Below are 72,089 nucleotides of genomic sequence, written 5' to 3'. Positions count from 1 at the left end.
AGCTCCACAAAGACTCCAGTCTCCATCTTTGGTTCACCCTGCATCTGCTGCCGAAGACTTTAACTGCCAGCACGCCCAATCTCTGATTATCCCGGACAACCCCATCAAGCCGGTCCCAATCAACCCTGCGAAGAGGTGGAATTTCCGCAATGCCAGGTGGGACCAGTTCACAAGTCTGGTGGACTTCTGGATCGACAGCCTTCCTACCCCCACCTATCTGGACAAAGCCTACTCAGCCTTCTGCAAACTCCTCCTCAGGGCAGCGAAGTGTTCCATTCCTCGCGGCTATCATTGCTGGTACATCCCCACATGGGACGAAGAGTGTGACGCATGCTACGACGCATTCCTGGACGCTGAACCTGGCTAAGAGGCTGCCTCCAAGGCTATGGAAATGACAATCCGTCTCGACAAGAAGCGCAGAGAGCGGTGGGAAGAGACCTGATAACATCCCCCAGAATTCCTGAAACACTGCGGTCCTAAATGCCAGGTCTGGCTCCGTGAGTTCTACTCCTCTTGCCTCATTGGTCAGTCCATTCCAAAGATCTGGCGGAAAGCCACTGTCATTGCGCTTCCAAAACCAAACAAGCGTGTGTACAACCCAAGGAACCATCGAGCCATTTCACTCCTCTGTGTCCTGTACAAGCTTTTGTACGGGACTCTGCACTACCCACCAAATAGTCAAGCTGACCAACAACATCGAAGACAGTTTGGAAAAGGTTTGCAAGGCAGGCGTTACACTGGTGGACCTCACTGCCGCCTACGATACAGTGTGGCACCAGGGCCTGATCTTGAATCTCCTCCGCACCATTCCTGACCGCCATTTAGTGCGGTTCCTTGCCAACATCCTGGCCAACTGCAGTATTGTACTCAAGTCCAGCGACGGGCAATCTAGCCGACTGCAACGCCTAAGAAACGGAGTCCCCCAAGGCTTGGTACTGGCTCCCATGCTCTTCAATCTCTTTATCAGCGATCTGCCACGCACGACCTCGGGCCAGTATGGATACGGAGATGACCTGGCCCTACTGCGTTCGGACAGAAGTTGGTCAAACATGGAGGATGTCCTTTCAGTGGATATGGAACTTTCCGCGGGCTGCCTTAAGACCTGAAGACTAAAACTGAGGGTGGCAAAAACCACCACAATGGCCTTTCACCTGAACAACAAGGAAGCTCAACGCCAGCTAACCGTCACCCTCAATGGGTCACCCCTACCCTATAACCCATTTCCTACATATCATGGGTTGAAACTAGATCTGCAGCTGACCTACAAGCAACTCCTTGAAGCTCTCCGTGCTAAAGTCTCGGCGCGGAACAACCTCCTGCGTTGCTTGGCTGGATCGTCATGGGGCGCCAGGACATCTACTCTCTGAACCAGTGCTCTTGCGCTCGTGTACAGCGCCGCTGAGTACACCGCCCCAGCATGATGCCGCAGCGCTCATACTAGCAAGCTAGACGCCATCCTCAACGACACCATGCAGATCATCACCGGCTGCCTACGTCCTACTCCGGATCTTCTGCCAGTGCTCGCATGTATCACACCCGCCAAGCTACGCAGAGAGTACTTCACCCACAGGCTGGTGTGCAAGGCCCCATCGGATGCCAAACATCCTTTGCACCATCTCGCCCAGGACTCACAGCAACTGGGACCTCAACGCCTGTCATCTCGTCGCCCCTTCTCCCGTCACGCAGCCATCCTCTGTGGCTCCGGTTTCAACACACTAGGAGCTTGGAGAACCAGCTGGGAACAGACTTCCCGACCTCCTCAATTCACTGTTGCACCGAACACCACAGTCCCACCTGGCTCGGACCTGCCCTGTAAAGAGTGGGTGGCCCTGAACTGGCTCTGTGCAGGGGTCGGCCGGTTCAACACCAACATGTATCGCTGGGGGTTGCGTTCATACATTTCATACATTAACAATACAGTATTCATTTATACACCCGTGGTCAGTGTTCAACTCATTAACAGCTTTGATAAATATATTGGTGTCATTCCCATCTGTAGTGCATCCAAAAAGTCTCTCCAGGCACATGTAAATAAGCAAATGTGGTGTCGCAAAGTACGCCAAGACCAAGTAGCGTGACCTGGTCCGGGAAGTCTTCATTTTCGAGCAGTAAAGAAGCGCTTGAAGAAATTCACTCGTCTCTTCGCCTGCAAAACAGAAACAGAGGTCAATAGCTAATTAACATCAACCTAATACAGGTGTCAGAAGTTATGGGGAGAAGGCAGGAGAATGGGGTTACAAAGGAGAGATCGATCAGCCATGATTCAATCTAGGAGTTGACTTGATGGGCCAAACGGCCTAATTCTTATTCTATCACTTATGAACCTCAACTAATTAGTTCTTTCAGAATTAAACTAATTAGTAAAATACCAAGGTACAGATGTGAAGATTTGTATTTACTTATCATGTTATAAAAATCCGCATTATAATTTATGAATGGGTGGTAGCGGCTTCAATTCAATGGTCCAATGAATGCACTATTCTATGAGCAAACAAGCAATTTAGATTCCTTGGTGAACTATTGGTCATGATTTTAAACAATCCTCTGTCGCAGTCAATCAGAAAGTGACAGTGCTTCCATGATTAGTCTTGGATTCCTTGGTGATGGGTGACGTATCCATTCTAACACTATACAGCATGATGAAAGTGGGGAATGATGAATCTTCATCAGCTGTTTTCTCTTGCTCTCTGTGTTCCTGGAAAGGTGTCTCTACATTTAAGATCTTCTTTTGGTTAAGATGAGATAACTAAATTTATTGCATTCATTTCGAGATTTGGCTTACACCTTGTATTCACTGCGCTCTTTCATACAGAAACAGAGAGATTAGAGATATGCATTTGAAAACCGATTTGTGTGAGTGCGACATGAGAATAATTCAAACACCTCATGTCTCCCAGGAGAGGAGGAGTTGCTGGGTGAGGGGAGGGGCACCACGTGCAGACCTCGAGGCTGGACAATGAAACCAGGCCAGGTTTTCTGTGTTGTCTGCCTGAATCACCCACTCCAAACCGATGCACTATGTATCCTATTTATTAGTTAGTAAGTACATGGAAGCAGGTTTTCCAGTGTTGCCCAGTTCACTGGGGTGGGGGTGGGGGGCAAGATAGAGTGTAAAATGTCAGGAAATTAGATTACAACTAGAAAACGAAGAGTTGATTGGCAACACACGCCTTCCGTGTCACCACTACCTGTTCACTGGGGTCTATCTCCAAAGCCTCCTCACATTCCTCGATTGATTCCAAACTAATGGTGTACTTCCTGGGCGCTGGTCTGACAGGAAGAGGTCCATGTCTGGAAAGAAAACAGCAGCATAAACGGTAACACAGTAACCCCACCTTCTCAATGAAATGTTATAGATACCAAGGGCTGGGAAGAACACACGGCTTTCAAGGAATCTTCTCCAAGGACTTTGAAGCAGCTGCTTTCTGCAGTGTGGATTTCTCTACAAGCGGTTTGACGGAGCCGAACTGGAAAGACCATTTCTTGAATTGGAGGAAGCAAGGGTATAGAAACTAGCAAAAATGCCAGGGGAAGAGGAGGAGAAATTATTTTTCACTCAGCAAATTATGACCTAGGTTATATTCCCTAAAAAAGTGGTAAAAAAATACTCAATAATAATATATTTTTTAAAACAATTCAAGGGCGCATGTGGATAAATCGTTCAGTGCTATACAAGCAGAATTCTGTAATTCCACCCACATTGTGTACACATGGTTCTTCAGATTCTATCAAGTAACAGTGGGGGCAGAATTGCTGCCTTACAGCGCCTGAGGCCCAGGTTCAATCCTGACTGTAGGTGCTGTTTGTGTGGAGTTTGCAACTTCTCCCTGTTACTGCGTAGGTTTCTTCCGGGTATTCTGATTTCCTCCCACATCCCAAAGACATGAGGCTATTTGGATTGGTTAAAATTGTAATTTGTCCCTAGTGTGTAGGATTGCACCAGTGTACGGGATGATTGCTGGTCGGCGCAGACTCAGTAGGAAGAAGGGCCTGTTTCCACGCTGTATCTCTAAAGTCTAAAGTAACTAACGTGTGTCTTTTAACAACCTTGGAAGAATAAGATGTCATTAGTGCATCCAAAGACTAATGACATCTTATTTTTCCAAGGTTGCTAAAAGTGATGGGTGAAATGGATGTGCCATTTTATTACCATGTTAACAAACAAGCACCGACATTCAACTCAGTGGCTCAATTCAACTACAAGCAATGCTTCCTCTGCAGAACCTCTCCTTAGTTCATCATCTCAAGTTAGCCAGTTTGTGAAACAGAGACAAATGGCTTTTCTTTGGATTTGGATCCAGCACTTGTTTGACTAATGTACACTTCAAAATTTGCACTGTGCGTTCTGCTGCTCCATTTGAAGCGGAATGGTATGGAGCGACTCTAGTGTGTTTTACACCATTCCCTTTCATGAATTACGCAAACTCTGGTGAACAGAATTAAGGTCCGTTATCAGACATAATTTTCTCTGGAAATCCATAGGATGCAAACAATCCTCGCAAAATGTAAATCGTTTTGCTGGATGTCGTTTTGTTCATTGGAAACACCTCTATCCACTTGGAGTGACTATCAATCACAATGAACAATTGTTGTCCATCTAACTCTGCACCAGGCCACCATAGATAGCTTCTAGCTAGACTCTTTGAGACACATTCCCAAATGCTGATCAGGAGGATCTCCTAGCAATTTTACTCCGTATCTTTCAGGGATTACAACCCTCGCTCCCCACATGGCACACCCTTGGTCTACTGAGAGTTCATTCCTACGTACAAAAAATGGGTTCAGTTCTGCCTCTGAATCTGGTAATTTGTTTGGCCATCCATTTGTAACATACTCCTGCACTCTTGACAACAGTCTGTCAGTGCGAGTAGCCTTCCGAATATCCCGAAGTGATAGTTAACTCCTCTAAATGAGAGAAATAAAACACGTTCTCTCTGTTTGGGGTAACCTCCGATTCCAAAGATAATCTAGATATGGTGTCAGCATTGCTGATACTGGTATGCAGTCAATATCAATGCCCATCTTTGCATTCTGTCTGCTGCCAGAGTTGGTATGTGTGCTTTTGGATTTAGGATCACTGTCAACGGCTGGTGATCGGTCTCGATTACAAACCTTCTACCATACAAGTATTTGTGAAACCTTCCTAATGCCAAAAATTAATGCAAGATCCTCTCGCTCTATTTGGAACTGAGTGTACTAGACGCAAAGGCTATAGGCCTCTCCTCTCCATTTACTAGCACATGAGAGACAGCACCAACACCGTATGGTGAAGCATCACATGCTAACTTCATTGGATTATTGACATCGTAATGAACAAGTATTGTACTCTCTACCAACTGAGCTTTACATGACTTGAAAGCTTGGTCACATTCACGTGTCCACATCCATGGTACATCTTTTCTCAAGATCTCGCTCAAGGGATGTAAACAGGTGGACAGACATGGCACGAACTTCCCACAATAATGCACTTATCCTAAAAAGGATCGTATCTCAGATATGTTTCTGGGAGTGGGCGCGTTCTGGATTGCATCAACTTTACCCTTGGTGGGGTGTAGACTATCCTTGTCTATCTTATGACCCAAGTACTCCACCGAGTTCTGAAGGAACTCACACTTTTGTGCCTTCACTCTTACACTGTGTGTCTCAAGGCATGTGAGTACCACTTCCAACCTTTCATCATGTGCCTGCCTGCCAGGGGCTGAGATGAGGATGTCATCCAAGTAACGCACCACATCTCCAATTCGTCTAGAATTTGTGTCATAAACCCTTGAAAAATCCCTGGGGCTGATGATATGCCAAATGGGAGCCTATGGAACTGAAACAATCCCAAATGCGTGTTGATAGTCAGCTTGGATTTAGATTCTCCCTAAACTAAACTAATCTAAAACAAACCAAATGAAAGCCGTTCAGCCATTCAAAACTGAATGTCCTCCTTTAACCAGACGGATTCTCCTTCGTCAAGGAGTTGAATAATTTGTGGCTCTACGACACCACCCTACGAAAATTGACTGCCGTGTTTGCTACCATCATCGACACTTCAAACGTTGTTTGCTGGCCAAAGCATCAAGGGATATTCCCATTTGATCGTATGGCACAATAGAAATGCAACTGATATCCTAGTCCAAGTAGAACCAAACCTTAGCTCAGCCAATTCATTCTTGCAGGAGGACAGATCTTGCTCTGTGCGCTCCTGCTGTGTTGCTTGCTGAAGGGTTTCCAGTTCTTCCCTTTCCTGCAAAATAAAAATAGTGCTCAATCTTTATAAGCACATGAATGCAAAACTGATTACAACATATCTTTGCTGTGTCCATCTTGGAATCTTTTAAATTAAAAAATAAATAAAACACAAAATATTTAGTCATCATATGCATCCTGAGGAACAAGTCCCATTAATGAGCAATGTCATGGCTTCATCTTTAGTACCTTGAGATTTAGTATCCTGCTCAATTTATTCATTGATGCAAGAGCTTGTTTCCGTGCATGTCATTAGTAAATGAAAGTGCTCTTTTAAATAGTACCTTGTAAGATTTGTGCTTAAAAAACATTGATTTCTACCTTGAGCCATGATTGAATGGTGGGGTAGACTTGAGGGGCCGAATGACCTAATTCTCCTATTCTTCATGACCGTATAATATTAATAGGTAAAATTACCCTAGATTAAAAAGCCTGGAAACACTCTGTTGCTTCCCCAACCACACTAGTTAATTCAGTAAACATTCTCCATGTCCAAGGTGTGTGGTATTGTAGCGATGTTACAATACTTACCTTCAGCGGCGCTGCAGTTCTGCCACTGGCCATGTGCGCGACTTTGGCGCCTTGGGGGGGGTGGGGGGGCGTGGGGTTAAAATGCCATTTTCTCCTGCCTGTCGGAGTCGAACTTCCTCAGGCTGTTAAGTTGCTGCAGAAAAATTGTTTCGACTTCCGTTCTCGGAAGTTTTTTTTTAAAATCGGGGGACAATTTAATCCCTGGAGTAAAATATAAAGCTCCTTATAACACCGTCGACGCTTACAACGGGTCGGATCTCACGTAGGGGACAAATCAAATTGTAAATCGTCTATTTTACATATAAACTTGCTTCTTAGGATGACTTTAATCAAAATTTCCTTGGCGATAATTTGATTTTGGCCCCATACGAACCGGCAGTGTTTTTCCTGCCAATATGGGGTTCAAATTCACAGCAACCGCAACGTTCCAATCGATCGTGTTCCACAAAAACCCACTCGCAAGATGATTGAAATGGCCATTCATTTACGGGAATTAAACATTAAATTCCTTCCATTTGGCCTATAAATTCATGACAATGAGATTTAAAAATCATGTTATATTGTGAATTCTTGTGTTATTTGGATCACTTAGGCTATTTAAAAATGTTAACCTTTTCTTAAGAAATGGATAGATGTTTAGATCTAGTAATTGAATTTTGTAATTAGCTACAATTAGGTAACTAACTAATTATATGCTTTAATTTCAGGTCATCCAAGTAAGATTGTTTCATATTTGTTTCAGAATGCTTCAATCCATAATAACTGAAAATTTCATTCAGTTCTCTTAATTTTTAAGAAAGTTACGGGTTCCTCGATCACAGCTTTTGAGTTAAATCAATGGAAAAGCAATAGGGAACAAGATGCTAATTTCAGAGTATGAAAATGGTCATAACGTTTTTAATACTGAATATATGAAAGTGAATTAGGTGTCAAATTAAACTCCTTTTTACGCTTTATCTGATGGGATAAATTGCAGACTTGATTTTTAAAATCTCAAAATGTTGTAACATTGCTAGGTATGTATGGCATACAGAAACTATCTGGTGTGGAAGCAAATAGCACCCCTCAGATGCAAGCATCAAGCCAAAAGGTAAGGATGATAATAGAAAAGAGCAAACTTACTTAAATGACCCATTAAAAAAAAATCTGAATAAGCAACATAAAATGCAACGTAATATTAAATATCAGGATACTTGAGACTGTTGAATCTGTGCAGAATGCGCACACTTGGAATTAAGATTGTATGTGGATAAATTAAATGCATCACAAATTCTCCCAACCTGGGAAGTTGCTCCCTTGGTAACTTGTTCTAATTTTGCCTGCATTTTGTGTTGTTGATCTTCATATGCTCCAATATTGCTTGAAGATTCTCTGTAAGAAAACACGTATCACCATTTAAATAAAGAGAACGAGGAAGTGTCCTGACCCGAAACGTCACCCATTCTTTCTCTCCACAGATGCTGCCTGTCCCGCTGACCTATTCCAGGTTTATGTGTCTATCTTCGGTTTAAACCAGCAACTGCAGTTCCTTCTTACACAAGAGAATGAAGGATCTCTAACCAAATAACCCTTCCATTCCCTCTCTCTCCCCGTCTCTTCCCCACCTGAGTCCTCTTGCTAATTTCACCATTTATATTCCTTCATTATCACCTCATCCCCAGCCAACAATGGACCATTGTCAGCTCCAACCTACCTGAGTCATCGATGCAGGCTCTGCTTTATTCTGTACCTCCCCATACCTCTAATTTCCCCCTCCCTGTCTGATGAAGGGTCTTGATCCGAAACATCACCTATTCTTTTCTCCAGAGATGCTGCCTGACCCGCTGACTCCAGCATTTTGTGTCTATCTTCGGTGTAAACCAGCATCCACAGTTCCTTCTTACCCAATTAAAGTCATACTATACACACACCATTTTGTGCCTGGACGTGTCGCAGCCAGTTCACTCTCTGGTGTAACTGTTCATTCTCCTCTTCAAAGTCTTCTGCTACATCTTTGAGCTCCAGCAGCAGCTTCTGAGAAGGTACAAGCTGGGTAGAAATAAGTTTAGTGTCAATTAAAGCCAAGGGATTTCTAGTGGTCTGTGAAATAGTCACCATTCAAATTCTAGATTAAATATTTTGCTTTATGACTCTACAGGCAGGTAAGACTAGTGTAGATGGGGCATGTTGGGCAAGTTGGGCTGAAGGGGCTGTTTCTGAGCAGTATGACTCTCGAAATAATTTTAGCATGCATTATACTTTTAATGTCCCACTGCCGACAGCTCCATTCTACCACAACTATTTTATGATTGAATTTTCCTGCAGGCGCACATCTATCCCATGTCACTTACTCTTCAGAAAGGGGTTCTACACGGAATGGAGTGAGCAGTGAAATGTAGGGAAGTACTCCTTCATACAGTTGAGCCCAGATTAAAAATCTACAATGTACATAACTAACTGTGTAAAAAAAAAATTGGTTCCTACAATGCTTCAACAACTCACGGTATATCATACCATCAATTTTCCTTTTTTGATAAGATGAAGTCATTTCATTCCAGGTAAATGGCAAACAGATTAATATTCAGTTAATCGTCACCAGGTGCAAGGGATTTTTATTTGGGGTACCTGTACATTGTCCAGCTCCTCTTGAATCTGTTCGATTTTCAACAGGTATGAAGCTTCCATTGACACAAATCTGTCCTCTGATCTTTCCGCCTCTTGCTTCAGAAGCCTCACTTGTTCTTTTAGAAAGAGAAAGGAAAAAACAATCTGATATTTGTTGCAAAAAAAAGCAATACCTCCACAATTTGCAATTGTTTCCACAGCAGTTAATGGGAATCAGTGAAAATCATATGTTCTACTAAATACCAGCATTTGAAATCATCAAATATCCTTGAAATGCTACAATTCATTAAGCTTGAAGATTTGTGAGGCAAAATGATAATTTCATTTACATATTTATCCAATGATAAATTCCTTAACTATCACTAGTGAGAAAAGATTAGAAGCTTGAAAAAAGCTCCACAGAAAAGGTGCACCCTCAACATTCTGGAAATTAAGGTATAAAGTTACTTAATCCCAAAGCAAACAAAATGATCATTCTCCACTGCCTCCATTAAAACCCTTATTTATTTTAAATTGCTCCAAATAAATATAATCTTCTGCTGCCGAATATAGTCTCTCTACCTCTCTGTCCCTGAAAACTTCAAACAAAGCCAGAAATCTTGGGGTCATTATGGATTCAGATTTAAATTTCGACAGTCACATCAAATCAGTAACAAAATCGGCCTACTATCACCTCAAAAACATAGCAAGATTAAGAGGACTCATGTCAGCTCAAGACTTAGAAAAACTTGTACATGCCTTTATTAATAGTAGGCTAGATTATTGTAACGGTCTCCTTGCAGGTCTTCCAAAAAAAACTGTCAGGCAGCTACAGCTTGTTCAGAATGCTGTTGCTAGAGTTCTAACAAAGACCAAAAAATTTGAACACATTACACCAATTCTTAAATCCTTACATTGGCTCCCTGTATGTCAGAGAATTGATTTTAAAATCCTGCTGCTCACCTATAAATCACTACATGGTTTAGGGCCAAAGTATATCACTGACATGCTTCCACTATATAAGCCTTCTAGACCGCTAAGATCTTCTGAAACCAATCTGCTAGTGATTCCCAGAGTAAATACAAAACATGGGAAAGCAGGATTTAGTTACTATGCATCAAATAGCTGGAATAAAATTCCTGAAGATTTAAGACTTGCCTCAACTTTGACCACTTTTAAAACAAGACTGAAAACTTTTATGTTTACGTTAGCTTTCAGCTAAATCTTAACTACATTGCACTTTTAACTTTTGCACTTTTTATAATGCATTTTTAATTTTGCTTTTCTTTTCTTTTAGTTCTTCTATTTTATTTCATTTTATTATTTCATTTATTGTATGACATGTTTTTATGTGAAGCACTTTGAGTCTGCCTCGTGTATGAAATGTGCTATATAAATAAAGTTGCCTTGCCTTGCCTTGCCTACCTTGTCCCTAGTTTCACCCTCTCTTCTGTAAACTGTCATGCAAACACAGCTCAAGACTCACAGAGATAAAACATTCATGGAGTTAATGAAGTGTCATGGTTGCTCTGTGGTCTTCTCATTAAAAGCTATTTGAAATTAAAATACTTTGATGTACCATTACCGGCAAGGGCATTGTGAATGGTAAAATGTCTTCAAATGATTTTATTTAGAGATACAGCGTGGTAACAGGCCCTTCGACCCACTGTGTCTGTGCCAACCAATGATCCTTGCACACTATCACTATCCTACACAAACTAGGGATAATTTACCATTAACCCAAGTCAATTAACCTACAAACCAGTACGTCTTTGGAGCGTGAGGATACCGGAGCACCTGGACGAAAACCCACATGGAGAACATACAAACTCCGTACAGACAAGCACCACAGTCGGGATCAAACCCAGGTCTCTGGCGCTGAAAGGCAGCAACTCCACCGCTGCGCCACCAGGCCACCCTTCACGATGTCATGTTTTAACTATCAGCATCCTCTCAAAATTAAAATTCAGTGATAGCGATGTTTAAAGGATTCAAGAAGAGAATGTTTTTAAAAGCATCTGTACGAATCTGTCCAAATGACTACTGTGCGTTCCTGTCAGCCATTTGGCAGACTCTCACAAATGCTTCTCAAAGAATTCTTTTCTTGAATCCTTTAAACATCACTATCTTCTGATCAAGGAATCTGACCAGAATACCCGAGTAAAAAAAACTTAGATTACACGCTACTTTTCCTGATCACTGAATGTACCAACCCATTTACCAACCAATGAAGTATATTTTAAGTGTGATCAGTGATAAAATATAGGAATTACAGCAACCAATTTGCATACACAAAATCTCATGAGGTTACAGGGATGAGATATTTATGCGGCAAAACAAAAATGAAGTGATGTTTTGTCATAAAATCCACTCCATTGCTCTAATGCTAGAATATTTAAGGCAAACCTACTCCCTACCACGAGCCGACAGATGTACAAATCTGCGGTAGGAACGTTTATGGCCAAAAATATTAACAGGTCAACTTTGAGTAATTACCTTCCAGTTCTTTAATCTTCTGTTCGGTGAAATGATTTAACGAACCAATTGCTTGGTCGGCAAGTGGTGCACAGAACTTGGCATGAGGTCTTAAAAGTTGGAGATCTTTGTGCAGTTGTAAACAGCACTGATCTTTTTGTGATGTTTCTTGGGCATGTTTCTCCCGGATTTTACGGATCTGAGCGCTGTGTTTTGTTTTGAGAATTTTTAAAGATCCCTTGTGATTTTCCGTCAGATCTCTGACCTTGGTTCGCATGGCGTGCTTTTCTGCCAAAAGCTTGTCCTTGCCATTTCATTGTCGATCTCAACCCTTTCTAAATCTTCAACCAACTCCTAAAAAATTAAAAATAGCCAAATTAAACTAAAGAGACTTTCAGAAGCCTAATGGGGCCTGTACCTTGGCGATTTGTCAGGCGACTGTCCAAAATGTTGCCGGCAGTCGCCTGAAAAACCGGCACTGGAAACGGCGACTTTCAGAGATGACGAACCCACACACACAACAAACCACACACACACACACACACCACACACACACACAAACACACACACCCACACACACACACGACACACACACAACACTACACACACCCACACACAACATACCACACCATCCTTCCTTCACCCATCCCAGTAGCAGGCGGAGACAGGGCAAACGGGGGAGGCACTATCTGAGTAAAATTCACATGATGCAAAGCCAAGGTGATATCACACAACCGCGATTAACATGAGGGTTGGCGCTGTAATTAAGACGGCTAAAGCACAGATTCACCATCCTCTCACTAAAGAAACTCCTCATCTCCTTCCCAAAGGAACATCCTTTAATTCTGTGACTATGACCTCTAGTCCTAGACTCTCCCACTAGTGGATGGGAAAATGAAGAACGATATAATCAATAGTGACACTGTTGCATTATAATCAAGAGTTCATGTGTTCTTGGCATCTTAAATATCGGATCTCTTTGGATCTTGGTCACGGCTAAAAGAAAATGATGGCACAGATCAGCATTGCCAACAACCTGTCATAACCAGAATGACAATGTTGCAAGGCTCCACATAAACTGAGATTCTGCACTATAAGAGATCATAAAAGGGTTAATGAACATTTAGAAAAAAAGAATGGGGAGATTCATATAAAAGAAAATCTTCTAATTTTTTCATATTTACAGATTTATTTCCAAGAGGCTCCCTGCTATTTTTATTTCACTGCCAGTTACAACAGAATCCCTTAGCTGGTTGCAGAGATCTTTCCCTATAATAGACATTCACACAGCAGCAAACAATGATGTCCTTACCGCTAGCTCCAGATTCTTCTCATCGAGCTTTATCTGCAGTACTTCCACATGTTGAGTCGTTTCCAGCAGTTCCTCGTCCTTTTCACGAAGTTCTTCCTTCAAGTCTTCCAGCAACTGAAGAAGTTAACAAGTGATTAATACCTCCTAACAGTGATAAAAACTGGGCAACATAGAATGGAAATCACACTTGCGCAACATTTGTAATTCATGTGCACCAATAGTTAGGTCCTCAATTCCACCTTGGCATTAAGACATTTAATTAAAATTATCATTAATGAAATCACGGGATGAAATCATTAATTTGCATTCAATGGTTTAATGGTCCTTTATTGTCACGTGTACTGAGGTAGTGAAATTTGATTTACCACACACATACCAAAAAAGCAACAAGACACAAAACTACATAAAGATTAAACATAACCAGCCACCACAGCGGCGTGTGAGAATCCCTAGGGCACCCAGGATAAGCAGAGACCCACAGCCATCAGTTCAATGTCCGGGCCACACACACGCTCCTTCACCGACCGCTGTACTCTCTCTGCAGTCCCTGTCCACCCAAAGTCAGAAAGCCGTCCACACTCGCACCAGACTCCAGGATCACTGTACTCACGGCAATCCCTCCGAGTCCCAACCAGGGCAGGCAGCTGGTCCATCCTGTTTTTCGGCGACAACATATTCCCCACTGTGATGGAACTTTTACCATCTTCCTCCTTTTCTCCCACAGTCGGGGCAATCGAAACACCCGCAGTCGGGGCGATCGAAGCTCCCGCAGTTGCCGATCAAAGCTCCTGCAGTTGGAGCTCCCGATGTTGATCCCTAACAAAGCTACCTCCAGCTCCACTGGCACTGCAAGTGCTGCAAGGCAGCAACTCTACCGCTGCACCAGCGTGCCACCCAACACTGTGCCTCCTCACCCAACCTCTCAAAATTTGTCAGAAACTTGTATTCTTTAATAGTTTACTCGATACATGTGACAATTAAATAAACTAAAATCCCATCTGCATCTTCTCCTGTACAATTTTCAGACTGAAAACATTTAGACAGAACCTCAGCTGTTCCCATCCTTGCTTCCTTTAACTGGCTGGGAAACATTTCTGCCGGACCTGATGATCTGTCCACCTTCGGAGATGCCAACTTCACTAAATTAATGCAGTAATCCAGACATGGCTGCAACTGCACTGCAAATTTAGCTAAACCTCACAGCCTGTATTTGGAATCAAGCCCCAAAATGATTCAGTGGCAAAACAAACTCTCTTGTGGTCAAGGTCCGAGGAATCATTACTGGATTTAAACAGAAAACAATGACTTCCTCAGAGTGTCAGCCAACGTTGCTTATAAGGGACCTTTATTGTTCAATTAACATTGGAATGCCGTAAACCATGTAACTAATTTGAAAATAGTAAATATGTGATAATGTACTAATGTGGTGGATTATCTCCTTGAAGGGTTTTACTTTTGGGGTAAAGACTGGAAAAGTCACCCTGGAAAACACATTTCGTTCTCTAAAATATGCCAAAATAAAATATTTCACATCCACCTGAGACAACAAACACGATTTAATTCAACATTTCATTTGAAAGTTGGCACTTAAGGTGCAGCATTCTCTCCGTATTGTACTGGAAGCATCAGGCATGACTTTCTGCTTAAATCATTTGAGTAGGACTTTTAAATAACATTTTGTAGCCTATTTTGAAGTACAACCTTCTAAACCAAGTGTGAAGGCATCCTTTCAATTTCCTTGAAAAGATCCGACACACGACGTGAAACGGTTTAACAATAGTCTTTGCTTTAGAAAATAAGAGGCATTGTTCATTGTTATTGTTAAAAAGAAAACTTGCAATATTATGGACTGAATTTTCAGGCTTTCAAGTGAAATCTAACTGCAGAAATGCAAACACAAAGTACACAGATCACTGTAATAGCTCACTCAGTGAGGGTAACTGGAATTGGTGTTACCTTAAGGTGTTCATCTCTCACGTGAAGCTGCGTCTCCTTGTCCTGAATGTCGTCTTTCAGCTGTGCTACTAGCTGCTCATGCTGAGCCAGCTGCTCAATTAAATCCGCCACCAAATACTTACCTGTAGCCCTGTGGCAGCACAGTGCCTGCAGAATGATGGGTCACTATTAATAACTGCATCATAGTGAATCAGACTTCAGAGAAAACAGTATTGAAATATTCAGTAACTTGAGAAGTGCATTAATGAGGAATGCATGGAAGCCAATGCATTTTTTTATTTGCAAGGCTACTGCTGCAAAATTCAGTCACTCTGGAGACCCAACATAATTGGCCTCGTGTATTTTAACATGCTCAAAGGCTTTCCCACAATGAATTCTCATATTGAGGGGGAAAATAGGATAGACAGACACAATGTGCTGGATTAACGCAGCAGGTCAGGTGGTATCTGTGGAATAAAAGGATGGTTGATGTTTCGGGTCAGGACCCTTTTTCAAATTTGTCATGGTCTTTTCTTGCTTCCAGATCCACCTCCTACAATCAGTCTAAAGAAGGGTCCCAACCTGAAACTTTTTCACCCAAGCCACTGAGTTAGTTTAGTTTAGTACAGTTTAATTTAGAGATACATCACTTTGGCCCACCCAGTTCACACCAACCAGCAATCCCTGTGTATTAACACTATCCTACACACTAGGGACAATTTACAATTATACCTAGCCAATTAACCTACAAACCAGCGCGTATTTGGAGTGTGGGAGGACATCCGAGATGCCGGAGAAAATCCATGCAGGTCACGGGAAGAACGTACAAACTCTGTACAGACAAGCATCTGTGGTCAGGATTGAACCCAGTTCCCTGGCACTGTTAAGGCAGCAACTCTGCCGCTGCACCACCATTACTCCAGCAGTGTGTCCATTTTTTATATAAACCAGCATCTGCATTTCTTTGTGTCTGGGATGCAAGTCTGATTTGCTAGTAATACTGGGAAAAGGGGAAGTGTTCTGGAGAGGCGCGTACGTGAGGTGGGAGTGACCCTAGGAGCCGCGCGGGCCCAAACCACCCACGGAACAACCGCACCGCCGACCTGAGACTCGCCCCACAGGCCTCCCAGGGGACCGAGGTGAAGCGGGATGGCGAGGTCTGCCTGGGCTGAGGGAGCCTCAGCAGCGGCGGTGATGGAAGCCTCAGCAGCAACGGAAGCTTCAGCGGTGACGGGAGCCTCAGCGGCAGTGGGGCCTCACGATCGTCCCGCAATCAGCGTTCAATGAGAGTGTGGGGGGGAGAAGACAACGTGGACTGGGCGTGGGGGGACTGCCGTGAAAAACAATGGACTGCCATGTGGGATGGTGGTAGAACAATGTGGGTCCCGGTGTGGGGGAATACTCTACTTTTATAATTCTCTACCCAGGGGATAAGCCTGCGTTTGTTTGTTTGTTCGCTCGTTCCGTTTAAGGCGTTGTGCACACGGCAGCCAGCCAACAGTCGCATGTCTTTTTCTTTTTATTTGCACTTTTAATTTCAAGTTTTTGTGCACCTTGTGTGCTGGGACTGTTGGCGACCAATTTCCCTCCAGGGATGAAGAAAGTTTTATTGTATCGTATCGTAAGTGAAAACCAAGGATCAATTCAGGCCTCAGTGAGGGCCAATAGCTCTCTGATGACTGTGGGTGAGTAGTGATACATTGGAGCAAGGTACACAAAATTGCTGGGGAAACTCAGCGGGTGCAGCAGCATCTATGGAGCGAAGGAAATAGGCGACGTTTCGGGCCGAAACCCTTCTGCATTGGAGCAGATGAGTTTAGAATTGGTGGTCAATGCTGCCCACAAGGTAAGGTGTTATGATGAGCAGCTGACTCCTAGTACCAGGAGCTTGGGTCCTGCTCAGACCAATCCCCTTTATATTGGAACAAACAGGATGCCCATCTTTTCCAGGGTTGCTTTTACATTAGTGGCCCACCATTGCTCATCACTGCACAGGACAGGAAGAAAATGATGAATGTCATAAGCGTCCCACGTTTACTTAAAGGAGAATGTATTTTTTCAAGTAGTGAACCAGTCACATTACACAAATAAACATTTCTCGGCCTCAATATGCACAACCCATCTAATAAAAATTAGTCATGCCAATAACAAATAATAAAACATGAAAAATTCAATTTGAAACGGCTAACATTTACCAGAGACAAAATATAACAGACACACTAAGTTAAGCACAGGAAAAGCATTTTCATGAATTATTTTAGCAGTTGAAACCATAAGCAAGTGATTGTAGTCCACACATTATTTTATACAAGGAAAAACAAAATTCCAAAATATATCATGAATACATAGAAACATAGAAATTAGGTGCAGGAGTAGGCCATTCGGCCCTTCGAGCCTGCACCGCCATTCAATATGATCATGGCTGATCATCCACTCAGTATCCCGTACCTGCCTTCTCTCCATACCCTCTGATCCCCTTAGCCACAAGGGCCACATCTAACTCCCTCTTAAATATAGCCAATGAACTGGCCTCGACTACCCTCTGTGGCAGGGAGTTCCAGAGATTCACCACTCTCTGTGTGAAAAAAGTTCTTCTCATCTCGGTTTTAAAGGATTTCCCCCTTATCCTTAAGCTGTGACCCCTTGTCCTGGACTTCCCCAACATCGGGAGCAATCTTCCTGCATCTAGCCTGTCCAACCCCTTAAGAATTTTGTAAGTTTCTATAAGATCCCCTCTCAATCTCCTAAATTCTAGAGAGTATAAACCAAGTCTATCCAGTCTTTCTTCATAAGACAGTCCTGACATCCCAGGAATCAGTCTGGTGAACCTTCTCTGCACTCCCTCTATGGCAATAATGTCCTTCCTCAGATTTGGAGACCAAAACTGTAGATGGGTTATGCATGCAACCTATAATGTAGTTACCTCATCACCACTAACCACTTTTCCTAGTCTGCCACCATTTAGATAATAGTCTGCTTTCCTGTTTTTGCCACCAAAATGGATAACCTCACATTTATCCACATTATACTGCATCTGCCAAACATTTGCCCACTCACCCAGCCTATCCAAGTCACCTTGCAGTCTCCTAGCATCCTCCTCACAGCTAACACTGCCCCCCAGCTTAGTGTAATCCGCAAACTTGGAGATATTGCCTTCAATTCCCTCATCCAGATCATTAATATATATTGTAAATAGCTGGGGTCCCAGCACTGAGCCTTGCGGTACCCCACTAGTCACTGCCTGCCATTGTGAAAAGGACCCGTTTACTCCTACTCTTTGCTTCCTGTTTGCCAGCCAGTTCTCTATCCACATCAATACTGAACCCCCAATGCCGTGTGCTTTAGGTTTGTAAACTAATCTCTTATGTGGGACCTTGTCGAAAGCCTTCTGGAAGTCCAGATACACCACATCCACTGGTTCTCCCCTATCCACGCTACTAGTTACATCCTCGAAAAATTCTATAAGATTCGTCAGACATGATTTACCTTTTGTAAATCCATGCTGGCTTTGTCCAATGATTTCACCACTTTCCAAATGTGCTGCTATCCCATCTTTAATAACTGACTCTAGCAGTTTCCCCACTACCGATGTTAGACTAACTGGTCTGTAATTCCCCGTTTTCTCTCTCCCTCCCTTCTTAAAAAGTGGGGTTACGTTTGCTACCCGCCAATCCTCAGGAACTACTCCAGAATCTAAAGAGTTTTGAAAGATTATTACTAATGCATCCACTATTTCTGGAGCTACTTCCTTAAGTACTCTGGGATGCAGCCTATCTGGCCCTGGGGATTTATCGGCCTTTAATCCATTTAATTTACCCAACACCACTTCCCGGCTAACCTGGATTTCACTCAATTCCTCCAACTCCTTTGACCCGCGGTCCCCTGCTATTTCCGGCAGATTATTTATGTCTTCCTTAGTGAAGACGGAACCAAAGTAGTTATTCAATTGGTCCGCCATATCCTTGTTCCCCATGATCAACTCACCTGTTTCTGACTGCAAGGGACCTACATTTGTTTTAACTAATCTCTTTCTTTTCACATATCTATAAAAACTTTTGCAGTCAGTTTTTATGTTCCCTGCCAGTTTTCTTTCATAATCTATTTTTCCTTTCCTAATTAAGCCCTTTGTCCTCCTCTGCTGGTCTCTGAATTTCTCCCAGTCCTCCGGTATGCTGCTTTTTCTGGCTAATTTGTACGCATCATCCTTCGCTTTGATACTATCCCTGATTTCCCTTGTTATCCATGGATGCACTACCTTCCCTGATTTATTCTTTTGCCAAACTGGGATGAACAATTTTTGTAGTTCATCCATGCAGTCTTTAAATGTCTTCCATTGCATATCCACCGTCAACCCTTTTAGAATTAATTGCCAGTCAATCTTGGCCAATTCACGTCTCATACCCTCAAAGTTACCTTTCTTTAAGTTCAGAACCATTGTTTCTGAATTAACAATGTCACTCTCCATCCTAATGAAGAACTCAACCATATTATGGTCACTCTTGCCCAAGGGGGCATGTACAACAAGACTGCTAACTAACCCTTCCTCATTACTCAATACCCAGTCTAAAATAGCCTGCTCTCTCGTTGGTTCCTCTACATGTTGATTTAGATAACTATCCCGCATACATTCCAAAAAATCCTCTTCCTCAGCACCCCTGCCAATTTGATTCACCCAATCTATATGTAGATTGAAGTCACCCATTATAACGGTTTTGCCTTTGTCGCACGCATTTCTAATTTCCTGTTTGATACCATCTCCAACTTCACTACTACTGTTAGGTGGCCTGTACACAACACCCACCAGCGTTTTCTACCCCTTAGTGTTTCGCAGCTCTACCCATACCGATTCCACATCCTGCAAACTAATGTCCTTCCTTTCCATTGCGTTAATCTCCTCTCTAATCAGCAACGCTACCCCACCTCCTTTTCCTTTCTCTCTATCCCTCCTGAATATTGAATATCCCTGGATGTTCAGCTCCCAGCCTTGGTCACCCTGGAGCCATGTCTCCGTGATCCCAACTATATCATAGTCATTAATAGCTATCTGCACATTCAACTCATCCACCTTATTACGAATGCTCCTTGCATTGAGACACAAAGCCTTCAGGCTTGTTTTTACAACACTCTTACCCCTTATACAATTTTGTTGAAAAGTGGCCCTTTTTGATTTTTGCCCTGGATTTTCCGGCCTGCCACTTTTACTTTTCACCTTGCTACCTATTGCTTCTACCCTCATTTTACACCCCTCTGTCTCTACGCTCACACATTTAAGAAACCCTTTCCCTTTAACTCCATCCTCCACTAGCCCATTCAACACCCCACCCCCCTTATTCAGTTTAAAACCACCCGTGTAGCAGTGGCAAACCTGCCTGCCAGAATGCTGGTCCCACACCAAAATACAAATTTTGTAAATGTAAATGCAACAACAGGAAATTACAAAAATACTTACTCCTGCCGATGGAAGGGGCTTTTCATTTGCACAAATGCACCTCCACATGCTTTTATTTTAATGTGGCTGCAAAATAACCAAAATAATAATTAAATAGAATTGGTACAGAGCAGAGATTAGTTTAACCGGGCATCATCCGTGGCACAGACATTGTGGGCCAAAGGGCCTGTTCCTGTGCTGTACTGTACTGTTGTATGGTCTATGCTCTTGAGTTTACGTTTAGTTTGTTGTCACGTGTACCGAGGTACAGTGTAAAGCTTTTGTTGCGTGCTGACCAGTCAGCAGAAGGACAATACACGTTTGCATTTACAGCGCAAGGTAAACCCAGCAAAGTCTGATCAAGGATAGTCCAAGGGTCATCAAAGCGGTAGATAATAGTTCAGTATTAATCAATCAATCAATATTTATTACATGTCATTTGATCCTCAGTGAGGCTCAAACGAAACTCCGTTTCCACAGCCATACAAGCAAAGACAATTTCCTACAGACATACACACAGTTCAATTTACAGAAACATCTTTTCTCTCCCCTGTTCTCATTTCTCTCCCGATGTCCAAGCCCCAGGCGGGCGATGATAAGTCCCACGGCCATTTTTAGGCCGCGCGGGGCGATGTACGGCCCCGCTCCCGGTCTAAATGTCACAAAGGTGGAGCCCCCGGCCATTCGAAGTCCCACGGCCATGAAGCCTCGCCGGGCGATGTGCGGCCCCGCTCCGGGTCGTTCCAACCCCGCGACACGGGCCAGAGAAGTTGCGTTGCGGGAGCTCCGGAAAGCGGTCTCTCCACCCAGACCCGCGAGCTCCCGATACCCCGACAGTCCACCGGACCTGCGGCTGCAGCTGGAGCCTCCGAGCTACGTGGTCGGGTCGCAGCAGCGAGTCACCACCGCTCCCCACGCTCCGATGCCGGCCAGCCCCATGATGGTAAGTCCGCAGCTCCGCAGGCTCCGTGACTGGAGCCTCCAGGTCGTTCAGGCTGGAGGCCGCTCCACGGTGCTAGGCCCCAACGACAACGGAGACCCGACAGGGAAAAGGTCGGGTCTCCCAGACAGGGAAGAGATTTTTACAAAGTTTCCCCCTTCACCCCACCCCACCAGTGCCGGATTTAGATGAAGAGCTGTTCCACTTGTGAGGCCCCCAACGACCGGACAGCCATGGCGGCCAAATCTCCCACAATTCAAAGCGAGGGAGAAAGTGCCCAGCGCCGACCAGTTGCCGTTGCAGTGCGCATGCGCAGGGCGGCCGATGATGTGCTGGCTGTGGTTGTGCGCATGTGCAAGGCGGCCTGCCGTGCCGGCGGATGAGGATCGAGCGGAGCCCGGCGGCCCGGACACGGATAGCGGGGGAAGATGAAGAGAGAGAGATAGTGAGGGGGGCCGCCCAGAGTTGAACGGTAGGTGTTCTGCCTTGGCCGGAGGCCCCCCTAGACCTCGAGGCCCATCAATTTTTTCGGGGGGCCCCCTAGAAAGTGGGGGCCCTAAGCTATAGCTTGTTTAGCTTATACGTAAATCCGGCACTGCACCCCACATATACACAGTCAAAAACACTATTAAAAAATACATTTAACTACATTTATCGGGACAAAAAATTAAAAAAAAGACAGACCGGCTGTAGGGGGCCGCTGCAACAGTGAGTCGCGCCACCACAATGATGCGAATGATGAGATTAGCAAATGCCAGAAAGTGACACCCAATGCAAAGCAGATCAGTGGCAGATAATAAAGAGACATAGTGAATGGCGAGGAGGAATTTCTTTAATCAGAGGGTGGTGAATCTGTCTAATTCATTGCCACAGATGGATGTGGAGGCCAAGTCAATGGATATAGGGGTAATGGGGGAGAAGGCAACAAGTTGAAGGCAGCTGGGCTCTAAAATTCAGGTAGTTCCAATGTGTTAAATGATCATACATCTAAATTCCTTACAACCAATAAGCAGAGCATGATTAAGGGCTCAAAGATGCCCCAATAATGCTCAATAATGGGGAGTTGTAATAATGGAGAAATTATGATGCAATGCAATACACAAAATATTTCTGCGAGTGGATACGTGGAACTTGGGACCTCAATTGTTTTGGAAGCAAGGTCAAATTTCACTTGGCTTTTGGTCATTGAACATGTACATGGTTTCACTTTGATGACGTTCTCACAGAATATGTGTCTATAAACTGACTCAATAGCAAATCCTGCTCTATTCTCAAAGTAACTAAAACTCAACACAAAGCAATCAATGGAATTTACACTCATAAAATGAGCAGCACAATGGGGCAGCCGGTAGAGCTACTACCTCACAGCACCAGAGACCTTGGTTCCATACGGACATTGGGTTCTGTGGAGTTTGAGTGACTGTGTGGGTTTCCTCCGGGTGTTCCAGTTTCCTCCCACATCCCAAACACGTGCACCTTTTTAGGTTACTGTAAATGGCCTCCATAAAATTGCCACTAATGTGTAGGGAGTGTTTGAAAAAGGGGAATAACATAGTGTAGCGACACCCGGTGGTGGCTCTGGGTAATCGAACCTTCGTGATTGACTGCAGGGTGTTCCATTGGCAGTTATTTTGCTGTAACTGTCAGTAACTATCAGTCTAGCGCCCACACTTGTGGATCCACATTCAACGTGGTTGTCTTATCCACTCTCGTTGGCTCGTTATTTCTTAAAATAAAAAAATTCCAACCAACTTACCGTCTCCGATTCACCAAAATAGCCTGTTTTGGGACATAAGACAACAAAAGATGCTTGACAATAAAACACTCTTGAATCAGTATGAATGTCGAGACCAACTGGCGCCTGAGCAAGGCAATCCTTTGCGTGCTGGTCTGCATCTGCGTGCAGACTGGAAGAGGTCTGCTGACATCCATTACAATCATTCCACTCTTAAATCTTTATTTCCCCTTCACCTGTACACAGTGGATGGTTTGATTGCAATCGTGTATAGGCCTTCCTTTGGCTGGATAGCATGCAAATTCAAGCTTTTCATATGATAATGAACAACTAAACTAAAATGGGTGATCGATGGTCACCATAGAATCACTGGTCCGAAGCGCCTGATACATGTTGTATCTCTAAACTAAATTAAAATCGCTTAGAAACATAGAAATTAGGTGCAGGAGTAGGCCATTCGGCCCTTCGAGCCTGCACCGCCATTCAGTATGATCATGGCTGATCATCCAACTCAGTATCCCGTACCTGCCTTCTCTCCATACCCTCTGATCCCCTTAGCCACAAGGGCCACATCTAACTCCCTCTTAAATATAGCCAATGAACTGGCCTCGACTACCCTCTGTGGCAGAGAGTTCCAGAGATGCATCACTCTCTGTGTGTAAAAAGTTCTTCTCATCTCGGTTTTAAAGGATTTCCCCCTTATCCTTAAGCTGTGACCCCTTGTCCTGGACTTCCCCAACATCGGGAGCAATCTTCCTGCATCTAGCCTGTCCAACCCCTTAAGAATTTTGTAAGTTTCTATAAGATCCCCTCTCAATCTCCTAAATTCTAGAGAGTATAAACCAAGTCTATCCAGTCTTTCTTCATAAGACAGTCCTGACATCCCAGGAATCAGTCTGGTGAACCTTCTCTGCACTCCATCTATGGCAGTAATGTCCTTCCTCAGATTTGGAGACCAAAACTGTACGCAATACTCCAGGTGTGGTCTCACCAAGACCCTGTACAACTGCAGTAGAACCTCCCTGCTCCTATACCCAAATCCTTTTGCTATGAAAGCTAACATACCATTCGCTTTCTTCACTGCCTGCTGCACCTGCATGCCCACTTTCAATGACTGGTGTACCATGACACCCAGGTCTCGCTGCATCTCCCCTTTTCCTAGTCGGCCACCATTTAGATAATAGTCTGCTTTCCTGTTTTTGCCACCAAAATGGATAACCTCACATTTATCCACATTATACTGCATCTGCCAAACATTTGCCCACTCACCCAGCCTATCCAAGTCACCTTGCAGTCTCCTAGCATCCTCCTCACAGCTAACACTGCCCCCCAGTTTAGTGTCATCCGCAAACTTGGAGATATTGCCTTCAATTCCCTCATCCAGATCATTAATATATATTCTAAATAGCTGGGGTCCCAGCACTGAGCCTTGCGGTACCCCACTAGTCACTGCCTGCCATTGTGAAAAGGACCCATTTACTCCTACTCTTTGCTTCCTGTTTGCCAGCCAGTTCTCTATCCACATCAATACTGAACCCCCAATGCCGTGTGCTTTAAGTTTGTATACTAATCTCTTATGTGGGACCTTGTCGAAAGCCTTCTGGAAGTCCAGATACACCACATCCACTGGTTCTCCCCTATCCACGCTACTAGTTACATCCTCGAAAAATTCTATAAGATTCGTCAGACATGATTTACCTTTTGTAAATCCATGCTGACTTTGTCCAATTTCACCACTTTCCAAATCTGCTGCTATCCCATCTTTAATAACTGACTCTAGCAGTTTCCCCACTACCGATGTTAAACTAACCGGTCTGTAATTCCCCGTTTTCTCTCTCCCTCCCTTCTTAAAAAGTGGGGTTACGTTTGCTACCCGCCAATCCTCAGGAACTACTCCAGAATCTAAAGAGTTTTGAAAGATTATTACTAATGCATCCACTATTTCTGGAGCTACTTCCTTAAGTTCTCTGGGATGCAGCCTATCTGGCCCCGGGGATTTATCGGCCTTTAATCCATTCAATTTACCCAACACCACTTCCCGGCTAACCTGGATTACACTCAATTCCTCCAACTCCTTTGACCCGCGGTCCCCTGCTATTTCCGGCAGATTATTTATGTCTTCCTTAGTGAAGACGGAACCAAAGTAGTTATTCAATTGGTCCGCCATATCCTTGTTCCCCATGATCAACTCACCTGTTTCTGACTGCAAGGGACCTACATTTGTTTTAACTAATCTCTTTCTTTTCACATATCTATAAAAACTTTTGCAGTCAGTTTTTATGTTCCCTGCCAGTTTTCTTTCATAATCTATTTTTCCTTTCCTAATTAAGCCCTTTGTCCTCCTCTGCTGGTCTCTGAATTTCTCCCAGTCCTCCGGTATGCAGAAATGTCACTTATCCATTTTCTCCAGCGATGCTGCCTGACCTGCTGAGTTACTCCTCTATTTTGTGTCTATAGACTAAAGTATAATCAGATGTTTTCAGTAGCTGTTTTCCATGACTTTAAAGGGGAACAAGAATCCCAGAGCAGGGTGTCATCGTGGTTTATGATGTCCAACTGAATTGGAATTGGGTAAGGGGGATTAGTTTAGTTTAGATACACAGCGCAGAAACATGCTCTTCATCCCACCGAGTCCGCACCGACCAGCGATCCCCGCACTTCAAAATTCTCCTGCACACACGAGGGACAATTAAGCCAATTAACCTTCAAACCCGTACATCTGGAGTGTGGGAGGAAACGGGCAATCTCGGAGAAAACCCATGCAGTCACGGGGAGAACGTACAAACTCCAAACAGACAGCAACAATAGTCTGGATTGAACCTGGGTCTCCTGCGCTGTAAGGCAGCAACTCTACCGCTGCGCCACCCAGTTGCCCGCTCAAGGATGCCAAACTCTGAGGAGTTGGGACTTTAAGACGGAGAATAATTTAAAGGCAGTTCATGACTGTGTTTAAATGAATCTCGCATTCTCTGTCCTGTCCCATTTCCATGGACTGAATGAACCAAACAACCTTGAGGGGGAAACATAATTCATTATTCAACAGTGAAGCATAACTGGTGGAGGAAGGAACGGTAGATGCCGGTTTAAGCTGACGATAGACACAAAAAGCTGGAGTAACTCAGCGGGTCAGACATCATCTCGGGAAAGGTGACGTTTCGGGCCGAGACCCTTCTTCAGACCAAACCGGTGACCTGCTTAACCTGCGACGCCCACACATCTCTGGAACTCTCTGCCACAGAGGGTAGTTGAGGCCAGTTCATTGGCTATATTTAAGAGGGAGTTAGATGTGGCCCTTGTGGTTAAAGGGATCAGGGGGTATGGAGAGAAGGCAGGTATGGATACTGAGTTGGATGATCAGCCATGATCATATTGAATGGCGGTGCAGGCTCGAAGGGCCGAATGGCCTACTCCTGCACCTATTATCTATGTATCTACACCCACTACACAAGAACAGTTCGAAACTCGGCATGCACGTCTCAATAATTTATTTATTTAAGCAGACTTCCAGGACTTGTGCAGAACAAGAGATAACATCGACCTCATAGATATTTCAAAAATAGCACTGGCAGTAAGTGATGAATCGAGTTATCCATGTCAGTCTCATTGCATTCCAGTTCAAGAGGCTCATTTAATCGAAAATTGAAGTACATTGTTGAGTCCAACATCCATAGTATAAATGTTTAAATTCTTACCATAGGTGTTCCTGTACCTATGCAAATGTTAAATATTAAACTCACTTTTCCATCCTGGACTACATCATAACCAGTTTCCAAATGGGGTTTTTTCGACCAAACACAGGAAAAAAATATGAAATTCGGGCATCTTTTTTCACCAAGGCCAGAATGGATCCAATGGGTGTATGGAGGAAATATCAGTGAGAATTCAAGAATGGGCTAATGTTCTCATCAACCTTTCATCTAAAGAGCTTAAAGCACAACTGGCCGTTGCTTCTCAGAGTGGATGTTCACTGAAACCAGCAATTGGTCTGCCTTTCTGGTCACCTCCCATCCAATCTGGACTCTGAAAGGCATATTAATGTTCCCCTAACACTTTGGTGAGGCCACGTTGGAGTATAGCGTGTAGTTCTGGTTGCCCCATTATAGACATTGAAACATAAAAAATAGATGCAGGAGTAGGCCATTCAGCCCTTTGAGCCAGCACCACCATTCAATCTGATCGTGGCTGAACATCCAAAATCAGTACCCCGTTCCTGCTTTCTCCACATATCCCTTGTAGTTTAATTATAGGAAGGATGTGGAGGCTTTGGAGAGGAGGTTTACCAGAATGATGCCTGGATTAGAGGCTTTAGCTACAAGGAGAGGTGGGGCAGACTTGGATTGTTTTCTCTGGAGGTTGAGAGGAGGCCTGATCGAATACTATAACATTATGAGAGGCATTGACAGGGTGGACAGGGAGAACCTTTTGCACCAGGATGGAAATATCAAATACCAAAGGGCGTAGCTGTTAGGTGAGAGGGGGCAACGTTTAAATGAGATGTGCGGGGCAAGTGTTTTTACACAGAGACTGCTGGAAGCAAAGATCCTATAGCGAGCAAGATAGGTCACTCGACGAAAAAGACGTAGTACGGTCATGGGCAGATTCATGGGTAATTTTCTGCGCCGGTTACGGAAACATCCTCGTAAAAATAAAAGTTATTTGGTAAAAATCTTCTCCTCATTTTCAGAATTATAATTTATTAACACAAACTGTTCCCCCGCAACGTTGATTACACTGCGAGTCGAGTCGGGCCGGGTTACGGAAATGGATGAAAAAAAGGCCCACGTTCCGCTCCGTTGCGTACTACACGTCACACCATTGCATTTAGCAGGAGTGGTCTATCTTGCTCCGCTATAGGATCTTTGGTTGGAAGGGGCAGATACAAAGGTGGCATTTAAGAGGATTTGGATAGGCACATGGAAATGCAGGGAGCAGAGGGATATGGATAACGTGCAGAATGGGTCTTGGCAACTCCTTCCCCCTTCTGTCGAGGGGTAGACTGATGCCCCTCCCCCCACCCACCCCCGTGCTCCTCAACCTTTGCACATCTCCCATCCTGGATTTTCCACTCTTCACTTTAATGCTTCATGTATCGTGTTATGTTTTATGACTGTTGGCAGAATTTCCCTCCTGGGATAAATAAAATTCTATTGTATCGTAGCACGTTCGGCAGACAGGGCATGGCTTTAAGGTGAAAGGGGCAAAGTTTAAAGGAGATGAGTGGGGCAGGTTTTTTTACCAGTTGGGTGGTGGTGGAGGCAGGTACAACCAAAGATCGCAAAAGTCTAAGATCCAATGGACTGACGTGTAGTACGCAACGGAGCGGAACCTCCGCCATTTTGGGAATAAGACTCCGACTTCCGTTATGCCTCTCGCAGTTTAATCCACGTTAGTCCATTGGATTTTAGCCTTCTATGATCTTTGGTTTAACCGGTGTTGTGCTCCAGTATCTTTGGATACAACAGTGGTGTTTGAGAGGATTTGGATATGCAAGGAATAGAGGGATATGGATTATATGCAAGCAGATAAGAGTTGGTCTTGGCATCATGTTCAGCGCAGACATTGTGGGCTGAAGGGCCTGATCCTGTGCTGTACGGTTTTATGTTCTATCTGCTCTGATCAACCCTGCTAATGTTGGAGGATCGGGTGAACAATGCCATCTTGTAGTACAGTGGGCTGGATTCCAAAGACTGGAGAACTATTTTGCTTCTTTCGTCCTTCCTCAATAAGAAGAACCCTGTAAAGGCTCTTGTGGGTGGACAAAAATGCTGGTGAAACTCAGCGGGTGAGGCAGCATCTATGGAGCGAAGGAAATAGGCAACGTTTCGGGTTGAAACCCTTCTTCAACCCGAAACCTTGCCTATTTCCTTCGCTCCATAGATGTTGCCTCACCCGCTGAGTTTCACCAGCATTTTTGTCTACCTTCGATTTTCCAGCATCTGCAGTTCCTTCTTAAACAAGGGATCTTGTCACTGGTTTCCAGTGTTAGTTGACCTAAATGAATCGATTAAATTGGGGGAAGTGTGAAACGTCAATGGATGTCCACTGTCCATCCACTGTGTGTGATCTGGTCGTTCACAAACAAGATGTACAGCAGATTATGTGGACTTGCCACGGAAACACTCAGGCCGTTGGATTAGGTTTGGAACACCTTGATTACATTTACTGCAGCTACATTTCACTCCGGGTTTTCAGTTTGTGCTCCCAGCTAACTAATGTGCTTGAATTCACAGAGCGGTCAATTCCTGAACGACTGGTCTTAATGACTATTTTGGCATTGTCTTCCCTTAAACATAGGATAGGGTAGGAGAGTACAGTACAGTAGCTGGCCCTTCGGCCCATAATGTCCATGCCGAACATGATGCCTAGACGATTACTTATCAGCCTCCACATAATCAATAGTCTTCCATTGAATCACATGTGACAAGTCACAGTCAAATTCCGTGCTTGCATCCTACCCAAGGTATGCGAATAGTCGCCACATAAAGGGCGCTGAGAACGTTAAAAAGTAATTAATTACCTTCCATTCCCTGCATATCCAACAGTCTCTTAGAGGGCAGTTATAATCTGCCTCCACCACCCCGGACAATGTGTTCCATGCACCCACCACCCACTGTGTACACAACGTGTCCCACACGCCTCCTAGCTAGCCTAGACCTGATGGGCTAAATGTCCTCATTTGCACAGATGTTTACATTCCAGGTGTTCCTGATCCTGTGTAAATAAAACATTAGTGGACCCACTTTTTAATTCTGGACCAGTTTCCAAATTGGATGGGGGGGGGTCAATTATTTTTTTTCTACCAAACACTGAGGGGGGGAATTTTTTAAACTTCAGGCGTTTTTTTTCCTGCCAAAAACTGGTAGAACGCAATAGTCAGCGTTGACCCGCACCTCACTGGAAATAGACTCCTGCACTATCCACTCACTGCTGGCCGGCTGTGCTGGGCTTCTGCACGGGTGCAGCAGATTGCAATGGACTTTGAAACAGAGTCTGTCCGTGTGTGTGTGTGTGTGTCCATGCTCCACAGAAGCCTCCACCAACACTATCGGTCTCCTCTGAACCGTGAAGGAAGGAACTGCAGATGCTAGTTTACACCGGAGATGGTCACAAAATGCTAGAGTAACTCAGCGGGACCGGCGGCATCTCTGGAACGTGTTCGGAGAGGGACGATGCGGGCATCCAAGCTCAAACCAACAGAGCGGGGCGAAGAAATATTTCATATCAACTCATCCGCCTCGGGTGGCTTTTATTTGGAGTGAATGCAGCCCTGATCCAACAGCAGTCCACCTTGTCTTTCTCTACGCGGGTTGTCGTTTGACGCAGATATATTAAAGGTAGCCATGGACTTATCTTGGTGCAAAACAAGACGCCAACTCTCGTTGTAGGACTGTGGGCGCGGCGGTAGAGTTGCTGCCTCACAGCGCCAGAGACAAGGGTTCCATCCCTACTACAGGCGCTGTCTGTACGGAGTTTGTACGTTTTCCCCGTGACCCGCGTGGGTTTTCTCCGGGTGTCCTCCCACACTCCAAAAGACGTGGGTTTGAAGTTCAATTGGCTTCGGTAAAATTGTAAATTGTAGGAAGTGTCAGTGGGCCTGTTTCCCCGCTGTATCTCTGGTCAAAGAAAGACTCTCAACCCGAATAGCGAATGGAGCAAACTTTAGGGCCTGTCCCACTTGGGCGTCATTTGCGCGTCACGATGCTCGACCTAGGCAGTGTCACAACGGTGACGTAGGCAGTGACGCGCGGTCGTGCGCGGCGCCCCAGGATCTTGGGATTCACAAAGTCTTCGCGCACCACCTGCGTGACGCGCAAATGACGCCCAAGTGGGACAGGCCTATAAGTGTGAAAGAGTGCATATATCCGCAGTCGTTTCACGGAGATTCAGTCTGTGAAAGTCGACAATATCTGGAGTATATTTCACTTCTACATTCTCGTATCCTCTTTTAGTCTTTGGTGAATGATGATGTCCAGAATCGGCAGTTAAGAGCATTAAACTCGTGTTGATGCGAGCTGCGCGGTAGAGTTACACGATGCACACACACACACGATACACACACGACACACACACACTGCACTTCTTCTGCAGTTGTATAGGGCTCTGGTGAGACCACATCTAGAGCATTGTGTACAGTTTTGGTCTCCTAATTTGAGGAAGGACATCCTTGTGCTTGAGGCAGTACAGCGTAGGTTCACGAGATTGATCCCTGGGATGGCGGGACTGTCATATGAGGAAAGATTGCGTTTAGAAGGATGAGGGGATATCTTATAGAAACATATAAAATTATAAAAGGACTGGACAAGCTAGATGCAGGAAAAATGTTCCCAATGTTGGGCGAGTCCAGAACCAGGGGCCACAGTCTTAGAATAAAGGGGAGGTCATTTAAGACTGAGGTGTGAAAACACTTTTTCACCCAGAGAGTTGTGAATTTATGGAATTCCCTGCCACAAAGGGCAGTGGAGGCCAAATCTGGGTGGATTTAAGAGAGAGTTAGATAGAGCTCTAGGGGCTAGTGGAATCAAGGGATATGGGGAAAAGGCAGGCACGGGTTATTGATAGGGGACGATCAGCCATGATCACAATGAATGGCGGTGCTGGCTCGAAAGGCCGAATGCACCTATTTTCTATGTTTCTATACACACACACAGACGATGCACACACATAAAACACATGATGCACACACACACACACACAACACACGATATGCGCACACACACGATACACACACACGATGCGCGCACACACACACACACACACACACACACACACAGGGGTGAGACAAGGTAGAGCCACACGATGCAGAGAGAGAGGAGAGGAGGGGAGGGGACAAGGCATTCACACGATGCACACACACACACACACACACACCGAGGGGGTGAGACAAGTCCACGCCACGGATTGGCAGCAACGAGGTGAGCAACCGCGGAGAGCTTCTGCCCTTTCACTGAGATCTCACAGTGGGTGGGCGCAGGGCTGTACAGTTCCTTCTGTCTCTCCCTCTCCCCTCACTCCCAATCTGAAGAATGGTCTTGATCCAGAGACGTTGCCTGTCCCGCTGAGTTACTTTTGAGTCTATTTTCGGTGTAAACCAGCATCTGCAGTTCCTTCTTACACATCATGCCCTTGGGTATTCCACATGCACGTCCCTAGTGTGTGTAGGATAGTGTTAATGTGAGAGGATCGCTGGCCGGTGTGGACTCGGTGGGCCGAATGGCCTGTTTCCGCGCTGCATCTCTAAACTAAACACGGGGATGGACACAAAATGCTGGAGTAACTCAGCGGGACAGGCAGCATCTCTGGAGAGAAGGAATGGGTGACGTTTCGGGTCGAGACCCTTCTTCGGAAACTGCAGGTGCTGGAGTCTTGCAGAGAAACACACAAAGTGCTGGAGTAACTCAGGGGGGGCAGGCAGCGTCTCTGGGGGACATCGGTAGGCGACTTTCTGTACACACGGGGAGATATTGGAGTTTTTAAGAAGGAACTGCAGATGCTGGAAAATTGAAGGTAGATAAAAGTGCTGGAGAAACGTTGCCTATTTCCTTCGCTCCATAGATGCTGCTGCACCCGCTGAGTTTCTCCAGCATTTTTGTCTATCTGAGATATTGGAATTGACTAGGGTGGATCTCAGAGGGCGGTGGAGGCAGGTTCTCTGGATGCTTTCAAGAGAGAGCTAGATAGCGGAGTCAGGGGATATGGGGAGAAAGCAGGAACGGGGTACTGATTGGGGATGATCAGCCATGATCACATTGAATGGCGGTGCTGGCTCGAAGGGCCGAATGGCCTAGTCCTGCACCTATTGTGTATTGTCTATTGACCGTGGGGGGGCCGTGAGGCGGAGTGCCGGGTGGTGACCACGGGTCTATTTGCTCGGTGCTCCCCCACAGAGGGCAGGGGCAGTCGGTTCGGGCACCCGGGGGGTGGGTGGGTGGTCTGGGGTTCAGTGGTCGCCCTCTACACCGTTGAGCGGCAGCGTCTCTGGGATGAGCAGGGCGCTCCTCTTGTCCTGGGCCCCGTCCCCGCGCAAGGAGCGAGTGGCCACCCCGGGCCAGTCCGCCTTCTCCCCCGCCTCCTCCACGGCGGGCGACAGGGACAGTACCGGGTGGTGGAGGGCGAGGGCGCCCCGGTAGGTGTGAGCGCCCTCGGGCGAGGAGGAAATGTTGGTGAGGGCGGCCGCTGGCGAGAGCCGAGGGGGGGACTCGCTGGCCGGCTGCTGGCATGTTCTCTGCTGCGATCCAGAACCCGGGATAGACTGGCAACTGGAAGCCAAGATTTCCTGGGAACCCAATCTCCCAGCATCAGAACTGTAGGAGAACAGGTCCCTTCCAACCTCAGAGATATTGATAGTCGACAATGGAGAGGTGTTGAGGACCATCTCTTCCTCCAGTAAGCTTCGAGGAGCCCCCTCTCCCTCTCCGCTCCCCGGTTCCACTTTGAGGGTCTCCGCCCCCTCGCCCCCTCGGACAAAGTTCTCCACCGCCTCCATACGTCGCGGCCTGGGGTCCTCGGACAGAAAGTGTATCTGTGTGAGCGGCTTGTGCTCGCTGTAAGGGCCGCAGGAGCACACGGTGGACTGGGTGTCCTGGCACAGGCAGCTGTACATGGAGGCGTCCGACGACACGCTGGTGCGCCGCTTGAGGAGGTGGAAGGGCCGGGCCGGCCGCTGGGCGTTGCTGGCCGGAGAGGGCGAGGGCGGGGCGGGCAGCAAGCGGCTGAACAGTCGGACGTGCTGAGAATTCCCCTCCTCGGTCATCTCCTCGATCTCCTCCATCGGCTGGAAGTGCATGTCGTCTTTGGAGATCCTAGAGCAGAGGGCACGCGGTTAAGCAGGCTACACTTCATCGTTTAGTTCAGAGATACAGTTTTTTTTAACCCCTGTCCCACGGTACGAGTTAATTGCAAGAGTTCTCCCGAGGTTTCCCTGATTCGAACTCGGAGATTTACGGTAATAGCCACTCGTCGGTACTCGAAGCGCTCGTGGACATTTTTCAACAGTTGAACAATCTTCACGAGTCTTCCCGTGCTTACCTGCCGTTAGCGAGTCTTCCCGAGTACCTGCCGTTAGCGCTAAGAGACGTCCCCGAGCCCCGACGTTCATTCTCCGTGCTTACCACGAGTTTGATTTTTTTTTAACTCGGGAGAGCTCTTGAAATGATAAAGGAGACCTGAAACGTCGCCCATTCCTTCTCTCCTGAGATGCTGCCTGTCCAGCTGAGTTACTCCAGCACTCTGTGTCTGTCACAGAGTTACATTACAGAGTTAGATAGAGCTCTAGGGACTAGTGGAATCAAGGGATATGGGGAGAAGGTAGGCACGGGTTATTGATTGGGGACGATCAGCCATGATCACAATGAATGGCGGTGCTGACTCGAAGGGCCGAATGGCCTACTCTTGCACCTATTTTCTATGTTTCTATGTTTCTATTCCTGGACAGGTTGACATGGGTTCAGCACTGTGTCACAGTTACAATGTTGGACAGGACAGGACAAGTCGAAGATAGACACAAAATGCTGGAGCAACTCAGTGGGACAGGCAGCATCTCTGGAGAGAAGGAATGGGTGACGTTTCGGGTCGAGACCCTTCTTCAGACTGAGAGTCGGGGGGACTGGGAGACATTGAAGTGTAAGGTGTGAAAACACAGATCAAAGAGGACACTCTTCAAGGCAATGTGGACTGGTTCACTGTCCCGCTGAGTTCCCACGGTAGACTCACGAGTCACTACGGTAAACTCACGGGCACCTATGGGGCATCTACGTTCTTACAATGAGTTTAAAAGTTTAACATTTTTACTTCAAGAGTAAATTTGACTCGTGGAAATCTTTCATCGCGTTGAAAGATTTTCACGAGTTAACAAGTTTCCCGTGTACCTGCCGCCAGCGTTACGAGTTCCGACGTTCCCGCTACGTTAATAAACTCTACGTGATTACCACGAATTTTAAACTCGGGATCACTCGTGGATGGACTCGCACCGTGAGACAGGGCCATTAGAGTTACAATGGACAAGTTAGGGCGGGTTCTAGCCGGGGTTGGGGTGACAATGTTGGACTGGTTCTACACAGGGTTCCAGGGTTAGACCGAGCCTCAACCGCGTCCTGCAGACTCACGTCATGTCGAAAGTGGATCCCTGGAAGGACGGCTTCTGCAAGACAAACACAGTGGCGGCAGTGTAGGGTGGCCGAGGGTTGGACTCGTCCCAGTAGCGATCCTTCTCCATCAGGGGCAGGTCCTGATACATGTCATCCACCGCCATCATTGACACCTGAATGCAACAGTCACAGCTACAGTCAATGCATCCCTGCAAGAGAGGGACACAGCAACTGAGCCTACCAGTGGGGGGCAGGGAGGGGGGAGAGACTGGCAACAAAGAATCCCCCCCCCACCCCCCCCCCCTCCCCCACCCCCCCCCCCCCCCCCCCCCCCCCCCCCCCCCACACACACACTCCCCCACTCCCCCCCCCCCCCACACATACACACACACACTACCCCACCCACATCCCCACCCCCATCCCCACACACACACACTCCCCCCCCCCCAACCCAACCCCCCCACACACACACTCCCCCACTCCCATTCCCACCCCCTCACCCCCTAGTGTGTGTGTGTGTTGGATAGTATTAGTGTGCGGGGATCGCTGGTCGGTGCGGACTCGAGGAGCCTGTCTCCACGCTGTTTCTCGAAACAAAACTAAAGGTGCCAAAACTAAAGGTTCGTCACACACGGGACAAGGCTCTGGGGGCTAGGAACGGCAAGAAGCCACCTCTAACAACCCCAGCCATCTGAGCCTGGACTCATACACCCAGCAGAGGGAGAGATAGAGTTGCTGCCTCACAGCCCCCAGAGACCCACCCGGGTTCGATCCTGATTATGGGTGCTGTCTGTACGGAGTTTGCACGTTCTCCCTGTGACCGCGTGGTTTTCTCCGGGTGCTCCGGTTTCCACCCATATCCCAAAGAGGTACAAGTTTGTAGGTTAATTGGCTTCTGAATGCTGTAAATTGTCCCTAGTGCGTAAGGTAGAACTAGTGGACATGGGTTGCAGGTGGGCACGGACTCGGTGGACCGAAGGGCCTGTTTCCGCGCTGTATCTCTAAACTAAACAGTTTACTGTTATTGGCAGGTCATCTAGGCTGTGTCCCTATTCTAGATGCCTGGGTTTACAGATCCACTCAGGACAGAAGAGCAGTGACATTTCACAGCATGAGTGTGTTGCATGGCACTTCTGCTCATCTTCTGAGCACGAATACAACTGGAATGCCCAATATCCTGTGCTGCCTCTGCAGAAGTGAAGGCACCATCCACACTGAAGGTTCTTCGCCAGCCACCACAAATACCTGAAAGTTCCTATCGATCAAACGGTTTGTTTCAAAATCATCATCGTCTTCTCCAAAGGGATTTATGAGTTGTTCGGCCACCTGTAATCAAAGGCATCCCGTCACACAAGTCTGGAGAAGGGTCTCGACCCGAAACGTCTCCCATTCCTTCTCTCCGGGCATGGGCGGAAATCGCTTTTAAAACATGGGGGGCAGACACACACACACACACACACACACACACACACACACACACACACACACACACACACACAACGAGGCCTGACATCTAGGACAAGAGTCGTCAACCTACGGCCCGCGGGCCGGATCCGGCCCCTAACCCGAAATCATTCGGCCCGCAGGCGTATTTTTTCACCAGTTAGTTTTCGCAACCTGTGAATTGCAGCCAGACCTGGGGCAAGCGAGCCAGACCTGGGAACTGTAGCCAGACCTGGGAACCGCAGGTCCTTTGGCCCACCGAGTCCGCGCCGACCAGCAATCACCCCGTACACTAGCACCATCCGACACACTAGGGACAATTTACAATTCACGAAAGCACTTAACCTACAAACCTGCACGTCTTTGGAGTGTGGAGTAAGCGAGCCGACTTAGGACTGGCTGTAGTTCCAGCACCCAGGTCACAGAACATGGGGGGGGGGGGGGGTTCTCCCCCGCCTCTCAAAACAGGAGGGGGGGCAGGCACCCCCCAACCCACAGGATTTCCGCCTAGAGACGCTGGGAGCCCCCCATCCCCCCCCCCCCCAGAGATTTCCCCCCAGAGATGCTGCCTGACCCACTGAGTTACTCCAGCAATTGTGTCCATCTTCAGTGTCAACCAGCATCTACAGTTCCTTCCTACACTACTATAATTTACTGCCGCCCATCACTTGCCAGACTTTGTCCAGCCCCCCACCACTATTCTAGCTTTCTCCCCCCATCCCCCACTACAATCAGTCTGATGAGGTGTCCCAAACCAAAACATCACCGAGCCTTGTTCTCCAGAGATGCTGCCTGACCCGCTGAGTTACTCCAGCATTTTGTGCCTAACTCCATTTTGAAGGGACATGTTGTCGGGGAACCTCACTCTGAATGGGTGCGCATACCCGCATGTATAGAGAGAGGGCGCACGGCAACGTTAACGAACCCCGATCCATAATTAGACCTCAATGTGGCATAATTGGCATCTTCCATAAGCTAGGGTACTGTCCGATTCACCTCTACCCCATTGCGGACATTGGACTTTGTCTGTGGAACTGATGCGCTACAATGCTGAGAACTATATCCTGCACTCTGTATCTTCCCCTTTGCTCTATCTATTGTACTGGGACTGGTCACACCTCCAGATTCAGAGACAGTTTCTTCCCAGCTGTTATCTGGCTGCTGAACCATCCTACCACAACTAGAGAGCGGTCCTGAACTACTATCTACCTCATTGGAGACCCTCGGTCTATCTTTGATCGGACATTACTAGACTTTATCTTGCACTAAACATTATTCCCTTTATCATGTATCTGTACATTGTGGACGGCTCGATTGTAATCATGTAGTCTCGCCGCTGACTGGATAGCACGCAACAACACGAGCTTTTCACTGTACGATACGATACGATAGAACGGTATTTAATCCCAGGAGGGAAACGGATCTGCCAACATTCATAATACACAAGACACATGAAACATGAAATTAAAGTGACCAGTGGAAAGTCCAGGATTGGGGGTGTGCAAAGATTGGGGGGAGGGGGTGTGGGGGGGGGGGGGGTCAGTCTACCCCGCGCCAGAAGGGGGAGGAGTTATACAATGTACCATGGCACATGTGACAATAATAAATTGAACTAAACTAGTTGGACACTGGGTTACCAGGACACTGGGCAACTGGACACTGGACATCTGGACAATGGGCTACCAGGACACTGGACACTGGACACTGGACATCTGGACATCTGGACACTGGGCTACCAGGACACTGGACAACTGGACACTGGACCTCTGGACATCTGGACACTGGGTTACCAGGACACTGGTCCACTGGACACTGGACACTGGACATCTAGACAATGGGCTACCAGGACACTGGACCTCTGGACACTGGACATCTGGACACTGGGTTACCAGGACACTGGGCAACTGGACACTGGTCATCTGGACACTGGACATCTGGACACTGGGCTACCAGGACACTGGACAACTGGACACTGGTCATCTGGACACTGGACATCTGGACACTGGGTTACCAGGACACTGGACAACTGGACACTGGACCTCTGGACACTGGACATCTGGACACTGGGCTACCAGGACACTGGGCTACCAGGACACTGGGCAGCTGGACACTGGGCTACCAGGATACTGGACACTGGGCTACCAGGACACTGGACATCTGGACACTGGGCTACCAGGACACTGGGCTACCAGGACACTGGGCAGCTGGACACTGGGCTACCAGGATACTGGACACTGGGCTACCAGGACACTGGACATCTGGACACTGGGCTACCAGGACACTGGGCTACCAGGACACTGGGCAGCTGGACACTGGGCTACCAGGATACTGGACACTGGGCTACCAGGACACTGGACATCTGGACACTGGGCTACCAGGACACTGGGCTACCAGGACACTGGACAACTGGACACTGGACAACTTGACAACTGGACACTGGGCACTGGACAACTGGACACTGGGCTACCGGGACACTGGGCGACCAGGACACTGGACACTGGGCTACCAGGACACTGGGCAACTGGCCACTGGGCAACTGGCCACTGGGCTACCAGGACACTGGACACTGGGCAACTGGCCACTGGGCTACCAGGCCACACGGGGTTTCAGAGGGGACACTCACCTTGAGCCAGCCGGCGTAGAAGAAGAACTGTAACAGGGTGAAGACGGGGATGTACAGGTCAATGTCGTGGCCAGCGTAGCCTTGTGCAGGGTCCAGGAACTGGCGGCCGATCAGACAGGTGAGGAAGAAGCTGTACACGGCAATGGTCACCACCTGCCGAGACCGGGGATGGGGTTAACTGCTGAAGCGGCGTCTGAGGAGTTCTTGTAGTTTAGTTTAGAGATACAGTGCGGAAACAAGCCCTTCGGCCCACCGAGTCCGCACCAACCAGCGATCCCGCGTTACATACATAGACAATAGACAATAGGTGCAGGAGTAGGCCATTCGGCCCTTCGAGCCAGCATTGCCATTCAATGTGATCATGGCTGATCATCCCCAATCAGTACCCCGTTCCTGCCTTCTCCCCATATCCCTTGATACCGCTAGCTCCAAGAACTCTATCTAGCTCTCTTTTTAATGCATCCAGTGAATCGGCCTCCACTGCCTTCTGAGGCAGAGAATTCCACAGATTCACAACTCTCTGGGTGAAAAGGTTAATAAGTGAGTTCGGTATTCCGACTGCGCATGCCCAGGTCATAGGTCACTCGTGATAAACATTCTCGGCAGCTGTGCTGCTGCGTGTATATGAACCTGCGTTTCATCCGTAGTCAGGATCGCACCCGGTGTCCGGCACTGCAAGTGCTGGTGAATTTCTGCTGGACCTTCCCCATCCCCATCCCCTCCCGAGTGTCCTACCCTGTCTGGGGGTGGCCGGAGATGTCCGTGGTGACCCTGGACTGACGGGACACCAGCCCGGAGCAGTGGTGGCACAAGGCTTGCAGCCAGCGCGGACCGTCAGCTGCCGAGAATGTCTCTCCGCCGGTCCAGTCTCTCCCACTCGCATCTGCCCCCTCTCTCTCTCTGTTACACCCCGCTTTCCCGCTACCTGGCACCACCGTTCCTCAGATTAAATATATTTTTACACATAAATCATGAATAAAGATAAGAATTTATACCCAGTTTATACAGCCAGCGCTTTGTTCACTTTCCTTCCTTCCTTCACGTTCAAATCCCATGATTCCTTGCGTTTTTCGGAATACCAAACTCACTTTTCAACCTACAGACCTGTACGTCATTGGAGTGAGGGAGGAAACTGAAGACCTCGGAGAAACCCACGCAGGTCACGGGGAGAACGTACAAACTCCGTACAGACAGCACCCGTAGTCAGGATCGAACCCGGGTCTCCGGCGCTGCAAGCCAGTAACTCTACCGGTGCGCCACCGAGTTTTTGAACACGACTCCTATCAGTGGCCTCACCTGAGTGTATACGAGTGGGATACTGATCCAGTCGTAGTGAAAGAGAAGGCTGCACTTTGCTCGAAAGGCGTTCAGTTCCTGGTGAAGGCAGAAAAACCACAAAGTTAACAGGCAACTAATATTGTGTAGGAAGGTAGACACAAAAAGCTGAAGTAACTCAGCGGGACAGGCAGCATCTCTGGAGATAAGGAATGGGTGACGTTTCAGGTCCGGGACCTTTCTTCAGACTGAGAGTCAGGGGAGAGGGAACTGAGAGATATGAAAAGGTGCGTAGAACAAATTCATGAACAATATGCAAAAGGACAGATTGAAGCCAGCAATGATGATCAAGGAAAGGTGGAGCCCACAATGGTCCATTGTTGACTGTGGGGGAGGTGATAACGAGGTGATACAAACTGAAACTCAGCAGAACAACAGTGAAACTAGTACGACGACTAGGAAGGAACTGCAGATGCTGGTTTACACGGAAGATGGCTGTGCAGCATCTCTGGAGAGAAGGAATGGGTAACGTTTCGGGTCGAGACCCATCAGTCTGAAGAAGGGTCCTGTGGATCAAACCCCACTTTAAAATAGCCATTACCTTTGCCCCCACAGCCTTCTGTGGCAATGAATTCCACAGATTCGCCAACCTCTTGACGAAAGAAACTCCTCCTCATCTCCTTCCTAAAAGGGCGCCCTTTTATTCTGAAGTTGTGGCCTCTGGTCTTGGACTCTAATGCCCCTGTCCCACTTAGGAACCCTGAACGGAAACCTCTGGAGACTTTGCGCCCCACGCAAGGTTTCCGTGCGGTTCCCGGAGGTTGCAGGTGGTTGCCGGAGGTTGCAGGTAGTGGAAGCAGGTAGGGAGACTGACAAAAACCTCTGGGAACCGCACGGAAACCTTGGGTGGGGCGCAAAGTCTCCAGAGGTTACCGTTCAGGTTTCCTAAGTGGGACAGGGGCATTAGGCGGTGCATCGGTACAGTTGCTGCCTCACAGCACCAGGGTTTGACGTCCCCCTACCTCCATCAACAACTTGAGCGCGCTGTCATCCTTGATCCGACCTTCCTTCCGCCCCTTGGCCGCCAGGTTGGTGAACCACACGCAGGGGATCCAATACTTGTTGTAAGGAGAATGCAGACTCTCGTACTTCTTGCGTTCATCTCTGGTCATGAACCCTGCAAAACACCAACACGTGTAGCAAGGAACTGCAGATGCTGGTTTACACCGAATATAGACACAAAATGCTGGAGTAACTCAGTGGGACAGGCAGCATCTATGGAGAGAAGGAATGGGTGGCGTTTCGGGTCGAGACCCTAATTCAGACTGAGCGCCAGGGGAGAGGGAGACACAGAGATAAGGAAGTGTAAGGTGTGAAAAACAGACATCAAAGGGGATGTGGTTCAAGGGAAATGTAGAATAGATCATTGTTCGCTCGGGGAACCCCCTGTCCCCACTGTACCCCCACTGTGTCCCCACTGTACCCCCACTGTACCCCCACTGTACCCCACGGTGTCCCCACTGTACCCCCACTGTGTCCCCAATGTACCCCCACTGTGTCCCCACTGTGTCCCCACTGTGCCCCCACTGTGTCCCCAATGTGTCCCCACTGTGTCCCCACTGTGTCCCCACTGTGTCCCCACTGTGTCCCCACTGTACCCCCACTGTGTCCCCACTGTGTCCCCACTGTGTCCCCACTGTGCCCCCACTGTGTCCCCACTCTGTTCCCACTGTGTCCCCACTGTGTCCCCACTGTGCCCCCACTGTGCCCCCACTGTTCCCCCACTGTGTCCCCACTGTGCCCCCACTGTGTCCCCACTGTGTCCCCACTGTGTCCCCACTGTGCCCCCACTGTTCTCCCACTGTGTCCCCACTGTGCCCCCACTGTGCCCCCACTGTGCCCCCACTGTGTCCCCACTGTGTCCCCACTGTGTCCCCAATGTACCCCCACTGTGTCCCCAATGTACCCCCACTGTGTCCCCACTGTGTCCCCACTGTGTCCCCACTGTGCCCCCACTGTGTCCCCACTGTGTCCCCACTGTGTCCCCACTTTGCCCCCACTCTGTTCCCACTGTGTCCCCACTGTGTCCCCACTGTGTCCCCACTGTGTCCCCACTGTACCCGCACTGTACCCCCACTGTACCCCCACTGTGCCCCCACTGTGTCCCCACTGTACCCCCACTGTGTCCCCACTGTACCCCCACTGTACCCCCACTGTGTCCCCACTGTGTCCCCACTGTGTCCCCACTGTGTCCCCACTGTACCCCCACTGTGTCCCCACTGTACCCCCACTGTGCCCCCACTGTGTCCCCACTGTGTCCCCTGTCCCCACTGTGTCCCCACTGTGTCCCCACTGTGTCCCACTGTGTCCCCACTGTACCCCCACTGTGTCCCCACTGTACCCACTGTACCCCCACTGTGCCCCCACTGTGCCCCCACTGTGCCCCCACTGTGCCCCCACTGTGTCCCCACTGTGCCCCCACTGTGCCCCCACTGTGCCCCCACTGTGTCCCCACTGTGTCCCCACTGTGTCCCCACTGTACCCCCACTGTGTCCCCACTGTACCCACTGTACCCCCACTGTGTCCCCACTGTGTCCCCACTGTGTCCCCACTGTGTCCCCACTGTGTCCCCACTGTGCCCCCACTGTACCCACTGTACCCCCACTGTACCCCCACTGTGTCCCCACTGTACCCACTGTACCCCCACTGTGTCCCCACTGTGTCCCCACTGTGTCCCCACTGTGTCCCCACTGTGTCCCCACTGTGCCCCCACTGTCCCCACTGTGCCCCCACTGTACCCCCACTGTGTCCCCACTGTGTCCCCACTGTGTCCCCACTCTACCCCCACTGTGCCCCCACTGTGTCCCCACTGTACCCCCACTGTGTCCCCACTGTGTCCCCACTGTGTCCCCACTGTGTCCCCACTGTGTCCCCACTGTGTCCCCTGTCCCCACTGTGTCCCAACTGTGCCCCCACTGTGTCCCCACTGTACCCCCACTGTGTCCCCACTGTACCCGCACTGTACCCCCACTGTGTCCCCACTGTACCCGCACTGTACCCCCACTGTGTCTCCACTGTGTCTCCACTGTGTCCCCTGTCCCCACTGTGTCCCCACTGTGTCCCCACTGTACCCCCACTGTGTCCCCACTGTGCCCCCACTGTGTCCCCACTGTGCCCCCACTGTACCCCCACTGTGTCCCCACTGTGTCCCCACTGTGCCCCCACTGTACCCCCACTGTGTCCCCACTGTGCCCCCACTGTGTCCCCACTGTGCCCCCACTGTGTCCCCACTGTACCCCCACTGTGCCCCCACTGTGTCCCCACTGTACCCGCACTGTACCCGCACTGTGCCCCCACTGTGCCCCCACTGTACCCGCACTGTACCCCCACTGTGCCCCCACTGTACCCGCATTGTACCCCCACTGTGTCCCCACTGTACCCCCACTGTGCCCCCACTGTGTCCCCACTGTGCCCCCACTGTACCCCCACTGTGTACCCGCACTGTACCCGCACTGTACCCCCACTGTGTCTCCACTGTGTCCCCTGTCCCCACTGTGTCCCCACTGTGTCCCCTGTCCCCACTGTGTCCCCACTGTGTCCCCACTGTGTCCCCACTGTGTCCCCACTGTGCCCCCACTGTGTCCCCACTGTGCCCCCACTGTGTCCCCACTGTGCCCCCACTGTGTCCCCACTGTACCCCCACTGTGTCCCCACTGTGTCCCCACTGTGTCCCCACTGTGTCCCCACTGTGTCCCCACTGTGCCCCCACTGTACCCACTGTACCCCCACTGTACCCCCACTGTGTCCCCACTGTGTCCCCACTGTGCCCCCACTGTGTCCCCACTGTGTCCCCACTGTGTCCCCACTGTGCCCCCACTGTACCCCCACTGTGTCCCCACTGTGTCCCCACTGTGTCCCCACTCTACCCCCACTGTGCCCCCACTGTGTCCCCACTGTACCCCCACTGTGTCCCCACTGTGTCCCCACTGTGTCCCCACTGTGTCCCCACTGTGTCCCCACTGTGTCCCCTGTGCCCACTGTGTCCCCACTGTGCCCCCACTGTGTCCCCACTGTACCCCCACTGTGTCCCCACTGTACCCGCACTGTACCCCCACTGTGTCCCCACTGTACCCGCACTGTACCCCCACTGTGTCTCCACTGTGTCTCCACTGTGTCCCCTGTCCCCACTGTGTCCCCACTGTACCCCCACTGTGTCCCCACTGTGCCCCCACTGTGTCCCCACTGTGCCCCCACTGTACCCCCACTGTGTCCCCACTGTGCCCCCACTGTGTCCCCACTGTGTCCCCACTGTACCCCCACTGTGTCCCCACTGTACCCCCACTGTGCCCCCACTGTGTCCCCACTGTACCCGCACTGTACCCGCACTGTACCCCCACTGTGTCCCCACTGTACCCGCACTGTACCCGCACTGTACCCCCACTGTGCCCCCACTGTACCCGCACTGTACCCCCACTGTGCCCCCACTGTACCCGCATTGTACCCCCACTGTGTCCCCACTGTACCCCCACTGTGCCCCCACTGTGTCCCCACTGTGCCCCCACTGTACCCCCACTGTGTCCCCACTGTACCCGCACTGTACCCGCACTGTACCCCCACTGTGTCTCCACTGTGTCCCCTGTCCCCACTGTGTCCCCACTGTGTCCCCTGTCCCCACTGTGTCCCCACTGTGTCCCCACTGTGTCCCCACTGTGTCCCCACTGTGTCCCCACTGTGCCCCCACTGTGTCCCCACTGTGTCCCCACTGTGCCCCCACTGTGTCCCCACTGTGTCCCAACTGTACCCCCACTGTACCCCCACTGTACCCCCACTGTGTCCCCACTGTGCCCCCACTGTGCCCCCACTGTGTCCCCACTGTGTCCCCACTGTGCCCCCACTGTGTCCCCACTGTGTCCCCACTGTGCCCCCACTGTGTCCCCACTGTGTCCCCACTGTGCCCCCACTGTGCCCCCACTGTGTCCCCACTGTGCCCCCACTGTGTCCCCACTCTACCCCCACTGTGCCCCCACTGTGTCCCCACTGTACCCCCACTGTGTCCCCACTGTGTCCCCACTGTGTCCCCACTGTGTCCCCACTGTGTCCCCACTGTGTCCCCACTGTGTCCCCACTGTGTCCCCTGTCCCCACTGTGTCCCCACTGTGCCCCCACTGTGTCCCCACTGTACCCCCACTGTGTCCCCACTGTACCCGCACTGTACCCCCACTGTGTCCCCACTGTACCCGCACTGTACCCCCACTGTGTCTCCACTGTGTCTCCACTGTGTCCCCTGTCCCCACTGTACCCCCACTGTGTCCCCACTGTGCCCCCACTGTGCCCCCACTGTGTCCCCACTGTGCCCCCACTGTACCCCCACTGTGTCCCCACTGTGCCCCCACTGTGTCCCCACTGTGTCCCCACTGTACCCCCACTGTGTCCCCACTGTACCCCCACTGTGCCCCCACTGTGTCCCCACTGTACCCGCACTGTACCCGCACTGTACCCCCACTGTGTCCCCACTGTACCCGCACTGTACCCGCACTGTACCCCCACTGTGCCCCCACTGTACCCGCACTGTACCCCCACTGTGCCCCCACTGTACCCGCATTGTACCCCCACTGTGTCCCCACTGTGTCCCCACTGTACCCCCACTGTACCCGCATTGTACCCCCACTGTGTCCCCACTGTGTCCCCACTGTGTCCCCACTGTGCCCCCACTGTACCCGCATTGTACCCCCACTGTGTCCCCACTGTGTCCCCACTGTGTCCCCACTGTGCCCCCACTGTGTCCCCACTGTACCCCCACTGTGTCCCCACTGTATCCCCACTGTGTCCCCACTGTACCCCCACTGTACCCCCACTGTGTCCCCACTGTGCCCCCACTGTGTCCCCACTGTGTCCCCACTGTGTCCCCACTGTACCCCCACTGTACCCCCACTGTACCCCCACTGTACCCCCACTGTACCCCCACTGTGTCCCCACTGTGCCCCCACTGTGTCCCCACTGTGTCCCCACTGTGTCCCCACTGTACCCCCACTGTGTCCCCACTGTACCCCCACTGTGTCCCCACTGTGTCCCCACTGTGTCCCCACTGTGTCCCCACTGTACCCCCACTGTGTCCCCACTGTACACTGGGCCAGCCCAGCCGCTGCGCTGTATTTCTCACCTGCCTCCACCACGTGGTCCATGGTGGGGAAGCGTTTGATGACGGCGGTGCTGACGGAGCGCAGGATGAGCAGCGCGGACAGGCTGGCGTAACGCATCATGGTGCGGCGCAGCATGCGGCCTCGCTCGTCCGTCCCGTGCACGTTGCCCGAGATCACGCACATCAGCCGGTCCGGCAGCGGGATACTGGTGTACTGGCTCCACCAGCGGTTCACCACCAGCGTCACGTAGAAACCTGGAGGCACAGCACCACGTTACACTGGGGTGGGGGCTGGAGGCACCCCCCTACCCACCAAACCCCCCCTACCCATTACCCACCAAACCCCCCCCCTACCCACCAACCCCCCCCCTCCCCAAACCCCCCCCCCTACCCACCAAACCCCCCCCTCCTACCCACCAACCCCTCCCCCACTACCCACCAACCCCCCCCTACCCACCAAACCCCCCCCCCCTACCCACCAACCCCTCCCCCACTACCCACCAAACCCCCCACTCCCACTCCCTACTCCCCACTCCCCACCCCCCCCCCCCGCTCCCCACCCCCCGCTCCCCACCCCCTGCTCCCCACCCCCACTCCCCGTCCCCCGCTCCCCGCCCCCCACCACCCGCTGGGACTATCCCATTGTTTAAGAAACAGTTGCACGGGTACATGGATAGGACAGGTTTGAAGGGATATGGACCAAGCGCAGGCAAGTGGCACTAGGGTAGCTGGGACATTGTGGGCCGGTGTGGGCGAGTTGGGCCGAAGGGCCTGTTTCCACACTGTACTAATCTATGACTCTATCTATGTCTCTAGGGGAGAGATCAGTAAACGACACAATAAACTATCGGTAAACTAGGGTGGTGCAGCGGTAGAGTTGCTGCCTTACAGCGATTGCAGCGCCGGAGACCCGGGTTCGACCCTGACTGTCTGTACGGAGTTTGCACGTTCTCCCCGTGACCACGTGGGTTTTCTCCAAGATCTTCAATTTCCTTCCACACTCCAAAGGCGTACAGGTTTGTAGGTTCATTGGCTTGGGTATAAATGTAAATATGATCCCTAGAGGGTGGGGGCGGCACGGACCCGGTGGGTCGAAGGGCCTGTTTCCGCGCTGTATCTCTAAAACTAAAAACAAGGATAAAGAACGCCATCTCTCACCTAGCACGAAGGCCATTGGGATGAGGTTGGCGTAGTGGTTGCAGTACAAGGCCAGCTTTTCAAAATACCTCTTCTGGCCTTCCATGAGCAGAAACCTTCAGAAGAATTATTGTTAAAACAAATGTATTTAAAATCACCTGAAAATTCATGGAGTTACCTCAAAGACTGAGGTAGCGATCCAAGATGGCGCCCAACACTGTGTGTGCGGGTCACATCGCTGGATCTGCAATCACGTATTACAGTAGGGTTGTCACCTTTCTCACTATCAAAAGGGACAAAGACTCAAAATACGGGGGACAAATTCCCGATGGCAATTCGTTGACTGACTCGGCCGTGGCTGGGTGAATGATGAGTTGGCCCCGGGTGCTGGACTGCACACAAAGCCCAGCCGGCGGGCCAGCTGAGGAGTTTTGGCCTGGGCCGCGCTCACAGTCCGGCGCCCCGTCCAACTCATGAACCGATGATCGGCCATGAGAAGGAGGGGTGGTGGTGGTGTCGGCGGTAAGCGAAGGTTCGAAGGTCGGACAGCTGGCCGGGCTGCCGAACGACGGGGCCACGGGCGAGGCGCTGCTGCTGCTGCTGCTGCTGCTGCACTCCATGGGCTGCACTACGTCGGGACGGGCGAGGCGGGGCCGGACGCGGCGCTCCGACCCGACAATCCCCTCGACCCGAGTTGTAGCGGTGAAATACGGGACAAGGGCGGTCCCGTACGGGACAAACCAATTTAGCCCAATATACGGGATGTCCTGGCTAATACGGGACAGTTGACAACACTAGTCTACAATCGCTCCACACATTTAAACCTCTACTCCAACTCTACTCAGCATTTCTTACTTAAACGCGTAGGAAGGAACTGCAGATGCTGGTTTACACCGAATATAGACACAAAATGCTGGAGTAACTCAGCGGGACAGGCAGCACCTGTGGAGAGAAGGAATGGGTGGTATTTCGGGTCAAGACCCTTCTTCAGACAGAGAAAGGGTCACAGCGTTATTCATTCCCTTTATCATGTATCTGTACACACTGTAAATGGCTCGATTGTAATCACGTATTATCTTTCCACTGACTGGTTAGCACGCAACAAAAGCTTTTCACTGTACCTTGGTACACGTGACATTAAACTCAGCTGAAACTCAACTCAAGATTCCCTTTGTTCACAGCTGGCGACCACTGCTCCAAATACCATGCAGTGATCCAGCTGTTTGCTGGAATATTCCAATCTCATGTTCCGCCTCTCTCTGCCTCTCACACACATGGACACACGAACACACACACACATGGAGACACACACACATGGACACACGCATACACACAATGTCATAGAGCCATACAGGATGGGAACAGGTCCTTCAGCCCAACTCATCCATGCCATCCCAATTGCCCCATCTACACTAGTCCCATTTGCCCATATCCCTCTGACCCATTCCTATCTATGTACCTGGCGAAATGGCTTTACAAAGTTGCAATTGTACCTGCCTCGACTACTTCAATAGACAATAGACAATAGACAATATGTGCAGAAGTAGGCCATTCGGCCCTTCGAGCCAGCACCGCCATTCAATGTGATCATGGCTGATCATCCCCAATCAGAGCATCCAGAGAACCGGCCTCCACTGTCCTTTGAACTTTAGAGATACAGCATGGAAACAGGCCCTTCAGTCCATTCTAAATGTTTTCAAGGGAGAGTTAGATTTAGCTCTTAGGGCTAAAGGAATCAAGGGATATGGGGAAAAAGGCAGGAAAGGGGTACTATTTTTAGATGATCAGCTATGATCATACTGAATGGCGGTGCAGGCTCGAAGGGCCGAATGGCCTTGTTGATGCAGCCAAGACCATCACACAAACCAACCTCCATTCCATCGACTCCATCTACACCTCACGCTGCCTCGGCAAGGCCAGCAGCATCATCAAGGACCAGTCTCACCCCAGTCACTCCCTCTTCTCCCCTCTCCCATTGGGCAAGAGGTACAGAAGTGTGAAAACGCACATCTCCAGATTCAGGGACAGTTTCTTCCCAGCTGTTATCAGGCAACTGAACCACCCTCTCACCAACCAGAGAGCGGTCCTGACCTCCCATCTACCTCATTGGGGACCTTTAAATCATCCGTATTCGGACTTTACTGGACTTTACCTTGCACTAAACATTATTCCCTTTATCCTGTATCTGTACACTGTGGACGGCTCAATTGTAATCATGTATTGTCTTTCCGCTGACTGGTTAGCACGTGACAATAAACTAAACTGAACTGAACTAAGAAAGACCCAATGCAGTGACGTAGCTGGTAGTGCTGCGGTCTCAAAGCACCAGTGACCCAGGTTCGATCCTGACCTCGGGTGCTGTCTGTGTGGAGTTTGCATGTTCTCTCTTTGACCGCGTGGGTTTCCTCCGGGTGCTCCAGTTTCCTCCCACATCCCAAAGACGTGCGGGTTTGTAGGTTAAACGGCCCTTGGTGTAAAATTTCCCTTAGTGTGTAGGGAGTGGATGAGAAAGTGGGATAACATGGAACTAGTGTGAACGGGAGATCGATGGTCAGCATGGCCTTGCTGGGCCGAAGTGCCTGTTTCAATGCTGTATCTTTAAACTAAACCAATAACTAGTGTGTAGGAAGGAACTGCAGATGCTGGTTTACACCAAAGATAGACGCAAAATCAGCGGGCCAGGCAGCATCTCTGGAGAGAAGGAATGGATGACGTTTTGAGTCGAGACTCTTCTTCACAACGAAATGTCACCCGTTCCTTCTCTCCGGAGATGCTGCCTGACGCACTGAGTTACTCCAGCATTTTGTGTCTATCTTCAACTAACGACCAAACACTTTACACTGAAGCCAAATAACCTAACGTTCCCCTCATCTAAAAATATTCGCATTGCTATCATTTCCTTCAGCAACCCCACACAAAGATGTCCAGTCTGTATTTGTTTACAGGCTCCAAGGACTTGGAAGCAACGCCTTCACTAAAGCAATGGGTGTTAAAGGTCAGAACTTCAGAACTTTTTTCTCAGCGTAAGACGAGAGGGGGTAGCCTTAAGGTGAGAGGCGGAAAGTTTAAAGGAGATGTGCGGGGCAACTTTTTTTTACACTGAGCCTGGAGCGGGCACTGGATGCTTTCAAGAGAGAGCTAGATAGGGCTCTTAAAAATAGTGGAGTCAGGGGATATGGGGAGAAGGCAGGAACGTGGTACTGATTGTGGATGATCAGCCATGATCACATTGAGTGGCGGTGCTGGCTTGAAGGGATGAATGGCCTACTCCTGCACCTATTGTCTATTGTCTATTGTACTGCCAGGGTTGGTGGTGGAGGCTGAGAACTTTTAGATAGGCACTTGGATATGCAGTGAAAGGAAGGATATGGATCACATGCCCGCAGACAAGATTAGTTTAAACAAGCATCATCTTTGGCAGGGACAACTTGCGAGTTAGATTTACCTCTTAGGGCTAACGGAATCAAGGGATATGGAGAGAAAGCAGGAACAGGGTACTGATTTTGGATGATCAGCCATGATCACAATGAATGGCGGTGCTGGTTCGAAGGGTCGAATGGTCTACTCCTGCACCTGTTGTCTACGTTTCTATGTTTCTATGACATTGTTAAGGGCTTGGACACGCTAGAGGCAGGAAACATGTTCCCGATGTTGGGGGAGTCCAGAATCAGGGGCCACACACAGTTTAAGAATAAGGAGTAAGCCATTTAGAACGGAGACGAGGAAACACTTTTTCTCACAGAGAGTGGTGAGTCTGTGGAATTCTCTGCCTCAGAGGGCTGTGGAGGCCGGTTCTCTGGATGCTTTCAAGAGAGAGCTAGATAGGGCTCTTAAAAATAGCAGAGTCAGGGGATATGGGGAGAAGGCAGGAACGGGGTACTGATTGGGAATGATCAGCCATGATCACATTGAATGGCGGTGCTGGCTCGAAGGGCCAAATGGCCTACTCCTGCACCTATTGTCTATTGTCTATTGTGGGCTGAAGGGCCTGTTCACCTGCTGTCCTATTCCAAGTCTATGCTTGGAAACAACTTGTTCAACCTTGAATTGAATTGAATTGAACACATTTTATTAGCCAAGGATGTGTACTCACACACAAGGAATTTCCCTTGGTGCTTTGCTCACAAGTAACAACATGATGTACAGAAGACTATTAAAAATAAAACATAATAATTTAAACATGTGAAGATTGAAATAAAATACCACAGCACAAGGAGGCTACAGGCTTTTGGCTGTTGAGTAGAGCTACTACTCGTGGATAAAAAAAGCTGATTTTATGCCTGGCTGTGGCGGCTTTGACAGTCCGGAGTCGACTGTAGACTGTAGAATTCAGCAAAACACAAAGTGCTGGAGTGACTCAGTGGGTCAGGCAGCATCTCGTAGAGTCATAGGGTGATACAGTGTGGAAACAGGCCCTTCGGCCCAACTTGCCCACACCACATTTAGCTCTTAGGAATCAAGGGATATGGGGAGAAGGCAGGAATGGGGTACTGATTGGGGATGATCAGCCATGATCACATTGAATGGCGGTGCTGGCTCGAAAGGGCCGAATGGCCTACTCCTGCACCTATTGTCTATTGTCAACCAACATGTCCCAGCTACACTAGTCCCCCACCTGCCCACGTTTGGCCCATGTCCCTCCAAACCTGTCCTATCCATGTACCTGTCTAACTTGTATTCACTGGAGTTTAGAAGGATGAGGGGATATCTTATAGAAACATATAAAATTATAAAAGGACTGGACAAACTAGATGCAGGAAAAATATTCCCAATGTTGGGCGAGTCCAAAACCAGGGGCCACAGTCTTAGAATAAAGGGGAGGCCATTTAATACTGAGGTGAGAAAAATCTTTTTGACCCAGAGAGTTGTGAATTTATGGAATTCCCTGCCACAGAGGGCAGTAGAGGCCAAGTCACTGGATGGATTTAGGAGAGTTAGATAGAGCTCTAGTGGCTAGTGAAGTCAAGGGATATGGAGAGAAAGCAGGCACGGGTTATTGATAGGGGACGATCAGCCATGATCACAATGAATGGCGGTGCTGGCTCGAAGGGCTGAATGGCCTCCTCCTGCACCTATTTTCTATGTTTCTATGTTTCTAACTGTTTCTTAAGCATTGGGATAATCCCAGCCTCAACTACCTCCTCTGGCAGCTTGTTCCATACACTCACCATCCTCTGTGTGTGGAAAAGTTACCCCTCAGATTCCTATTAAATCTTTTCCCCTTCACCTGAAACCTATGTCCTCTGGTCCTCGATTCCCCTACTCTGGGCATCTACCGATCTATTCCTCTCGTGATTTTGTACTCTCAAGATTTGATGTCTGTGGAGGGCAGACAACGTTTAATGTTGAGACCCTTCTTCAGACTGATTCCCATTCCTTCCACAGGGCCCTCTGAGTTCCTCCAGCACATTGTATTTTGCTCCAGATTCCAAGCTTGCATCTGCAGCCTCTTGAGCCAAGGACTTTGGACTTCGTTTTGTTTTTACACTATGTTGGTCTTTTTAATTTATCAAACCATTTGTTGTTTAATTTGTTTGTTTCATTATCTTATCTACTGTGTGTTTGAAAACTCGTAGTCCTGCTGCAAGCAAGAAGTTCATTGTTCTGTTTTGAGGCACTTGGCATTAAAATACTCAAGAAGGAACTGCAGATGCTGGAAAATCGAAGGTAGACAAAAGTGCTGGAGAAATTCAGCGGGTGAGGCAGCATCTATGGAGCGAAGGAAATAGGCAACGATCCGTGCCGAAACGTTGCCTATTTCCTTCGCTCCATAGATGCTCCCTCACCCGCTGAGTTTCTCCAGCACTTTTGTCTATCTTCGATTAAATTCTCTCGACTCCTCAACCTCTGTGACGTTGAGCGCTGTTCCAGACACTGTATCTTGGGCAAGTTCTCAAAACTGCAGATGGGATTCAATCACCTCGATCTTATGATTAACTGGTTACTTTACAACATATCTTATAGGGGATCTTATAGAAACATATAAAATTCTTAAAGGATAGATGCAGGAAAAATGTTCCCGATGTTGGGGAAGTCCAGAACAAGGGGTCACAGTTTAAGGATAAGGGGGAAATCTTTTAGGACCGAGATGAGGAAAACATTTTTCACACAGAGAGTGGTGAATCGCTGGAATTCTCTGCCACAGAAGGTAGTTGAGGCCAGTTAATTGGCTATATTTAAGAGGGAGTTAGATGTGGCCCTTGTGGCTAAAGGGTTCAGGGGGTATGGAGAGAAGGCAGGTACAGGATACTGAGTTGGATGATCAGCCATGATCATATTGAATGGCGGTGCAGGCTCGAAGGGCCGAATGGTCTACTCCTACACTTATTTTCTATGTTTCTATGAGATGAGGAAAAACCTTTTTCACCCAGAGAGTTGTGAATCTGTGGAATTCTCTGCCACAGAGGACAGTGGAGGCCAATTCACTGGATGTTTTTTCAAGAGAGTTAGGTTTAGATCTTACAGCAAAAGAAATCAAGGGATATTGGGAAAATGCGGGAACGGGGTACTGATTTTAGATGATCAGCCATGATCATATTGAAGGGCGTTTTTTTTTAGAGATACAGCACGGAAACAGTCCCTTCGGCCCATCGGGCCCGCGCCGACCAGCAACACGATCGCCACACATTAATACTATCCTACACGCACAATTGTTACATTTTTACATTTACCGAAGCCAATTAACCTACAAACCTGTACGTCTTTGGAGTGTGGGAGGAAACCGGAGAAAACCCACACGGTCACGGGGAGAACGTGCAAACTCCGTACAGACAGCACCCGTAGTCAGGATCAAATCTGGGTCTCTGGCGCTGTGAGGCAGCAACTCTACCGCTGCGCCACTGTGATGCCCTAAGGTCCTCTGGCCACTCGTTCCATATATCCACCACCCTTTGAATGATAATATAAGGGCCACACTCTCAGAGGGAACATATGATGGGGTTTTTAATCAAAAGGCAACAAATCAACATGATCTGAAGTATGTTGCCTGCAATATTGATGAAATAGTCTGTAGTGAATCAGAACATAGGTTTAAGGTGAGGGGAAAAAGATTTAATAGGAATCTGAGGGGCAACATTTTTCACACACTTTTTTCACTTTTGGGTGTATGGAACGAGCTGCCAGAAGAGATAGTTGAGGCTGGGACTATAAAAGCATATAATAGACATTTGGACAGGTTCATGGATAGGACAGGTTTGGAGAGATATGGGCCAAACACGGGCTGGTGACAATAGACAATAGGTGCAGGAGTAGGCCATTCGGCCCTTCGAGCCAGCACCGCCATTCAATGTGATCATGGCTGATCATCCCCAATCAGTACCCCGTTCCTGCCTTCTCCCCATATCCCCTGACTCCGCTATCTTTAAGACCCTGTCTATCTCTCTCTTGAACGCATCCAGAGAACCTACCTCCACCGCCCTCTGAGGCAAAGAATTCCACAGACTCACAACTCTCTGTGTGAAAAAGTGTTTCCTCGTCTCCGTTCTAAACGGCTTACCCCTTATTCTTAAACTGTGTGGCCTCTGGTTCTGGACTCCCCCAACATCGGGAACACGTTTCCTGCCTCTAGCGTGTCCAAGCCCTTAATAATCTTATATGTTTCAATGAGATGCCCTCTCATCCTTCTAAACTCCAGAGTGAACAAGCCCAGCCGCTCCATTCGCTCAGCATATGACAGTCCCGGGAATTAACCTTGTAAACCTACGCTGCACTCCCTCAATAGCAAGAATGTCCTTCCTCAAATTAGTCTCGACTCGGAATGTCTCTCCGCAGATGCTGCCCGCCCCGCTGAGCTACTCCAGCGTTTAGTGCGTGTGGTGGCCAGGGCACACGTTGACTGACCTGTAGGCAACGCTGAGCACGGCGTACATGAAGGAGAAAACCAGGAATTCCTTGTAGAGGAGCTTGTAGATGCTGCCTTTCCACAGCACCAGCAGCTTGGAGAAGCTGCAGAAACGCACGTTGGCCACACGGGCGGTGTAGGTGATGGTCATTGCCGCGGCTGCACCAGGCTGCAGATCTGGGGAGGGATGGAGGGTGAGAGTGAGAGAGAGTGCAATATGAGTGCAATGTTAGACCTACAACTGGGCAATGGGTGGGCAGAGACCTGGGGAGACCTGGTGGGTATACGGAACCAGCTGCCAGAGGAGGTAGATGGGGCATTATGGTCGGCATGGTCAAGTTGGGCCGAAGTCTGAAGAAGGGTCTCTCCAGAGATGCTGACTGACCCGCTGAGTTACTCCAGCATGTTGGGTCTATCTTAGTTGGGTCAAAGGACTTGTTTCCATGCTGTAGGACTCTATAACTCAACAGGAGCAGAATTAGGCCATTCAGCCCATCGAGTCTTCTCCACCATTCAATCATGGCCGATCTATCTCTCCCTCTCAGCCCCATTCTCCCGCCCTCTCGCCGTTACCTTTGATGGGATGGGCCAAGTTTAGTGGGATATGGATGCAGGTGGGACGAGGGTAGGTGGGCCGTCCGGGTGGGCAGGCATGGACGAGTTGGGCCGAAGGCCCTGTTTCTGTGCAGAATGAGTCTATGACCGAGGAAAACGCGAAGGGAAATCTCGGAGTTGTGGTGACCTTCCATACAGGGCACGGTAGAGTTGCTGCCTCACAGCGCCAGAGACCCGGGTTCGATCCTGACTACGGGCGCTGTCTGTACGGAGTTTGTACATTCTCCCCGTGACCTGCGTGGGTTTTCTCCGGGTGCTCCGGTTTCCTCCCACACAGGTTTGTCGCTTAATACATGTTAATAGATTTATACGAGAGAGATTTAGACAAGATTTATACTAGCTGGAGTAGCTCAGCGGGACAGGCAGCATCTCTGGAGAGGAAAAGATGAAGTTTCGGGTCGAGACCCTTCTTCAGACACTAAACGTGGGTCTCGACCCGAAACATCACCCATTCCTTCTCTCCAGAGATGCTGCCCGTCCCACTGAGCTACTCCAGCATTTTGAATCCGCACTCTCCGAGGAGAGTAATTCCAAGCACGGTTCCTGATTTCTCCCCCCTCCTGAGATGGTGGATGAAGGGGTTAAAGCTTCGCTGCTAGCTACCGAGCGGCCGCGGAGAGGCACCGGGTACCCCGGCCGGGCGGGGCAACATCCCACTCCTACACACCACCCCGGCCCGGCCCGGGATCAACCTTGTGATGTTTCCTCGGCGAAGCCAAGTGTGGGTGGTCGCCACCCCCTCCCTCCCACTCTTTCTCCCCCCTCTCTCTCTCTCTCTCTCTCCCCTTCCCTCTCCCTCCCCCTCCCTCCCCCTCTCCCCCTCCCCCTCTCTCTCCCCCCTCTCTCTCTCTCTCTCTCTCCCCTTCCCTCTCCCTCCCCCTCTCTCTTCCCCCCCTCTCTTCCCCCCCCCTCTCTCTCCCTCCCTCCCTCCCTCTCCCCCTCTCCCCCTCTCCCCCTCTCCCCTCTCTCTCCCCTAACTCACCTTTGTAATTCCACCCCCCCCCTCCCCTTCCCTCCCCGCACCCCTCCCCACAGGGGTGAGGTGGGGTGCAGCAGGGGGTGTTACCCGGGTCTCCACGCTATGTGCCGGGGTCCCGGTGCCTCTCCGCGGCCGCTCGGTAGCGCCGGGGCCGGAGGTAGTAGCGAAGCTTTGACCCCCTCGCCCACCATCTCAGGAGAGGGGAGACATCAGGAAGGGTGACTTGGCATGACTCTCCTCGGGGCCAGGCCGGCCCATCTACGCTGGTCCTACTTGCATGCGTTTGGCCCACATCCCTCTCAACCTATCCCATCCCATCAAAGGTTACGGGGAGAGTGCGGGGGATAGATCGGTCATGAATGGATAGTGGGGTAGACTCGATGGGCCGAACGGCCTAATTCTGCTCCCTATAACTTGTGAAGCATCCATGTACCTGTCCAAATGTAATGGCATGGGGTCATGCAGCGGGGAAACAGGCCCTTCGGCCCAACTTGCCCATGCCCGCCAAGAGGGGAAGAGAGAGTGGGAGAGGGGTGTAGAAGGGGGAGAGAAGGGGGAGAGAAGGGGGAGAGAAGGGGAGAGAGGGAGAATGGGAGAGGGAAGGGGAGAGCGAGAATGGGAGAGGGAAGGGGAGAGGGGAGAGGGGGTAGAAGGGGGAGGGGGATGAGAGTGGGGTGAGGATACCTTCTCTACCCCCCTCCCCGTGTGGCCGCCAACTCTACACTGAGTCAGGGTCTGGGTGAAGAAATGTCTCCTCACCCCCACCTCGAAGCCCACTCTGGTCTCCTGGGACCCCTTCCCCTCCACGCCCACCCCTCTGAGAGGGTCGGAGGGAGTGCAAGGGGAGACGAGGGGGGAGGAGATGGGGAGGGGGGAGAGAGGGGGTAGGATGGGGCGAGATGGGATGAGAGGGGGGTAGAGGGAGGGAGAGGGGGCAGAATGGGGGAGAGAGAGGTAGAGAGGGGGAAGAGGATGGGTGGGAGGGGAAGGGTGGGGGTATTGAGGGGGGCAGCTTGATCAGGGACCCTGTGGAGAGGCCAAAGTGAGACTGTGTCCCTACCGTGTGTGTTGCCCCTCGCCGGCGCAGCCAACTCCGGAGACGAGCGCTGTCAGCCTCACTTTTATAACCCGGTCCCCAGCCCCGCGGCTCCGCCCAGCGCCCAGCCTGGGCTCGGCTCAACTTCTCCATCCGCTCTGGTGGCCACAACTGCGGCCAACAACTCGCCCAACCTGCACACACCCCGTGGGACAAGTGGCCAGAGCCCCTCCCCGTCTCCCCCCTCCCCACTCCCCACTCTCTCTCCCCATCCCCTCCCCTTCTCTCCCTCCCTTCTCTCCCTCTCCCTCTCCCCCTTTCTCTCCTTCCCCCTCTCACCTTCTCTCCCTTTCCCTCTCCCTCTCCCCCCCTCTCTCTCTCTCTCCTTCCCCCTCTCACCTTCTCTCCCTTTCCCTCTCCCTCTCCCCCCCTCTCTCTCTCATTCCCCCTCTCCCCTTCTCCTCCCATTCCCTCTCCTCCCTCTCCCCCTCTCTTCTCTCTCTCCTCGCTTCGCTTTCCCCCCCTCCAACCCCTTCTCTCCCTTTCCCTCTCCCTCTCGCCGGCCCTTGCCCCCCCTCTCGTCTCTCCTCGTCTCGTGCCTGTTCCCCTCCCCTTCTCTCGCCATTTCCGCGCTCCCTCTCCCTCTCCCCCCCTCTCTCTCTCTCGCTCCTTCCCCCTCTCACCTTCTCTCTCTCTCCCCCCCCTCCATCCCCGCTCCCTCTCTCTCCCATATTATTCAACCCCCACAATCTCACAGCACAGCACAGTCTGAAGAAACGTCGCCTATTCCTTCTCTCCATAGATGCTGCCTGCCCCGCTGAGTTTCTCCAGCATTTGAGTCTACCACTGATTTCATTAATAGTCTTGAATTGCACACTTTATACCCAGTCAGACCCACCCCGAGGGGATTTCAATTAGTTTATTCATTTCCAAACTTCCAAGATGATCTCTGAACATCACCATCCAAACATTCTTCAATGAGTTGCTGGATTTAGTTCAGAAAGCTTTTGTTGTGTGCTAACCAGTCAGCGGAAAGACAATACATGATTACAGTCCAGCCATTTACAGTGTATAGATAAATTGTAAAGGAATAGACACAAAATGCTGGAGTAACTCAGTGGGACAGACAGCATCTGTGGAGAGAAGGAATGGGTGATGTTTCAGGTCGAGACCCTTCTTCAGACTGATGGATCTCGACGCAAAACATCACCCATTCCTTCTCTCCAGAGATGCTGCCTGTCCCGCTGAGTTACTCCAGCATCTTGTGTCTGTCTTCGGTTTAAACCAGCATCTGCAGTTCCTTCCTACACACTGTAAGGGAATTGTGTTCAGTGCAAGTACAGCCAGCAAAGTCCAGTCAAGGAAAGTCAGAGGGTCACCAAAGTGGTAGTTCAGCCCTCTCTGGTTCATGCACCGTGTTCCTGCTTCCACCCCCCTCTCTCCCATCTCCCCCCTCTCTCTCTCTCTCTCCCTCTCTCCCTCTCTCTCCCTCTTTCTCACCCTCTCTCCCTCTCTCTCGCACCCTCTCTCTCTCTTTCTCTCCCGCCCCCTCTCTCTCCGCTCTCTCTCTCGGCCTCACACTCTCTCTCTCTCTCCCTCTCTCCCTGTTCCTGCTGTCACACCTCCCCACAATGCAGGAACGTTAGCTGTCAGGGGACATCCATGTAAGTCTTATCTCCCTAATTGCCCCCTTCCCACTCACTCCGACTTCCAGCCCCGAAGCAATGGAGGCATTGGGTTAATTAAGAAATTATTCATCAGGAGGGCGGCTCATTATCCTCGAAGTTCCCTCCTTTTGCCAGCTGCTTATATTCCTGCCTTAGGAGAGAAGGGCTGGGAACAACCCCAGTACACAATCTGTGGAATTCTTTGCCACAGACGGCTGTGGGGGCCAAGTCAGTGGATATATTTAAGGCAGAGATAGGTAGATTCTTGATTAGTGCGGGTGTCAGGGGTTATGGGGAGAAGGCAGGAGAATGGGGTTAGGAGGGAGAGATAGATCAACCATGATTGAATGGTGGAGTAGACTTGATGGGCCGAATGGCCTCATTCTGTTCCTATCACTTATGACCTTATGAACCAAAATGGAAATTGAATCAAAGGTCGCCACACTGTGAAGAAGAGGTTCGGCCCGAAACGTTGCCTATTTCCTTCGCTCCATAGATGCTGCTGCACCCGCTGAGTTTCTCCAGCATTTTTGTGTACCATCGCCACACTCTGATCAGATTAGTATAAAACAAACCTAAAATATATGTCTATGAAGGAACTGCAGGTGCTGGAAATTCGAAGGTAGACAAAAATGCTGGAGAAACTCAGCGTGTGAGGCAGCATCTATGGAGCGAAGGAAATAGGCAACGTTTCGGGTCTGAAGAAAGGTCTCGACCCGAAACGTTGCCAATACCAGCCATGATTGAATGGCAGAGTAGACTCGATGGGCCGAATGGCCTTATTCTGTTCCTATCACTTGTGACCTTATGACAACTGGTCCCAATGTGAGTGAATGGATGAATGATTATCACATGTCTCAGTGAGATTCTTCATTTTGAGTGCCATTCAGAAGGTATGCAAAGAGTCACCATGTATAGGGTACTGACAGAGTTACAAAGAGTTCAATTTAGCCCCCAATGCTCCCTCTTTGTTCTCTCGGGGACAAGTTCTTCCTTCCCCAACGACTCTCCCCAACTTCTACGGATGCGCCGGAGAAAGCATTTTATCGGGATGCATCACAGCACGGTTTGGGAACAGCTCCATCCAAGAAATTGCAGAGAATTGTGGACGCAGCCCAGACCATCACACAAACACCAACCTCCCTTCCACTCCATCTACACCTCACACTGCCTCGGCAAGGCCAGCAGCATCATCAAGGACCAGTCTCACCCCTCACTCCCTCTTCTCCCCTCTCCCATCGGGCAAGAGGTACAGATGTGTGAAAACGCACACCTCCAGATCCAGGAACAGTTTCCTCCCAGCTGTTATCAGGCAACTGAACCATCCTACCACCAATTACAAAGCAGTGCTGAGCTACTATCCACCTCATTGGAGATCCTCGGACTATCCTTGATCGGACTTTAATGGACTTTACCTTGCACTAAACGTTATTCCCTTATCATGTATCTGTACACTGTGGACGGCTCGATTGTAATCATGTATTGTCTTTCCGCTGACTGGTTAGCACGCAATAAAAGCTTTTCACTGTACCTCGGTACACGTGACAATAAACTCAACACAAAACCAGCTGGTCGGGCAGCATCAGTGGAGGGATTGGGATAATTGGTGATTTGACCTGGGATCCTGCATCAGGATGTTTCTTACAATGAGTCTAATTGGGCCTATGTCTAACGGAAGCATTTCACAGCCTGAATCTACAAGCCTACATATTTAATGTAGTTTAGTTTAGTTTAGTTTAGAGACACAGTGCTTAAACAGGCCCTTCGGCCCATCAAGCCCATCCTGACTAGACCTATCCTACACATTAGGGACAATTTACAATTTTTACTGTAGCATAGAAACATAGAAACATAGACAATAGGTGCAGGAGGAGATCATTCGGCTCTTCGTGCCAGCACCGCCATTCATTGTGATCATGGCTGATCGTCCCCTATCAATAACCCTATCAATAAGCCTTCTCCCCATATCCCTTGACTCCACTAGCCCCTAGAGCTCTATCTAACTCTCTCTTAAATCCATCCAGTGATGTTCTATAAGGGAATTCCATAAATTCACAACTCTCTGGGTGAAATTTTTTTTTTCTCACCTCAGTCTTAAATGACCTCCCCTTTATTCTAAAACTGTGGCCCCTGGTTCTGGACTTGCCCAACATTGGGAACATTTTTCCTGCATCTAGCTTGTCCAGTCATTTTATAATTTTATATGTTTCTATAAGATATCCCCTCATCCTTCTAAACTCCAGTGAATACAAGCCTAGTCTTTTCAATCTTTCCTCATATGACAGTCCCGCCATCCCAGGGATCAATCTCGTGAACCTACGCTGCACTGCCTCAATCACAAGGATGTCCTTCCTCAAATTAGGAGACCAAAACTGTACACAATACTCCAGGTGTGGTTTCACCAGAGCCCTATACAACTGCAGAAGAACCTCTTTATTCCTATACTGAAATCCTCTTGTTATGAAGGCCAACATTCCATTAGCTTTCTTCACTGCTTGCTGTACCTGCATGCCAACATTCAGTGATCGGTGTACAAGGACACCCAGGTCTCGCTACATCAACCTACAAAGCCATTTAATCTACAAAATTGTACGTCTTTGGAGCGTGGGAGGAAACCGTAGCACCCGGAGAAAACCCACGCGGTCCTAGGGAGAACGTACAAACTCTGTACAGACAGCACCCATAGTCAGGATTGAACCCGGGTCTCTGACGCTGTGAGGCAGCAACTCTACCGCTGCGCCACCATGCCGCCCTGTATATGATCGCCCCTATGGTAGGTTGTGTTGGTTGAAGTGATGAGAGGCTAAACCTGATATATCAACGAGTGGGCTGCTTCATGAGAACCTGCTTACTGCTGCATGGAGCCAACCTGCTGAACTGGCACCAGGTAGGTCAGGTGTGGCTCACCTGCCAACCTCCACACCTGGCTCACCTGCCAACCTCCACACCTGCCACACCTGCCAACCTCCACACCTGGCTCACCTGCCAACCTCCACACCTGGCTCACCTGCCAACCTCCACACCTGGCACACCTGCCAACCTCCACACCTGGCTCACCTGCCAACCTCCACACCAGCAGTCAGAATATATCACCATCGGAAAGAAGACCAAACCTGTTGGATAAACAGGCCCATTTCTACTACAGATTACTATCTAAATGGCGTCAAGTTGGGGAAAGGGGAAGTACAATGGGATCTGGGGGTCCTTGTACATCAGTCTATGAAAGTAAACATGCAGGTACAGCAGGCAGTGAAGAAAGCAAATGGCATGTTGGCCTTTATAACAAGAGGAATCAAATATAGGAGCAAAGAGAACCTTCTGCAGTTGTACAGAGCCCTAGTGAGACCACACCTGGAGTATTGTGTGCAGCTTTAGTTCCCTAATTTGAGGAAGGACATTCTTGCTATTGAGGGAGCCCAGTGTAGGTTTACAAGGTTAATTCCCGGGATGGCGGGACTGTCAATGCTGAGAGAATGGAGCAGCTGGGCTTGTACACTCTGGAGTTTAGAAGGATGAGAGCGTATCTCATTGAAACATATAAGATTGTTAAGGCTTTGGACACGCTAGAGGCAGGAAACATGTTCCCGATGTTGGGGGAGTCCAGAACCAGGGGCCACAGTTTAAGAATAAAGAGTAAGCCATTTAGAACGGAGACGAGGAAACACTTTTTCTCACAGAGAGTTGTGAGTCTGTGGAATTCACTGCCTCAAAGGGCGGTGGAGGCTGGTTCTCTGGATGCTTTCAAGAGAGAGCTAGATAGGGGTCTTAAAGATAGCGGAGTCAGGGGATATGGGGAGAAGGCAGGAACGGGTACTGATTGGGGATGATCAGCCATGATCACATTGAATGGCGGTGCTGGCTCGAAGGGCCGAATGGCCTCCTCCTGCACCTATTGTCTATTGTCTATTGTCTAATATTTATTGATGTAGCACATTTAAATCAACTCGCATTTAAGTCAAAGTGCTGTACATCGAAGAATTTGGGTCCATACAGGATTTGGGATCCCATTCCATACAGGGTGGGATCAGACCTGTTCTACTTGACCTGTGGTACGGGCTTGGGAGGCTGTCTCTAGACAAGACACTTTGTCTGGCATTCATGGTGGATAAACTAAGATCAGATAAGTGGCCTCATTGAGTTATTTTGTGATTGCAACACGACCTTCTGTATGTAAAGTTGTGGACGTTGAGTATTGCTGCCAAGGTTGTTAGCTCACACAAATCAAATCAGAGACTGCAAACGTGATCTTAATAACACTGATGTTGACACTGTGGATGTAGACAATGGGCAAAGCAGTTTCCCAGCGATGACAGCAGTGGAGGCCAAGTCAATGGATATTTTTAAGGCGGAATTTGACAACTTCTTTTTTTTTTGTTTTACAAGAAGAAAATAATAGCCCTGTCCCACGGTACGAGTTCATTCCAAGAGCTCTCCCGAGTTTAAAAAAAATCAAACTCGTGGTAAACACGGAGAATGAACGTAGCGGGTACGTCGGAGCTCGGGGACGTCTCTTAGCGCTAACGGCAGGTACTCGGGAAGACTCGCTAACGGCAGGTAAGCACGGGAAGACTCGTGAAGATTTTTCAACATGATGAAAAATGTCCACGAGAGCCCCGAGTACCGACGAGTGGCCATTACCGTAAATCTCCGAGTTCGAATCAGGGCAAACTCGGGAGAGCTCTTGGAATGAACTCGTACCGTGGGACAGGGGTTTTAGTAAAAAGTGACAAGATAGATTGAAGAAGAACAAAGGAGAGTCCCCTAAACTACCAACGCAGTGTGGCAGAAAGATATAGGAATAAAAGAAAAGTGGAGATATACCTTGCCCCTCGTCCCCATCCCCCCCCCCCCCCCCCACCTCACCCAACCCAGCATCGGATTTAAATTTAAACTTGTGTTTCACCATACCATTGTTGTAAGAATTCAGTAAAGCGTGTCCAAGTCTTAAGAAATTTATCTGTTTTTTCCGCCAAGACAAACCTAATATTTTCCAAATGTAGTGTCTCGGACATATCTGTAATCCACATCTTCACTGTAGGGACTGTTGTCTGTTTCCAAAATTTGAGTATTAATTTTTTCGCTGTTATCAGGCCATAGTTAAGGAAACGTCTTTGAAATATCGTTAACGAATTTGACAAATTCTTACAAATGTCAATGCCTGGATAGAGTGGATCAGGAGAGGATGGTTCCACTAGTGGGAGAGTCTAGGACTAGAGGTCACAGTCTAAGAATCAAAGGACATACCTTTAGAGAGGAGAATTCTGTGGAATTCTTTGTATTCACTGGAGTTTAAACTTGTATTCACTGGAGTTTAGAAGGATGAGGGGGTATCTTATAGAAACATATAAAATTATAAAAGGACTGGACAAGCTAGATGCAGGAAAAATGTTCCCAATGTTGGGCAAGTCCAGAACCAGGGGCCACAGTCTTAGAATAAAGGGGAGGCCATTTAAGACTGAGGTGAGAAAAAACTTTTACACCCAGAGAGTTGTGAATTTGTGGCATTCCCTGCCACAGAGGGCAGTGGAGGCCAAATCACTGGATGGATTTAAGAGAGTTAGATAGAGCTCTAGGGACTAGTGGAAATAAAGGGATATGGGGAGAAGCCGGATATGCAGAAGTCGGAAGGGGGAGTTCTCTGACCGGTTCGACTGTCCCCCTGATCAAATGTTATTTCCGTTTGCTTCGTTGTCAACTTCTCCTCGCTAACAATGATCTCTTCTACATTTTCCCCTTCGTTGTCTCATTTTCACACCTTACACTGCCTGTCTCCCTCCCCCCCGACTCCCAGTCTGAAGAAGGGCCTCGACCCGAAACATCACCCATTCCTTCCACCCAGAGATGCTGCCCGTCCCGCTGAGTTACTCCGCCATTTTGTCGGTCGAAATCTGAAGGCAACTCCTGTTCCTCAAGTCTAAGGATGGATGCGCCACTTATTTACCGTTTGTATTTTCACACTTGGACCCCCTCTATTCTGTACTTCCCCCCTACCTCCACAGTAGATACCAGAGGGTCTCCCAGTCTATCTTCACCCATCAATCACCAGCTGATACTGAGGTTGACTCGATGTCTTCACTTGACTCTTTCCTGCTCCCCTCTTCACCTCAAGATTCAAGATTCAACATTCAAGTGAGTTTATTGTCATGTGTCCCAGATAGGACAATGAAATTCGTGCTTTGCTTCAGCACACAAAGCACAGTAGGCATTGACTACAGAACAGATCAGTGTGTCCATATACCATTATATAAATATATACACACATGAATAAATAAACTGATAAAGTGCAAATGGGCTATTAATGATCAGAGTTTTGTTTGAGTTGTGTTTAATAGCTTGATGGCTGTGGGGAAGTGGATATTCCTGAACCTGGTTGTTGCAGTCTTCAGGCTCCTGTACCTTCTACCTGAAGGCAGCGGGGAGACCACAGAACATAGTAGGCATGAATACAGAACAGATCAGTGTGTCCATATACCATTATATAAATATATACACACATGAATAAATAAACTATAAAGTGCAAATAAACAGATAAAGGGTTATTAATGTTCAGAGGTTTGTCCGAGCCAGGTTTAATAGCTTGATGGCTGTGGGGAAGTAGCTATTCCTGAACCTGGACGTTGTAGTCTTCAGGCTCCTGTACCTTCTACCTGAAGGCTGCGTAGAGATGAGTGTGTGGCCAGGATGGCCAGGATGGTGTGGGTCGTTGATGATACAGCCAGCCTTTTTGAGGCAGCGACTGTGATAGATCCCCTCGATGGTGGGGAGGTCAGAGCCGATGATGGACTGGGCAGTGGTCATTACTATCATTATCAATGCTGGAATATAATGTAGCAGTTGTGCAAGACGTTAGTGCGGCTGCACTTTGAGTATCGTGTTCTGATTTAGTCACCTTGCTACAGGAACAATGCCATTAAGCTGGAAAGAGTTCAGAGAAGATTCACAAGGATGTTGCCAGGACTTGAGGTTGGACAAGCTCGGACTTTATTCCTTGGAGGGCAGGAGGCCGAGGGGCGATCTTATTGTGCTGTATAAATCACGAGGGGAACAGACAATGGACAATAGACAATAGGTGCAGGAGTAGGCCATTCGGCCCTTCGAACCAGCACCGCCATTCAATGTGATCATGGCTGATCATCCCCAATCAGTACCCCGTTCCTGCCTTCTCCCCATATCCCCTGACTCCGCTATCTTTAAGAGCCCTATCTAGCTCTATCTTGAAAGTGTCCAGAGAACCTGCCTCCACCGCCCTCTGAGGCAGAGAATTCCACAGACTCACCACTCTCTGTGAGAAAAAGTGTTTCCTCGTCTCCGTTCTAAATGGCTTACTCCTTATTCTTAAACTGTGTGGCCTCTGGTTCTGGACTCCCCCAACATCGGGAACATGTTTCCTGCCTCTAGCGTGTCCAAGCCCTTAACAATCTTATATGTTTCAGATAGGGTGAATGCACAGAGTCTTTTATCCAGAGTAGGGGAATGGTGATGGTTTAATCCACTGTGCCGCAGCCACTGTTGTCGAAGGGGCAAAATAAAACAAAACTCTCTCTCTCTCTGCGCACGTAAAGATCTGGCCAGTTGCTACAGAGCGAGCATCATTAGTGTGACAGGCAGTGGCGACTTCACTGGAGCTTTCAGCTTCATGCCCGACTTACAGTAATTTTCCACTGTTGTTGCTGCCAGGGAAATATCTCCGTTAACTTGTGGGCAGTGGGCACAGTGGGCACCACGGGCCACAGTGGGCACCACGGGCCACAGGGACACCACGGGCCACAGTGGGCACCACGGGCCACAGCGGGCACCACGGGCCACAGTGGGCACCACGGGCCACAGCGGGCATCACGGGCCACAGTGGGCACCACGGGCCACAGCGGGCACCACGGGCCACAGTGGACACCACGGGCCACAGTGGGCAACAGGGGCCACAGTGGGCACCACGGGCCACAGTGGGCACCACGGGCCACAGGGACACCACGGGCCACAGTGGACACCACGGGCCACAGTGGGCAACAGGGGCCACAGTGGACACCACGGGCCACAGTGGGCAACAGGGGCCACAGTGGGCAACAGGGGCCACAGTGGACACCACGGGCCACAGTGGACACCACGGGCCACAGTGGACACCACGGGCCACAGTGGGCAACAGGGGCCACAGTGGACACCACGGGCCACAGTGGACACCACGGGCCACAGTGGACAACAGGGGCCACAGTGGGCAACAGGGGCCACAGTGGACACCACGGGCCACAGTGGACACCACGGGCCACAGTGGGCAACACGGGCCACAGCGGGCACTACGGGCCACAGTGGACAACAGGGGCCACAGTGGACACCACGGGCCACAGTGGACAACAGGGGCCACAGTGGACACCACGGGCCACAGTGGGCAACAGGGGCCACAGTGGACACCACGGGCCACAGCGGGCACTACGGGCCACAGTGGACAACAGGGGCCACAGTGGACACCATGGGCCACAGTGGGCAACAGGGGCCACAGTGGACACCACGGGCCACAGCGGGCACTACGGGCCACAGCACAGTGGACACCACGGGCCACAGTGGGCAACAGGGGCCACAGTGGACAACAGGGGCCACAGTGGACACCACGGGCCACAGCGGGCACTACGGGCCACAGTGGACACCACGGGCCACAGTGGACAACAGGGGCCACAGTGGACAACACGGGCCACAGTGGGCAACAGGGGCCACAGTAGGCACCCACGGGCCACAGTGGGCACCACGGGCCACAGTGGGCAACAGGGGCCACAGTGGGCAACAGGGGCCACAGTGGGCACCACGGGCCACAGTGGGCAACAGGGGCCACAGTGGGCAACAGGGGCCACAGTGGACAACACGGGCCACAGTGGACAACAGGGGCCACAGTGGACACCACGGGCCACAGCGGGCACTACGGGCCACAGTGGACAACACGGGCCACAGTGGACAACAGGGGCCACAGTGGACACCACGGGCCACAGCGGGCACTACGGGCCACAGTGGACAACAGGGGCCACAGTGGACACCACGGGCCACAGTGGACACCACGGGCCACAGCGGGCAACAGGGGCCACAGTGGACAACACGGGCCACAGTGGGCAACAGGGGCCACAGCTTTACCCACCGCCCTCTCCCACGCAGGGCTCAATGGCCTCACACACACACACACACACACACACACACACACACACACACACACACACACACACACACACACACACACACACACACACACACTCACACTCACACACACACACACACACACACACACACACACACACACACACACACTCACACACACACACACATACACACACTCACACTCACACACACACACACATACACACACACACGAAGGAACTGCAGATGCTGGTTAAAATCGCCGCTAGACACAAAGTACTGGAGTAACTCAGCGGGACAGGCAGCATCTCTGGAGAGAAGGAATGGGTGACGTTTCAGAAGGAATGGACTGAATTTCTCCCGAAGTTTAGCGCAAGGTGGATGGGCAAAGGAGAAAATTCTTCTTTAGGTTTGCTGGGATTTGCTCTAAATGCTTTTCAAATCTTTTTATTCCTCTCAGTCTTGTTTACACATCCTTGTGTGTGTGTGTGTGCCGGGGTTAGTCACTGGAGTCGGGAGTTGCGGAATCACCTTGACGTCAGTGGGATCCCTATCTCACTCCCACCCTCGCTAATACGCAAGCCCCAGCCTCCCTACAGCCCCTCACACACAGATAGTGGTGGCCACACACACACACACACACAACATCCAGCCCTGCTGAATGAGAAACGCTGCAGGGAGAGGGTGGGGGAGTAGGGAGAGTGAGAGGGAGAGAGAGGCGGAGAGACGGAGAGAGAGGGGAGAAGGAGTGAGGGAGTTGGGAGAGAGAGAGGGGGAGAGGGAGCGGAGAGAGTGGGGAGAATGAGAGAGGGAGTGGGGGGCGAGAGAGGGGGGGAGGGAGAGAGAGAGCAGAGTGGGGAGGGGGGAGAGAGGGAGATGGGAGAGAGGAGGGGAGAGGGAATGAGAGAGAGGGGGAGAGAGGGAATGAGAGAGAGGGGGAGAGAGGGAATGAGAGAGAGGGGAGAGAGGCAGAGAGAGAGGGGGGAAGAGGGGTAGAGAGAGGGAGGGGGAGGAGAGGAGAGGGGGAGAGATGGAATGAGAGGAGAGGAGGAGAGTGGGGACAGAGAGAGGGGGAGAGAGGGAGGGAATCGAGGGGGAGAGAAAGAGGGGGAAAGAGAGTGGGGAAGGGAGAGGGGAGAGAGAGGGGGAGACGGAGGAGAGAGAGGGAGAGAGTGGGGAGGAGAGGAGGAGAGAGAGAGGGGGAAAGAGAGTTGGGAGAGAGAGTTGGGAGAGAAGGGGAGAGAGAGAGGGAGAGAGGGAAAGGGAGAGAGAGAGGGGAGAAGGAGAGAGGGAGTGGGGAGAGAGGGGAAAGAGATTTGGGAGAGAGAGAGGGGGGAGAAAGAGGGAGAGAGAGAGGGGGAGAGAGAGTGGGGGAGAGGGAGGGGGAGAGAGACTGAGGAGAATGAGAGGGGGGAAGACGGAGAGGGGAGAGAGGGGGAGAGTGGGGAGAGATGGAGGAAGAGAGAGCGAGGGGAGAGAGGCAGAGAGAGTGGGGAAAAGAGAGAGAGAGTGGGGAGACAGAGAGGGGGAAAGAGAGTTGGGAGAGAGAGGGGGAGAGAGGGAGGGGGAGAGAGAGAGGGGGTGAGAGAGAGGAGGAGGAGAGAGAGAGAGAGAGAGGGGAGAGAGGGAGAGGGGAGAGAGAGTGGGGAGACAGAGTTTTGTGTGGTTTTAGAGTGTTAGTTTGGATTAGTTTTAAAGTTTTGGTGTTTTAAAGTAGTGCGGGAGGGTGGGGTGAGGGGAGTGAATTACTTTGAAGCATGAAACATGAAGCATGAACTGTAAAACAACACTTTAAACGCCCATAGCTCATGCCTTCAGCTATAGAGGATGGGCTGAGTGTGTAGCTGCCTCAGCGGGTGCCTTCATTAGGACTAGTGGCCCGCAGGGACAGGCTGCTGGTCGGCAGGGTCCCAGACGGAGGGACTGCACATCTACCGGCACTGGCCTCTCATCGCCTGCCACCAGATTAGTCCATGTGACCGGGCAGGTTAGCAATTGTCCCTGACTTGCTAGATGAAAGGGGTCCCACACTGGGCAAGTGTGTGTAAGTGCCAGGACTGGGGGAGATGAATTCTGAAACGTTGCCAGCCAGCACTGCTTCATAAGCTCATGTTCAGAAAATGTCAGGAGCAGAATTCGACCATTCGGCCCATCGAGTCTACCCCGCCATTCAATCATGGCTGATCTATCTCTCCCTCCTAACCCCATTCTCCTGCCTTCTCCCCATAACCCCCTGATACCCGCACTAATCAACAATCTATCTATCTCTGCCTTAAAAATACCCAATGACTGGCACAGTGAAGAAAGCGAATGGCACGTTGGCCTTTATAACAAGAGGAATCAAATATAGGAGCAAAGAGGTCCTTCTGCAGTTGTACAGGGCCCTAGTGAGACCACACCTGGAGTATTGTGTGCAGTTTTGGTCCCCTAATTTGAGGAAGGACATTCTTGCTATTGAGGGAGTGCAGCGTAGGTTTACAAGGTTAATTCCCGGGATGGCGGGACTGTCATATGCTGAGAGAATGGAGCAGCTGGGCTTGTACACTCTGGAGTTTAGAAGGATGAGAGGGTATCTCATTGAAACATATAAGATTGTTAAGGGCTTGGACACACTAGAGGCAGGACACATGTTCCCGATGTTGGGGGAGTCCAGAACCAGGGGCCACAGTTTAAGAATAAGGAGTAAGCCATTTAGAACGGAGACGAGGAAACACTTTTTCTCACAGAGAGTGGTGAGTCTGTGGAATTCTCTGCCTCAGAGGGCGGTGGAGGCAGGTTCTCTGGATGCTTTCAAGAGAGAGCTAGATAGGGCTCTTAAAAATAGCGGAGTCAGGGGATATGGGGAGAAGGCAGGAACGGGGTACTGATTGGGGATGATCAGCCATGATCACATTGAATGGCGGTGCTGGCTCGAAGGGCCAAATGGCCTACTCCTGCACCTATTGTCTATTGTCTATTGTCTATTGTC

The 72,089-nt window shown here is 49.6% G+C and overlaps 1 protein-coding gene across 1 annotated transcript; it reads right to left on the bottom strand.

The window, feature by feature from the left end:
* Positions 1–12,075: 12,075 nt before the first annotated feature.
* best2 (bestrophin 2) lies at positions 12,076–55,864 on the bottom strand. Its single transcript, XM_033050853.1, has 12 exons — positions 55,713–55,864; positions 47,895–47,989; positions 46,758–46,991; positions 41,620–41,774; positions 40,619–40,696; positions 39,323–39,475; positions 36,502–36,582; positions 35,275–35,429; positions 33,129–33,972; positions 15,092–15,238; positions 13,136–13,249; positions 12,076–12,177 (listed from the first exon to the last, which is right to left on the bottom strand). The coding sequence occupies exons 1-12, from the start codon at positions 55,862–55,864 to the stop codon at positions 12,076–12,078; spliced, it is 2,310 nt and encodes a 769-aa protein (XP_032906744.1).
* Between the last annotated feature and the right edge of the window lie 16,225 nt (positions 55,865–72,089).

Source organism: Amblyraja radiata, chromosome 35 (genome assembly GCF_010909765.2).
Source record: "Amblyraja radiata isolate CabotCenter1 chromosome 35, sAmbRad1.1.pri, whole genome shotgun sequence".
Lineage (NCBI taxonomy): Eukaryota > Metazoa > Chordata > Chondrichthyes > Rajiformes > Rajidae > Amblyraja > Amblyraja radiata.
The sequence above is the reverse complement of the archived record's forward strand: the minus strand, read 5'-3'. Positions and strand labels throughout refer to the sequence as shown.

Excerpts from the sequence above, each read along its gene's own strand:
- best2 (XM_033050853.1), bottom strand. The coding sequence starts at position 55,864 with ATGACCATCACCTACACCGCCCGTGTGGCCAACGTGCGTTTCTGCAGC. Across the intron at positions 35,430-36,501 it reads TGATCGATAGGAACTTTCAG|GTGTCAATGATGGCGGTGGA; the intron begins GTATTTGTGGTG and ends TGTTGCATTCAG. Across the intron at positions 12,178-13,135 it reads AGAAGAATCTGGAGCTAGCG|GAGTTGGTTGAAGATTTAGA; the intron begins GTAAGGACATCA and ends TTAATTTTTTAG.